This window comes from Tiliqua scincoides, chromosome 1 (genome assembly GCF_035046505.1).
Source record: "Tiliqua scincoides isolate rTilSci1 chromosome 1, rTilSci1.hap2, whole genome shotgun sequence".
NCBI classification, from domain to species: Eukaryota; Metazoa; Chordata; class Lepidosauria; order Squamata; family Scincidae; genus Tiliqua; species Tiliqua scincoides.
Window position 1 is genome coordinate 313,765,955 of NC_089821.1, and position 71,175 is coordinate 313,837,129.

The following is a 71,175-nucleotide window of genomic DNA, read 5'->3' on the forward strand; positions in this document are numbered from 1 at the left end:
TAACCATGACCTTCTTCTCTGTCTTTGTTTCACTGAGAGAACTCCAGTCAATAAGGAGCACTTCTCAAGGACCCAAATGGCACAGCAGCAGCGGATGGTTGCCACCCCATCACCCCCACCCAGTGCCATGGTCCTGACCCTGATCAGGATCCTCTGGGGCCTCTTATCAACATTCACATAAATGGGAGGTCTCTTTCTGAGTGAGAGAGCAACCTCCTTTGAGGCCTATTGCACAGAGAATGGGTCTGCAGTGAGCTCTGTGCCGAAAGCTCAGTCATTGGAGTCCTGCTTTATGCCTACATGGCCATCATGGAAGGACCTCCATGTCTGGGTGGCTGGTCTGTCAGCAGTTGCTGGGGTTGGGAACGGACAATGGGCCCACACGTGAGCTGGGTCACCAGGGCTCCAGGCTGAAGTATCTTCCTAGGCATTAAGAGTCCCCGTGTGCTGTTTCCACTCCTCCCCCAGACTGGCCATTGGCTCCCCTCATCAGGAAAGGCTGTGAAGGCCAGGACTTTGCCTGGGAATGGACCACCCTTACCAACTTGACCTCCTGCTTGACTCCAGTTGCCGGAGGCCAGTGTGGACAGCACCACAGGCACCGCACCGCAGGTAACACTGTCACTTCACCAAGTCTGTTGTAATCCTTGGCCAGTCAGGCACCAGTCATCCTGGAGCAGAATGCAGAAGATCAGAAGGGACCAGCTCCAAGCCCACAAGGAGCCCAGGTGCCACATGAGGTTAGGGATGGACACTGCTGTGATTTCCAGGGTCCACCCCGCCTTCTCTGCAGGTTCCATTCTCTAAAACATGCACAGTCCAGGCCTGTTTTGCCACTCCATAAGGTAAGACCCTAATTTCTAAGCGAGGCTTTGCGTATTTCAGTGGTTTGGCTCTTACTTGGCTGCAGAGGGGAGGGTCAGACTCACTGCAAGAGAAATGAACACTCCAGGCAGTGCTGCAAGCTGCCCTGCATACTTGTGGCGTGTGCTGGGAAGCCACGGTTCATAATAGATTCTGCTGCTGCACATGTGGGGAAAGCCAGTCCTGTGCTCTACGTGGCATAAGCACCTTCTAAACCTGGCACCACATGACCCTCAGTCGAAAGACTCTGCACAGGAAACCCCCCGTGTTACGGAAGTGGAAAATGTCTGAATCCTCATCATTTTCAGTGGGAGAGGTGCATGCACCGTGAGAGCCAGAACTGCAGTGTCCTAAAGCCGCTGCCCTGAAGCTTCCTGTCTTTCAGTCGACTTGTGCCGATTGCTGCTCAAGTGACGTTTGGCCCTCAGCTGCTCCACACCTTCCCTTCGTGCCTGCAAGGAGGAGGGAAGAGCGCAGAGAGAGGTGACTTGGGCTGGAAAGGCAGGCCTGCCTTCTTCTTGCAGGCGCTGAGCAAGGACACAGCAGGGAATTGGGGGGACTCCAGAAGAAGACAAAGAGGCACATAATGGCAGTCGTTGGCTTCCGTGGCAGGATTTGGCAGTCCTCAGCCCTGCAGAGGGTCCTTTCCAAGCCCGCCTCCCTCCAGGCCATTCCAGGGGGCTGGTGCCTGTCGGGAAAGGTGGTGCTGAGTGGCGAGAGAAAGTGAATCTGCGCCACCTAATTCGAAGCGTCATATTCAATAGCACGTTCTGAGCCTTTTAAAAGAGAGAATTAAACATAATTTGTGGTAATATTTTCCTATCGATTCCTACTTTGCACTATTGATTGAGCAATTAGGTGTCACGAACTGCAGCGGAGGCAGGCAGACAAGTGATGCGCAGGAGGCGGGAGCTGGCGCAGCTCTAGCAGGAGGGCTTCTCTGTCCAGGCCACACCTTTGCTCTCTGGTTTGGGGATTCCACTGTGGATCTGGGTCGTGCTGGTGGCCTAGACATGGTGTCAGCAGACAGGGATCCCTCCTGCCCTCCCTGGCTGCTCCTTGCCTCAGGGAGGGCCTTTGTGGGGAGGGGGCTTCTGTGCTCTCAGTGTCTGCAGCATCCTCACTCCATGACTCCTCGGGCCCCACGGGGTGCACACTACTCAGTGCTCTTGAGCCCCCTTTCCTCTACTGTCAAGGTGTATGGTGGACAGTGACGGGGGGGAAGGGAGATCAATGTATGGACAATCACACCCACACACACCAACAATGCAGCAAACGCATGGGGTGTGTGTGTGTCTAGCTGGTCACTGCAGTCAGCACACCATGTCACATGCCAGCTCACTGACTGACCCATTCAATGCTCTCTCTTGCAGGTCCATGTGCCACTGCAGCCTCCCTGTCAGTGTGCCTGGCTGTAGGGATGCTAGGCGCACAAGGCCAGAGGAGGGGGGCTCCTTGCCTGCCTCCTGCAGTGGCTGGTAGTCAGAGAGCAGCTTTCTGGAGTTCCAGACCTACCTCTCCAAAGCATGTTGTGGGGTGCGAGAGATCACCCCCTGAGCAATGAAAAGCCATCTCAGCTCCCAGGCTTGACTCCCTCTCTGGAACCAGTCAAGGAAGCTGCGCTGCGATAAAAACATAAGAACAGCCCCACTGGATCAGGCCATAGGCCCATCTAGTCCAGCTTCCTGTATCTCACAGCGGCCCACCAAATGCCCCAGGGAGCACACCAGATAACAAGAGACCTCATCCTGGTGCCCTCACCTGCATCTGGCATTCTGACATAACCCATTTCTAAAATCAGGAGGTTGCGCATACACATCATGGCTTGTACCCCATAATGGATTTTTCCTCCAGAAACTTGTCCAATCCCCTTTTAAAGGCGTCTAGGCTAGACGCCAGCACCACATCCTGTGGCAAGGAGTTCCACAGACCGACCACACGCTGAGTAAAGAAATCTTTTCTTTTGTCTGTCCTAACCCGCCCAACACTCAATTTGAGTGGCTGTCCCCTGGTTCTGGTGTTATGTGAGAGTGTAAAGAGCATCTCCCTATCCACTCTGTCCATCCCCTGCATAATTTTGTATGTCTCAATCATGTCCCCCCTCAAGCGTCTCTTTTCTAGGCTGAAGAGGCCCAAACGCCGTAGCCTTTCCTCATAAGGAAGGTGTCCCTCTTCAGCCCAGCACAGCATCTCTTTTTATTTTACTTAATTTTAATTTACTTAATTAAATTGTATTTTGTCGTGGGGGGGGGGGCTACAAAATCTTATTTGACCCCAGGTAGCAGGTAGATGCATTAGCTATGCCACTGACCTGAGGGTCGCGGCAGAACGAGCTTCTGGGGAAGAGGCAGATTTCCCCCCAATTTTCACTTTTTTAAAAGCCTGGGTGTGATGTCACCTCCAGTTGTCACTTGCAGATGGAAAAGGCTTGCAATGAGTCAATGTGCAGGAGACATTGTGTTGAAAAATGCACCTCTGCTGCATAGATCCAGGGGGAACTTGTCTCCAAATGCATGGCCTGCCCCCCATGTGAGTTCATGTTCTGGCTATTCCCAGCCTGTCAGAGTCCAGCCTACACAATGCAGTGGCGCCAACAGAGTGTGCGCTGTATCGGGGGGGGGGGTGACGACCAGAGGCCTGGGAGAGTTAAGTGAAGATCTTTTTTGCTTACCTCCCTGTCAGCTAACTGGTCACCACTGGGTCTCCTGGGACCAACGCCAGCTATTTAGGTCCAAGGAGCCTCAGGAGGCAGGTCAGGCCTGGAAGAGGAAGATGAGTTCTTGGCGTGTGCAACTGTCTCTGAGATCCACCCCCTCCTGCCCCTGCACCACCCCTGTTCTCGCCTGCTTCCCACCCCCATCTTCCCCCAATCCACCCAGAAGCCATCCTGCTGCCACCCTGGGCTGGGCATCAAATCCCGTAACTTTCAGTGCCTTCCTGTACGTGGGTGAGGCCAGCATTCCACCTTCTGCCCCAAACTTTCTCCCTCCGCCCACTCCTGTGTCTCCAACTGCCTGGGTAACTTTCCAGCTTTGTTGCCACCTCCAGTTTGATACATCTGATGTTGAACTTCTTACCTCCCCCACCCCAGACTGCCTCCCCTGTACTCCCTTCATATCCATGTACAAGGACCCCATCCAACCCACAGACAGGCACATCCTCTCATAGGCTTTGCCCCCCTTCAAATTCCATTCCTCAGAGGAGGAGGCCTGCTGCTGCCCTCTGAGTGGCTCTTCCCCCCCCCCCCCCCCAGTGTTTCCGGGTAGCTCCTTGGAGACCTCACAATGGACAGGCCACCTTTTCCCCAGGGCTGCCAGGCAGTGAGTGAAAGCAAAGCAGGCAGCAGCAGAGTGCAGATGGAGGAGGGGGGGAGATGGGGAGGAAGAAATAAATTAGGAAATAAAACTCGTTGCCTCCAGGGAAGCAATCTGGACAAGCGAAGCCAGGCCCAATTGTGAAGGTTTATGCTCCTCTCCTGGGACGGATTTGAGGAGAACAATGATGGCCCAGCGAGGAGAGAGGGAGGGTGAATCCTTCCCCTCACTGCGCCGGGTGCCCCGAAGGAAGGAACAGCTGTCAGGGCGCCTTGATGAGTGGCGATTGATTTCCCCCTCCGATCATCCCGATTCCATCTCTCCTTGGTCTGCTGGGCAAGGGCTGCAGCCCGGCAGCTGCGTCTGCAGGAGGAGGTGGGAGCAGAATCCCAAGGAGGCGATTTCTGAAAAGTTTTATAAATGTAAACAAGCAGTAAATCCAAATGTCGGCAGGGAAAACATCCACTTCCACCCAAGGGGGAGACTCCATGGAGTTTTATTTTGCCCTCCGTTTTGTGTTTCGCAGGTTCACTGAGGAGGCACATTCAGCTCTTTAAAGGCAGCTTCAGCAGAAAGAGCAAAGCACAAGCAGGCTGTAAATCTGGGGTGGCAACGGAGGCCCTGGAGGAGGAGGCTGCACGCAAGCGCAGCGAGAGGCCAGGGCCCACTGGAGTCCTTGATTCCGGTCTCCTGGTCTCAGGTCCCTGCCAGCTGCAGGCCCTCCTGCTTCAGGGAAAATCTCCGTGGGAGGGCAGGAGCCTCCATTGGTGTGTCTCTGCAGTCCTGCTTGGACTGCGGTTTGGTGCTGGGAGTGGCAGGGTCCGTGAATGGGGGGGGCACCTAGGAGGGTCCTGGAGAGGAGTGCCTGCCCAGGCTGTCAGGCAGGGCAGGGTTGGCCTTAGGCGCCATTGGGCCCAACTGGAAACATGTTTTGTAGGGCCACAGATTCACAGCCAAGGTCTGTGGACTCTTAGAGAGGGTGTCACACATCAGGCCCATGGGAAGGAGGCAGCCCATGGAAGCTCTTTTCTGACCCTTGGGCTCTCCCAAAGCTACTGTCAACTGCTGTCAGCTTCTGAGCTGCACTGAGATGTTACTGCTGAAAGGGCGGCCCAAATGATGATTGGGATCTCCACATCTTGAAAACATGATCATGATTCTTGCGTATTTGCTCTTCTGTCATTTGCAGCTGATGAGTTCCTAAATGAGAGCAAAGTGTTTGTTCTCTTAATGGCATCAGTGTTTGCTTAATGGCATAACTTCCTGCCTAATGACATCACTTTTGGTCACAGTAGCCATCATGAATGCTATTCATGAATGGATTGGACGAGTTTCTGGAGGAAAAATCCATTATGGGGTACAAGCCATGATGTGTATGCGCAACCTCCTGATTTTAGGAATGGGTTAAGTCAGAATGCCAGATGTAGGGGAGAGCACCAGGATGAGGTCTCTTGTTATCTGGTGTGCTCCCTGGGGCATTTGGTGGGCCGCTGTGAGATACAGGGGAAATAAAAAAGCTGGACTAGATGGGCCTATGGCCTGATCCAGTGGGGCTGTTCTTATGTTCTTATGTTATTCAGCCCTCTGTATTAAACGAGTTTGACACCCCTGCTCTTAGAGAAATAAATACAATTTATTCTACTGTAGACTTTATATCTCTGGGGTAGAATGGAAAGCCGTCAAAATGTGCTTTGTGTTTTGAAAGTGCACATGCGTTGATGGACCAAATGGCTCTGAGCACATTTTCATATAGCATTGCTGACATGTAAGCCTACAAGTAAACAAACAAAATGTGTGGATTACCTTTGAAAAGTAAGTAGTTTAATTAACTTTTTATGTAATTCAAATGCAGTAAACACATTTCAAAATCTAAACAGTATAAACAAACACTACTGACTTTAAGAATTCTCCATAAAATATGTAAAGTGGTGTTAGGTGTTGTCGGGAAAAGAAAAGGGAGACTCGGCTGGAGTTAGAAGTTGGCTGTTTATTGGAGTGCATGGGACAGCGTTCCCCTGATGGCATGGGAAGGCTGACCACTTAGTGAACAACTTACAAGCCATAGACAGGTCCAGCCTTGTTATACACAAATTTTTTATACACAGATTTGACTCAACACAAATGGCCACTGCAAATGAGAAGGAATGTGCTGATCCCTGGAAAAGGGAAAAAATGCACCCCTTTAAAATCGCAGTTTAAAAAACTGCTTTTTACTGTTGCAGGGAGACGTCATGCAAGTGATTACAGGTAGAACCTAAGTACCCACAGATTTTGCTATCTCAAAGCTGATGAGAAGGGCCCTTTAAATTAAAGGAAAACAGTCCTTTAATAATGCCAGAGAGGGCAGCCGGCTGACAATCCATCAATCATTCTCTGCAGGCTTCACTCCTCCCTTCCCCCTGAGCATGTGAAAAAAGGCTAAATGGCAGTGATTATCACCTTCTCCATGCTTTCCCCCTTGCTGGGGCTCCTGGTGAAGGGAGGGATTGCTACCTCCTAGTGAAGCCTAAGTGCCTGGAGAGAGACTGATGGACTCTGTGTGTATTTCAAAAGGTCAGCAAGGCTGTTTTTAAGTCACCAGAGCAAAGAGACTTTGTTTTTTAAATTGATTTACTATAGTGCATTTTTTGCCATCCAAGTGAATTCTTGGTTCCTCGTGAGTTCCTTTCGAATAATGAGTCTCAACCTGTATAGGGTTTTGGGATGAGATCATCCCGTTTCTTATCAGATACGATAGGTGCTTTCTTCATTAACAACTCTAGCAACTCTAGCAAAATTACTAGTACGATTTGATTACTAAAGGCCCAATCCTATCCAGTTTTCCAGGGCGGGTGCAGTGGTGTTAATGGGGGCTTGTCCTGTGGTGGGGAGGCAGTCAAAGTAAGGGAATGTTTGTTCCCTTACTTCAGGGCTGCATTGCGGCTGCACTGTTGCTGGACAGTTGGATAGGATGGGGCCCTTAGTCATCGCATACACAGACCCTTTCAGCAGGAAAACATAAATTCACCTTGATCTAATAATACACAGAAGAAAGAGTCTGGAAATAGCATATATATGATAAAATAGATATGGAGCAGGATATATCCATTTTTTGCTTGTTGGCATCCTTCAGTCTTGGAAGACTCTGGTATCGCGCTCTGAATAGTGGTTCTGGAACAGAGTGTCCTCTCCAGTGCGCGAAGCCTGGGTAAAGTAGGTATGGAGGATAGACTGTTTCCCACACAGCAAGTCCCCCCTCTCCACGTCGCTGAAATGGTCCAATAGAAAGGCAGAAGCCAATACGGTTGGTTCCAGCGGCGTTGCAGGAGTTGCCAGAACGTGGCTGTGTTCAGCCATGAACTGCCTCAGGGACTCTGGCTCCGGATTTTGCCTCGAGGTTGACTTATTCCTCGAAGCCTTTTCCATAACTGGATGTAGCCACAAGGTAGTGGAGGTTTGGGATCAGAGTTTCCTTCTCTCAGATGAGCTGCCTTCCCAGGCTAACGAGTCCCATCTACCCGGTGGCTGTTTAGTCGCCTCTTACGACAAGTACAGCCAAATTGAGGGCCTATTCTTATCCCCAGCCCCCCGGGGGAAATATATCAATTAAAAAACCATTTATGCCCAGGCACTGGCCATGTCCTGCATTCCTGACCCAGACAAGGTCCTCTGGAGTTCAGCAACTGATGTCTAAAGTTCAGTAGCTGGCCTAGCAGCTTTTGAATCTTGTGATACGCAGACAATATGGATTCTGATGTTTATGGAAATAAACCTTGTTTCTCCCACAGTGTCCTTTGCAATGTGTTGCTGTGTGCATTTGACAAGACTAGAATAGATGACCTTACTGTGGGGCCTCCTTAAGCCATGAGGCCCAGTTGGGAGCAACTGATCCAATTGGCTTAAAGCCAGCCCTGCCTGGAGCTCCTGTTGCCAACACTGCTCATTCACACGCACCTGTGTGTACTGCGTAGGTGTCATGCACACACCCAAAATAACAGAAATTGACATAACAGAGCTCTTTCAGAGCTCTTTTTCTGCCAGCTACAACACACACTATGCAGGTTTCCCTTGCCCCAAACACTAAGTTAAAAGGGGGGTCATGACTGAGACATGCAAACTTATGCACGGGAAGGATAGAGTAGATAGAGAGATGCTCTTTATGCTCTCACATAACACCAGAACCAGGGGACATTCACTAAAATTGAGTGTTGGGAGAGTTAGGACAGACAAAAGAAAGTATTTCTTAGTATGTAGTTGGTCTGTGGAACTCCTTGCCACAGGATGTGGTGATGGCATCTGGCCTAGATGCCTTTAAAAGGGGATTGGGCAAGTTTCTGGAGGAAAAATCCATCACGGGTTACAAGCCATGATGTGTATGTGCAACCTCCTGATTTTAGAAATAGGCTGTCAGAAAGCCAGATGCAAGGGAGGGCACCAGGATGCAGGTCTCTTGTTGTCTCGTGTCTTTGGATTCTTCTCAGCCTGCCCTTTCCAACGCAGTAAGGCAAGTCCGCCTACTTGCGAGTAAATGTGCAATATGGCTTGGTTTCACTTTCCATAGGGCTCAATGCATTTTTGGGTTTCCGGTTTTTTGGCGATAACTTTTGATGGAAAGGAGATATTTCAATGTGGTTTTTTGTATTGCATTCCGCTGGACATTCCACATCCAATAGTATATGGCATGATGGGGTTATTCCTAACCTTCACGATGTTAGCGATGTTGGGGCATTTGTGGTGTCATCCCCCAAGGGTGGTACCTAGGGCGGACCGCCCCCCCTCATCCCCCGCTAGCTAGGCCACTGTTGCACTGCATTCTGGACTATTGGTGGATCATGTGCCAGCTACTGCTCTCTCTCTCTCTCTCTCTCTCTCTCTCTCTCTCCCCCATGTTTCAGCTCAGGTGAGGCATCAGGAGATGTCATCACTGCAGTCCCATGATCACCACCCCAGAAGTGGTGGTGATCCTGATCCTGACAACCAGGCAGGAGGCTACAAACGGACGCTCCAAGAGCTTTGTGCGGCTCCCCTGCTTACGTGGCGAGTCCCGGTGCATCCTGCCTCTTGATAAGGGCAGTGTAATTAAAGTGACTTGAACCTCACCAAAGTCCTTTCTAATTAGCTTTGGCTGCAGCATTGAAGTGACACACCCTGAAGGCGTCTTCGTGGTTGGGAGTGATGCAACGCAGGCGGCATCGCATCCCCTCGTGGGGAGGGTCAGTGCTTTGGCTCCAAGCCTTGATCCGTTTGTTGGGAGAGTTCCTCTCCTCTGAGGGAGCCGGAGCTCTCCTCCCCGGTTGCTGGCACCATTGTGCCTTGCAGCTCTCTCCACATATGGGTTTGCAGGCATGATTCAGGCACCTGTTTGGAGCTGCCCAGCTGGTGCTGAGAGCTGTTGGGGACTGTTGAGCGGCTGCCTTGGGTCAGGGACCGCCAGACTTGCGCCCTGATGGGCTCTCAGAGCCTGGGTGGTGTGACCTGCCATTGGCATTGGCTGTCTTGGGAAAGAAAGTGCTTTGCTGAAGCCAACAAGGGCTGCTTCATTCTGGAGTCCTGACTTGCTCCTTCTCCGTCCTGACTCCTGGCTCCCCTCCCCAGGGGCTGCTGGCACTGCCTGTGGTCCAGGCCTATAGACCCACCTCCTGGGTTACTGACCCAGTCAAGCTCTTAAAGGGCCAGCACATTACAAGGCCCAACAGGCCAACTTGAATTTAGAGTGTGAGCAGGTCGAGGTGGGAAAGGACTGGGGATATCCACATCCCCCTGGTGCGGGGGTCCCGCTTTCCCTGGAGACTTGAGTCTCCTTCAGGCTCAGCTGTCAATGTATGCACAGAAGGGAAACGGGAGAGGAACCAATCAGCGTGGACCTGTGCATTGCCCTCACTGCTCCAGACAACAAGTAGGAGGGCCTCTTACTGTGCTGTACTTACCGCGCCACCCCCCCTCTGGCTACACTACTGCACAAAGCTCGTTCTGCTGGTCCACAAAAGGCCATGGGCCTCCAGCTCCAGCGTTCCTATTCCAGAACAATTCACTTTTTAATCTCAGTATTTGGGGGCACTGGCACTCCATGCCATGGTTGAGCACAATCCCAGCTTGACAACCAGGGAAATTCTCTCCTCCAGTATTTGACTTGACATCCTCAGCTGAAGCGGGTGAAGGGAACGGAAGCCTCTCCCGCCTGCCACTTGCTGACCCCACTGCAGGATGTCCAAGCTGAACACACGTCACTCCCGCTGGGTACTGGACTGCACTCTGTGGCTCTTCCCTGAGTGGCAGCGAGGGGCACAAGAGCTTGGCTGGAACCCGCCCGGGCTCCCCTCCCTTCCTGTGGTTTCATTCTTCAGCCAGGTGCTGGGCGGCTCTTCTTGGATGGAGTCAGCCAGAAGTTCCACTTTCTATGGTGCTTATTTGTGTTTTGAAGTCAGGCAGACTGTACACGAAACGTACCGCTCCTGCCAGCTCCACCTGTGACGGTCATAAAGAACTAACTAGCACTCCGGTTTGTTCTTTCCCTTGCTGGTTTTCTGGAAATGAGGGCTTGTTTCTAAGGTTCCTATTACACTATTTCAATATTTAGCAGATTATCTAAAAGTGTAAATTTCCTTCTTCACTGCAGCTGGAACAAACAGAAAAATTAAGAAGCCCACGCAGTGCAGTTCAAAGCACGAGAAATCTTTCTTGAAACCACCTTTGCCAGTGCAAATTCTGAGGGTGTCACATTGAGCTGGAGACTGGGGAGCTGCAGGGAGGGCCCCATGTGGGGTCCAAGCCATGTGCCCTTTGGAGTCTCTGCACCATGCCAAGTGATGCTGGGACATGTGCCAGACCAGGAGGGATGGCAGGGCCCCGTTGAGGGCAACCTGCCACAGGAAGACAGAAGGTCCCTGGTTTCCTCCTGCCTCGGCTTGGACCTTCACCCAGAAGGCTCCTCTGTGGGAAAGAACAGTCAGCTTGTTAAACTCTTCCATGTTGAGCTGCGCCTGCCCAAATTCTCCCTTCTGTACTGTGGTGAAACCCTGTCCTCCCTTGTCTCTGGTCACCCTGCTGCCGGGTCAGAAGCCATGTTTGCCCTTGGCCTGATGGCTTTGTGCTTCTTCTTCTCCAACTGACAAGCAAACCAAGAAAGGGACCTGGGACTGTGCACCCCAACCCATTTCCAAGAGCAGGAGAGTCAAGGGCTCAGGTGACCTCAAGAACGCCCCCTGCGTATGCTTTGAGGACATGTGAAAGTGTTCACCTGGGGCCAGCACAGGGGCCCAGGGCAGTGGCCAATAATACACCTCCATCTTCAAACACAAGTAGTGGGGGGGGGGGCAATGGAGTTTCAAACAGGGAACTAAAGACTGCTGCAGGAGGGGACCCCAGGAGCTTGCAGGCTGCTGATTGAGCACCAGGCTTCTGGGAGTGAGAAGCCAAGTCCAAAGCCAGGGGGAAAGAGTCAAAATGGGGGGGGGGGCGCATTTGTTTCAATTGGGTCGTTGGTTGTCATGATCTGGGGGGGGCTGCTTCTCGTTATCGCTGCATTGGTCGGATTTGCTGCTGCTGACAAAGAGCAGGGCTTCATTTTTGTTTCAGTGCCTTTTCCCCCCAATCTCCTGATGAGCTGCTTGGAATATTGCTGAGCAGTTGAAAGGTGTCACAGACGTGTTTTGAATAAACAAATACAACACGTTGCCATTCCTCGCATCACAGGCGTTTGCCTGGGACGAGGCCTGTCAAGGCTCCCACTGGCTGATGGCTGACAATCCTGTACAGCGACCCCCTTCCACAGTTGTGCAGGGATCTCTTCCTGGCTCATGCTTCTCCTTTGCAACACATACAGGCCTGTCCTTCTCATCCACTCTTTGACCATCTGCAGATGTGACTCAATGCAGTTGGCCACCACAGACGAGAAGGACTCTGCCCATCTGGGGAGGGGGAAACTCACGGTTTAAAACCGCTTTTTTAAAAAACCTTTCCAGACTGGCAGGCAGGCAGGCAGGCAGGCAGTCTTCAGCTATTAGACTGTCTCTTTCCAGAATGCACCAAGGCAAGCAACCTCCTCTCTTGGCCTTTGGTCACCCCAGGATGCAATGCAGAGCGTTTAATCACTTCCGTGTTGCATTTTCAGAGTGCAGGTCCAAGGGAGGATCACCGGCTTCATAGCTGAAGACTGCCTGCCTCCCGCTCTGGAAAGGTTAAAAAAGCGGTCTTTAAACTATGATTTCAATGGGATGCTTTCTTGGCACATTCGCTTATCGGCAGTTTCTGACATCAGCAGGTGCTCCGGGTATGAAAGCCCCACCGATGCTGAGGTTGAACTGCGTGCTTGGCTTATTCTCAGTTCAGCTGAACAACGTCTCACACCAATTCAAACAAAAGTTCAGATCTCGAGGGTGTCCTACATTTTATTTCTGAAACTTAATTTTGAGTGCTCCAGTTATTCTGAGGGAAAGGCAGGATATAAATCACTTAAATAAATACATTTAAACCCAATTCTTTTGGATTAATTTTAAGGCAACATTGTTAAGATAATTATATGAGATTCAGTTGGATTTCTTTCTAAATCCTATTAAAATATTTAATTGAAGACCTATTTTACAAAATGAAGATCTATTTTACTGTTTATGCAAATGCTGAAATCAAAATTCATGTTGCTTCCATGCAAATGCAAGACTGATGGATTTGCATGAGAACCTCTCCCACCCACACAGCTGCCCCCTTGGCCTGCAAAGAAACTGCTGCTGGTTCTCCTCTCCTCCTGCCATTGCCTCCTGCTCCAGATCCGCCCACTTTCCCTGCCGGTCCCAGTTGCCACTCAGAATTCAGAAACAAGGGTTTCAAGGATCTCTTGGATGACGATCAACCCCCTGTTCTTCAGTGAGTCACTGCGTGTAAAATAAACGTGTTTAAATAGAGGGAAGAGCATTAATGACCTCAATTTGAAGGATTTCTGCTGGAGCACTTTTGAATACAAAAGACATTAGTGCTCCAGCTCTCCCAAAGGCATTTATCTCATGGAAACCACTTTGACATGAAACAGGTGATTTTCCTCTGCGTTGCTGCAGAGCCCTTGACAGGAGCCCTGGAGACTCTCGGAGGCTCTTTCCCGAACATGAGCGGGGGGAGGGGGGCTGATAGATTACTGGCGGAAAGGGTTTCTTGGCTGCTTAGCTGTATCCTTCACGGGCTGGCAGACCCACAAGTCAGTTGGTGATAAGAGGATCTACCACCCCCTAAATGTAGTAATTTACTTGATTCCAAGTAAATCAAGCCATTTTAGGTGTACTGAAACCCACCTGCTCCCATATCAGAGGGTGGCATCAGAGCCCCCCCTCCACTTTCCTCCCTTACATAAGGCCAGAGGGGCCAGCTGTGTGACATGCGGCCTTCTCAGCAATGGCACCAAGGTTGTCACATGCCCTCTGCCAGTCATAAGAACAGCCCCGCTGCATCAGGCCATAAGCCCACCTAGTCCAGCTTCCTGTATCTCACAGCGGCCCACCAAATGCCCCAGGGAGCACACCAGATAACAAGAGACCTGCAAGGCTTCCTGGGAATTGTAGTTAAGAACATAAGAAGAGCCCTGCTGGATCAGGCCATAGGCCCATCTAGTCCAGCTTCCTGTATCTCACAGCAGCCCCCCAAATGCCCCAGGGAGCACACCAGATAACAAGAGACCTGCAAGGCCTCCTGGGAATTGTAGTTAAGAACATAAGAACAGCCCCACTGGATCAGGCCAAGGCCCATCTAGTCCAGCTTCCTGTATCTCACAGCGGCCCACCAAATGCCCGAGGGAGCACACCAGATAACAAGAGACCTGCAAGGCTTCCTGGGAATTGTAGTTTAAGAACATAAGAACAGCCCCACTGGATCAGGCCATAGGCCCATCTAGTCCAGCTTCCTGTATCTCACAGTGGCCCACCAAATGCCCCAGGGAGCACACCAGATAACAAGAGACCTGCAAGGCTTCCTAGGAATTGTAGTTAAGAACATAAGAACAGCCCTGCTGGATCAGGCCATAGGCCCATCTAGTCCAGCTTCCTGTATCTCACAGTGGCCCACCAAATGCCCCAGGGAGCACACCAGATAACAAGAGACCTGCAAGGATTCCTGGGAATTGTAGTTAAGAACATAAGAATAGCCCCACTGGATCAGGCCATAGGCCCATCTAGTCCAGCTTCCTGTATCTCACAGCAGCCCACCAAATGCCCCAGGGAGCACACCAGATAACAAGAGACCTGCAAGGCCTCCTGGGAATTGTAGTTAAGAACATAAGAACAGCCCCACTGGATCAGGCCATAGGCCCATCTAGTCCAGCTTCCTGTATCTCACAGCGGCCCACCATCACCAAATGCTTCAGGGAACTCACAAGACAACAAGAGACCTGCATCCTGGTGCTGCCCCTTGTATCTGGCATTTTGAGGTACCATCACCTCGATTGCCACTGATTTGAGAAACACTACTCTTCTTCTTCTGTAGCACTTGTCCCATGTGGTGGCGGGGTTGGCTATTTGGGATGGGGGTCGCCATTTCTCTCGATTGCAGGCTTGGTCTGGGTGTAGGCGGGTAATTTTCATGTCGCCGTGCAGCATGTCAAGCCAGCGCTGCTTCGATCGGCCCTTCAGCCATTTGCCATTGACCTCCAGCTGAAGGCCCTTCTATGCCAGCATATCGCAGAACGTGGCTTCTATGCCAGGCATGCAGAATGTGGCCATTCCACTGAAGCTGGGATTCTCTCAACTTGCTGGCGATTGGAGCAACGCCATACCACTGCCGGATGTTGTCACTGCAGACGTGGTCAAAACAAGTGAGATCACTGATCCAGCACAGCATCTTTGTCTCCGTGACACCGAGGTGGCATTCGACTTCTCTTGTCGCCGGCCAGCAGTCAGCTCCGTAGAGTGCAACTGGCTGGATGACCATCTGGTAGATCTTTGACCTGAGATGGCCGCTGATCTTCTTGTCGCAAAGGATACCAGTCATTGTGCGCCACTTTGTCCATGCTACGTTTACTTCCGCAGTGGTTTTGTGACTCAGGCTACTGACAGCCGCAATAATAATAATAATAATAATAATAATAATAATAATAATAATAATAATAATAATAATAATAATAATAATACAGGTATTTCTATACCGCCTTTCTTGGTCCTCAGATTTCTCCTTAGACTTTATTCAAGGCGGTTTACATAGGCAGGCAATTTAAATCCCCGTAGGGATTTTTACAGTTTGAAAGAAGGTTTCTATCTTTCAAGAAACCACAACATTAAAACATAAGAACATAAGAACAGCCCCACTGGATCAGGCCATAGGCCCATCTAGTCCAGCTTCCTGTATCTCACAGCGGCCCACCAAATGCCCCAGGGAGCACACCAGATAACAAGAGACCTCGTCCTGGTGCTCTCCCCTACATCTGGCATTCTGACTTAACCCATTCCTAAAATCAGGAGGTTGCGCATACACATCATGGCTTGTACCCCATAATGGATTTTTCCTCCAGAAACTCGTCCAATCCCCTTTTAAAGGCGTCTAGGCTAGACGCCAGCACCACATCCTGTGGCAAGGAGTTCCACAGACTGACCACACGCTGAGTAAAGAAATATTTTCTTTTGTCTGTCCTAACCCGCCCAACACTCAATTTTAGTGGATGTCCCCTGGTTCTGGTATTATGTGAGAGTGTAAAGAGCATCTCCCTATCTACTCTGTCCATCCCCTGCATAATTTTGTATGTCTCAATCATGTCCCCCCTCAAGCGTCTCTTTTCTAGGCTGAAGAGGCCCAAACGCCGTAGCCTTTCCTCATAAGGAAGGTGCCCCAGCCCCGTAATCAGCTTAGTCGCTCTCTTTTGCACCTTTTCCATTTCCACTATGTCTTTTTTGAGATGCGGCGACCAGAACTGGACACAATACTCCAGGTGTGGCCTTACCATCGATTTGTACAACGGCATTATAATATTAGCCGTTTTGTTCTCAATACCCTTCCTAATGATCCCAAGCATAGAATTGGCCTTCTTCACTGCCGCCGCACATTGGGTCGACACTTTCATCGACCTGTCCACCACCACCCCAAGATCTCTCTCCTGATCTGTCACAGACAGCTCAGAACCCATCAGCCTATATCTAAAGTTTTGATTTTTTGCCCCAATGTGCATGACTTTACACTTACTGACATTGAAGCGCATCTGCCATTTTGCTGCCCATTCTGCCAGTCTGGAGAGATCCTTCTGGAGCTCCTCACAATCACTTCTGGTCTTCACCACTCGGAAAAGTTTGGTGTCGTCTGCAAACTTAGCCACTTCACTGCTCAACCCTGTCTCCAGGTCATTTATGAAGAGGTTGAAAAGCACCGGTCCCAGGACAGATCCTTGGGTCACACCGCTTTTCACCTCTCTCCATTGTGAAAATTGCCCATTGACACCCACTCTCTGCTTCTGGCCTCCAACCAGTTCTCAATCCACGAGAGGACCTGTCCTCTAATTCCCTGACTGTGGAGTTTTTTCAGTAGCCTTTGGTGAGGGACCGTGTCAAATGCCTTCTGAAAGTCCAGATATATAATGTCCACGGGTTCTCCCGCATCCACATGCCTGTTGACCTTTTCAAAGAATTCTATAAGGTTTGTGAGGCAAGACTTACCCTTACAGAAGCCATGCTGACTCTCCCTCAGCAAGGCCTGTTCATCTATGTGTTTTGAGATCCTATCTTTGATGAGGCATTCCACCATCTTACCCGGTATGGATGTTAGGCTGACTGGCCTATAGTTTCCCGGGTCCCCCCTCTTTCCCTTTTTAAAATAGGCGTGACATTTGCTATCCTCCAATCTTCTGGTACCGTGGCCGTTTTGAGGACAAGTTGCATACCTTAGTCAAGAGATCTGCAACTTCATTCTTCAATTCCTTAATAACCCTTGGGTGGATGCCATCAGGGCCCGGTGACTTATTGATCTTTAATTTATCAATGAGGTCTGAAACATCTTCTCTTTTAACCTCTATCTGACTTAACTCCTCGGTTAGGAGGGGCCGTTCGGGCAGCGGTATCTGCCGAGGTCTTCTGCCGTGAAGACAGATGCAAGAACTCATTTAATTTCTCTGCCATCTCTAAGTCTCCTTTTATCTCCCCTTTCCCTCCCTCACCATCCAGAGGGCCAACCGCTTCTCTGGCGGGTTTCCTGCCTCTAACATATTTGAAGAAGCTTTTATTATTCCCCTTAATGTTGCTGGCCATGCGTTCCTCATAGTCTCGCTTGGCCTCCCCTATCACCTTCTTACATTTCTTTTGCCACAGTTTATGTTCCTTTTTATTCTCTTCATCAGGGCAAGACTTCCATTTACGGAAGGAAGCTTCCTTGCCCTTCACAGCCTCTCTAACTTGGCTGGTTAGCCATGCGGGCACTCTCCTGGATTTAGTGGAACCCTTCTTTCTTTGCGGTATACACCTCTGCTGGGCCTCTATTACTGTTGTTTTAAGCAGCCTCCATGCACTCTGGAGAGACTGGACTCTTTTTACCCTCCCTTTCAACCTCCTTCTAACCAGCCTCCTCATTTGAGGGAAGTCTGCCCGTCGGAAGTCAAGGGTTTTTGTTAGAGATTTGCCTGGTATTCTTCCCCCAACGTGCACGTCAAAACGGATCGCAGCATGATCACTGTTCCCCAATGGCTCAGTAACGTTTACATCTCTAACCAGGTCCTGCGTACCGCACAAAATTAAATCCAGAGTCACCTGTCCTCTGGTGGGCTCCTTGACTAGCTGATCTAAGCCACAGTCATTTAGCACGTCAAGAAATCTGGTTTCCTTATCGTGACCAGAACACAAATTGACCCAGTCAATATGAGGATAATTGAAGTCCCCCATGATTACAACCCTGTCCTTCCTTGTCACCTCCCTGATCTGTTTCCTCATTTCAAGGTCCCCATCAGATTTCTGGTCTGGAGGACGATAGCACGCCCCCAGTATTACATTGCTGCACAAGCCTGGTAATTTAACCCACAGAGATTCTACGGTGGAGTCGGACCCACCTTCAATCTCTACTTTGCTGGATTCTATCCCTTCCTTAACATAAAGGGCCACCCCACCTCCAACACGCCCCTGCCTGTCCCTCCTGTAGAGTTTATAGCCCGGGATTGCGGTATCCCACTGATTTTCCGCATTCCACCAGGTTTCCGTTATGCCCACTATGTCAATATTTTCCCTTGTCACCAGACATTCCAGTTCTCCCACCTTTGCTCGTAGACTTCGGGCATTCGCATAAAAGCATTTATACACGGAATGCCCCAGGATGGGCTGCTTATTCGCTCCTTTGTCCCCGCATCCTCTCATTGTGCCAAACCGTCTATCACATCCCATCACCCTACCTTTCCCAATTTCCTCTCCTACCCTGCCTTTGTCTTGTTGTTCTCTAACCTCCCCATCCTCATCCATAGGGATGAGGAGTCCCGAACCGGATGCCCCTCGGCTCCTGTCGGCCTTCCCCCAGGGATCAGTTTAAAAGCTGCTCTGCCACCTTTTTAATGTTATGCGCCAGCAGTCTGGTTCCATTCTGGTTCAAATGGAGCCCGTCCCTCTTGTACAGGCCCCGCTTGTCCCAAAACGTTCCCCAGTGCCTAACGAATCTAAACCCCTCCTCCCTACACCACCGTCTCATCCACGCATTGAGACCCCTGATCTCCGCCTGCCTAGCTGGCCCTGCGCGTGGAACAGGTAGCACTTCAGAGAACGCTACCTTTGAGCACTTCAGAGAACGCTACCTTTGAAACATTCAGATGTTTCTTTCTTGATCTGGTCGCACATTCTGGCCTCCATCCTCAGAGCAGATGGAATAGCTCGGCTTGGCTTGTCAGCTGCTTCAAGGTCTCACCATTCACGGTGCCGGTGGCCTCGAACTGGCGACCTTTGGATGTTATCTTCAGGCAAATGGAGGCTCAACCCTCTAGACCAGACCTCCTGCCCAAGGTGGTACCAATCAAGCCAAGGTATTCAAATGTCTCAGCACGTGACAAGTCGATGCCATATGTGGATTGTCCTGAGCTCATTGGGGTCCATCGTCATGAACTTTGTCCTCTTGACATTGAGACAGAGGCCAAACCACTGGTGGAGAAACACTGATTTAGACCAGGGGTCTCTAAAACCTGGCCCTGGAGCCAGATGTGGCTTGCAACAAACCTCTATCCAGCCTGCAGCAAGCCTCTGGCCCACTCAACTGAATGTGACCAGAGCTCTGCTCCAGTTGCCTCTGTGGGGTGTTCTGAGGGCCAGGGAGGTCCTGCATCTCCCCTCAGAATGCCTTCTAAAGGCCTAAAAACATAACTTCCTGAAACCAGGTTTTGGGCTGTCTGAAGGCCTAAATACATAATACATAAATGTATTTATTTAAATTTTATATTTCAAATTTATTTATTTTTCTGGCCCTCAACACCATGTCAGATATCTGATGTGGCCCTCTGGCCTAAAGGTTTAGAGACCCCTGATTTAGACTAAACTAAAAGCGAGGGCAAGTGTCAATCTAAAAGCAACCAAGAGTCAATCAAAAACCAGCAGACAGACAGCACCCAACAATAGCTTAAAACAAAAGGCCATAAAATCTCCTCAATGAAACCCAGACTTAATTAAAAGCTCATTGGAATAAACGCGCCTTGAGATCCTGCTGGAATATCATCAAGGCTGAGGCAGTGGGCAAATCCTCAGAGAGCGAATGCCACAGCTGAGTGACCTTCCTCCATTCATCAGGCCTCTCGCCTCCAAGGAGGGGGTGGCACCCACAGGAGAGCTCTCTCTGATGACTGAAGGGGTAGGTCGGATGGTTTGGAAGGAGATGACCCTCAGATAAGCTGGTCCCAGGCTATGAAGGTGCTTTGGGGAAAAAGCTCACACAAAGTTCGTTTGTCTGACTATGTGAAAACGGTCAAATCCAGCAGGAGACATTTTTTAATTCTTTACTGAAGCACCAGGGAGTAGCACTCCAAGGGGGCAATTCTACACTGCGCTAGAACAGGAAAGCCAAGAGGCTTGCGCTTTATCCAGCGCAGGATAGGGACCCAAAATAGTTCAGCCAGAGACAAGAGGAAACTTTTCCCTTTACCTCCGGGTAAAGCATGCTAGCCCCTATGGGTCTTCTCGGATTTGCACCACCTCCTGAGGTGAAGCTGCTCTGATCTCCCCGGGAATGAGGGTTGGAATCCAGCATTACTGCTGGATCTCAGCCCTGCCTCCTGCTCCCCATCTGCCCGCCTGCTCCCCCCGCCCAGGAATGCCTCCCCTCCCACCTCCCTCCCACCCACCCCAGAGCCTTGCGTCAGCCCACCTAGGCTCACAGAGTAAGCTGCCATGGCTGGATTCAGCCTTCGTGCACCGACGCAGCTTACTCCTGAGGAGGCGCAAACATGCTTTACGGCGTGTTTGCAACCCTCCTGGGCCGGCCAAGGGACTTGCAATGGCCCACGGGCGCCTCTGGCTTGCGCCCCAAATCAGCCAGCCAGGTGGCTCTCCCTGGTATTCATCCAAGCAAAATACAGAGCCTTCAGCTCAAGCAACGATGACTTGGCAAAAACCAGTAAGTAAGACTTCCAGCAACTGTTTTCCCCACCCTGTTTGTGCACCAGTACCCCCTTGTGCCCCCCCAGCCCATTCTGGACTCATCATGGCCATTGGGACAGATCATTCCGCAGCTCGGTTGGAGAGCCCTGAACATTCTGCAGAACAGTCTAGAGTCAGAGGTCACGAATGAATTAATTCCTATCCCAGGGTTTTCAAGTTTAAAACTAGCACCTGGAACTGGGCAGCCCTCAGAACAGCCCTCAGAGCAGCAGCCCAACCGAATGAAACTGCCAAGCTCCAGTGACAAGTCCGGACCCTTCTCTGTCCCACTACCTATCATTGCAAAAGCCAGAGCCCAGAAGAGCTTGTGCTTGCTGTGGTGACGGCATCTGGCCTGGACGCCTTTAAAAGGGGATTGGACAAGTTCCTGGAGGAAAAATCCATCACGGGTTACAAGCCATAGAAATGGGCTATGTCAGAATGCCAGTGCAGGGGAGGGCGCCAGGATGCAGGTCTCTTGCTGTCTTGTGTGCTTCCTGGGGCATTTGGTGGGCCACTGTGAGATACAGGAAGCTGGACTAGATGGGCCTGTGGCCTGATCCAGCGGGGCTGTTCTTATATTGTGTGGATCTGCAAATGAACAAAATGCCACTTGTTTTTTACATCCCTACTTAACACCCCAGTGGAAGAAATAAGGTCTAATTGACCACAGCTTATCTTGAGGTCTATTTAAATGTCTGGCTATATACAGTACATGATGAGGACAAGACTTTGACTAGAGAAAGAATGAGTTTTGCCTTTACTAATATGGCCACAGGAGTTCTGGCAGCAGGAGTTACTCTCTCTGTAGCTTGCAGGCTGGTTGCCTGCACAACGGGCTTCTCAGTTAAGCAAGACTGTTACGAGAAGTACCTGTGCTGTGAGCGCACAGTTAGGAGGCCTCTCTGACACGTACGCTTTGGACCTGTTCGTAAATATGCTGTCCTTAACAGGACGAATCTCCTGCTGCAACAATAATTGATATTAGGTTCTCAGGGAATCATTGATATTGACGGACACAGATGCCCTCTCCAAAGATGCCCCTGCATGTTGGAGGATGACTGTGGGTCAGTGGGAATGGCCTCTCTGTGCCCTTATGACAGCAGAACGACTGGCATTGAGACATCGGCAGGATCGGGCCTCCCACTATTGCTCCATGGACTGCAGAGCTTTTGACTTTGTCAAATTTGGAGTGAACGGCTGGTCCACGACCACCACAACGGATGAATCTGAGAGTATTGGGAAGCCGCTCCTCAGTAGATCTGTAAGACATGTGAAGTTTGCAATCCTGTGTAACATCAATTGCTTAAGTATCCTGAGCTACAGAAATCATTTTCTCTTTGCTTTTCTCCCAATTGATGAGGGGTTTTATTTTCTGTTATCTTTCAGGTTTCTCTCTCCAATTGCTGATCTCTTCTGAGTATTTTTTTCTCACAAAATGAAACAAAGTTTAGGAAAAACAAAAAAGCCGTCCCTCCCATGCGCAGCCTGGTGCTCTTCCTTTGGAACAGTCTCGAGTGCCTTTATCATTTCCTGCATTGGGTGCCTGATTTGGGACTATGTCGTGCTATGAAGCAGCAACCAGAACTTTTAGAAGGAAAAGGAAAGGCAGCCTTGAAGTGGAGATAGGAATGCAGGCAACAGTCCAAGATAAGAAGCCCGTTCACCATCATAGCCACTCTGAAGTCTCAAAGGCAGTACCCAGTGCTGGGCCCAGGTTTCTGCCTCCTGCAGCACATCAATCCATTGTGTGAACTTCACCCCAGCCACCTTGTGGAAATGTGGAATGCGGTAAGCCTCCTTGGATTGAGGACTCCCCATTCTCACGGCAGGATTGGGGCAGGTAGCAGGCTAAACTAGGGGCATTTCATGGTGGAAAGGGGAGGATCTCTGTGGCAGCAGTGCACATCAAGACACTACCCTGCCTTTCCCAGCCCGACACGGTCCCTGAGGCTCTTGGCTCACGGAGACCCATTGGAGGCCAGGAAGCTTATGGGGAGTAAGTAACACTGATTTTTACTTACCTCTCCCAGGATATCTGGTTGCCCCCTGCACCATAGCATGCAGTGCACACTCCGTTGGCACATGAGTATCATGCAGCCTGGTTGGGGATAGGCTTGGGCTGCTTGGAACCTGCAGCCCTCTGGTTTCCTGGCATCCATACTGCCAGTTATACCTGCTCACACAAGTTTCCCTGGGCTCCAGGAGTGCTGGGAAAGGCTGCTTCCCAGAGTTCAGGGGTCCTGACTAAGGGTCCACATGATCTGGAAAATTGCATTTCCCAGAAGTCTGGCACCTACCATGATGCAACTGCTTCTTGAAGGCTGCTGCAAGAGCAGCCCTTCTCATTGGCGCATCTGTGATGGGAGAAGAGGGCACAGGATGGGCCTTGAGAAGGGCTCGTGGTGCATGGGCAGCAGGCCTCCTTGTAGTCAGTCCCTGGCTGGGCAGCTCCTAAGGGCACAAGATGAAAGAGGGAGTCTTTATGTTCTAGATCAGGGGTGCCCAAACCCCGGCCCTGGGGCCACATGTGGCCCTCAAGGCCTCTCAATGTGGCCCTCAGGGAGCCCCCAGTTTCCAATGAGTCTCTGGCCCTCTGGAGATCGGTTGGAGCCTGCACTGGCCCGATGCAGCCGCTCTCAGCGTGAGGGCGACTGTTTGACCTCTCGCGTGAGCTGTGGGATGAGGGCTTTCTCCACAGCTTGCTGTTTCACAGCCGTGATGCAGTAGCAGCAGCAAAGGAAAGGCCAGCCTTGCTTTGTGCAAGGCCTTTTATAGGTGTTGCGCTATTGTAAGGCCTTCATTCATTCCTATAAGTTCATCTTTAATATATTCATTTATGTATACTTATGTAAATGTATTCAAATTTTAAATGTAAGTTAATTCTTTTTTTCCCCCGGCCCCCGACACAGTGTCAGAGAGATGATGTGGCCCTCCAGCCAAAAACTTTGGACACCTCTGTTCTAGATGGAATCACTGCTGCCTGAAGACAGACAGACGGACCGACCAAGAAGAGCCATCTCAGGGCAGAGCCATGACTGCAGGTGCTAGACCTACTCTCAGGGAGGCGGTGTTTGCCTGCCTGTATGCCTGCCTGCTTGCAGAGGGTTTCTCTTTCTCAGCTACTGCATTTTTTTTCTCCCCGGTGCAAATGCTCAAACATTCCTTGCTCTGGGTTTGTAAGTTGCTCTCTGGGCTGACTTGTAGCAATTATCCTATAAACGACACTCAGCAGAACCAGACCATAATTATACCACAATTATTTGAGGGCCAAACTATGGCCCTTCATCTGCAGTGCAAAGGATACCAAGAAGCAAAAACAGAGAGGAGAGGAAAGGGACCAGAGAGCCAGAGCCTGCATGGGTGGGGCTGCTGGCCACTCGCTGCTGGAGGGAGGGGTCTCTCCCCAGTCATGGGCAGTTGCCGTGGAGCCTGGGGAAGGGAGGCTCTCCTGCTCATGTCTCTTTGGAGCCTCTGTGCCCTGATCGCTCCAGGAGCAGAACCATCCCCAGAGCCACAGAAGCCTCTCCTTTCAAAAGCACTGGCATGTATCCTGAAGCAGAAGGGGAGGGGAGGGGAGGGGGCTTGGGCATGATTGCTGAACCAGCTCTCCCTGGGGGCCGGAGCCTGGCTTCTTGCAGAGGCAGAGCAGGGCCTCAGATGATGCCCTCAGCAGGTGGACAGGCTGACTTTGACCAGTCCCTGCTTGTTCTGGAATGCACACATCTACATGTGCATGAGGGCTCCGAAGATAGTTGCAGGACTCCAGGGGCAGAAGAACTAATGGGGGAAGGGGCCCAAGACGTAAGGGCATCCCCAAAGAAGCAGCCACTACATGAGCAATTTAAAAAAAATGCCCCAGAGAAAGAGAAAGTGGAGACATCGCAAAAGGCCAGAAAGTCTGCACGAAAAGCTCAGTGATGAAGGTTAAAGAAGGACACTATATAGGAAATGGCAGGCAGGAGAGCTCACCACAGAGAAGTGGCCTCGGCACAGTGGCACAGCTAGTGGGCGTGGGCCGCTCCAGATGACACCCTCAGGGCAGTGACACCACAAGTGACCAAAATTGCAAAAATCACCATTGTTAGGAATATCATCATTGGCATCCTTCAGTTGCGGAAGACTCTGGTATCGCGCTCTGAATGGTGGTTCTGGGACAGCGTCTAGTGTGGCTGAAAAGGCCGATTAGGGAGTGACAATCCCTTCCACACCGGGAGCAAGTGCAGTCTGTCCCTGGTCTGTCTCCCTGGCTGTGGGCCTTCCTTCTTTGCCTCTTTGCCTCAGACTGCTGGCCAAGTGTCTCTTCAAACTGGGAAAGGCCATGCTGCACAGCCTGCCTCCAAGCGGGCCGCTCAGAGGCCAGGGTTTCCCACTTGTTGAGGTCCACTCCTAAGGCCTTCAGATCCCTCTTGCAGATGTCCTTGTATCACAGCTGTGGTCTACCTGTAGGGCGCTTTCCTTGCACGAGTTCTCCATAGAGGAGATCCTTTGGGATCCAGCCATCATCCATTCTCACAACATGACCAAGCCAACGCAGGCGTCTCTGTTTCAGCAGTGCATACATGCTAGGGATTCCAGCACGTTCCAGGACTGTGTTGTTTGGAACTTTGTCCTGCCAGGTGATGCCGAGAATAATAAATAATAATAAACTTTATTTGTATCCCGCCCTTCTTCCTAAAAGGGACCCAGGGCGGCTATGAGAGAGAGAGAGAGAGAATGTGTCAGAGGCAGCGCATGTGGAAAGCGTTTAGGAATAATACCATCATGTTATATATCATTTGATGTGGAATGTACAGCAGAATGAAATGAAACAAACCGGAGTGAAATATCTCTGTTCTATCAAAGGTTATGACCAAAAAAACAAGAAAAAGCACCTGACTTATGAAATGAAGTGGATTTCCTTAACTCAAAACTGAGAAATGCGTCTGGGTGTTCTGACAGCTATTATTATGACAGGGAATCAATAAGATGTGATTATGAGTCAGCTCCCTTTTCCATAGATCAGTGTTAATACTCTAGTGCCTATTCAGCTGTGTGACTGTCATCAAGTTGGGCACTGCTTTTTGGTTGGTTACTGGACTGTTCTATAGTTAAATAAATAAATAAAGTTAGTGGGACTGACACCATGAGTTAAAGGACCAGCTGACACCAGCCCTCATGATGCTGCTGGTGGGAAGGTTGAGTGTTGAGGGTCACTGCCTTAGATGACTTGGAAAGTGCATTCTCAACACTCGTGGTGGACTATAGTCTATCCATGGCTATTACCATGATGGCTACATTGAACCTCCAGGTGCAGGGGGCTTATGTCACTGAGCACTATGTGCAGGGGAGCAACAGCTGGGGATGGCACTGACTTTCATCACCTGCTTGTGGGGAAATGTTCACTGCGTTTATTTTATTCATTTCATGTCATGATTATTACTGTCTCTCAGCCTCACCTACCTCAGAGGGTTGTTGTAAGGATAAAGGGGAGGGTTGTTGTAAGTTGTAACCCTGAGCTCTTTAGAAGAAGGTGATATAAAAATGTGAAAATATAATTAATTAATTTTGTCCTATGGAGGGTGCCAAAAATTTATGGGCCCTGGGCATCAAATGACCCAGCTATGCCTCTGCCAGGCATGTAGACAGAATGTCGGAAATGCAAAAACCTCGCTGAGGCTGGCCGGGGGATGCCAAGAGCAACAGAAATGCTCTTCTTAGGTTTTTTCCAAAGAAAGAGAGAGAAAGAAGTGGAATGAAGGGGTAGGAATGCTGCTTATTCATAAGGATGGTGAGTTGCTGTCTGGTGAAAAAGGAGTGAAACTGCTGCACTCCTCGTTCATATTCATCTTGTCCCGAAAGAAACATGTGCAAACATGTATGCTGGTTCATATATGGCTGGGGAAGGGGTGGCATATGCCCTTCTTCAAGAGTAGGGTAGTGTATTAGGATCAGGGCAGGTCTGCAGATTAGAATTGACAAAGAGCTGATTAAGCACTACCTAACTGGCCTAAATGAATTCAAGTCCTTTGAATTTGGATTTGAATTTGGATTCAATTTCCAAACTGAATTTGGAATGCTAATGGGTTCTGAGCTGTCTGTGACAGATCAGGAGAGAGATCTTGGGGTGGTGGTGGACAGGTCGATGAAAGTGTTGACCCAATGTGCGGCGGCAGTGAAGAAGGCCAATTCTATGCTTGGGATCATTAGGAAGGGTATTGAGAACAAAATGGCTAATATTATAATGCCGTTGTACAAATCTATGGTAAGGCCACACCTGGAGTATTGTGTCCAGTTCTGGTCACCGCATCTCAAAAAAGACATAGGGGGAAAAGTGCAAAAGAGAGCGACTAAGATGATTACTAGGCTGGGGCACCTTCCTTATGAGGAAAGGCTACGGCGTTTGGGCCTCTTCAGCCTAGAAAAGAGACGCCTGAGGGGGGACATGATTGAGACATATAAAATTATGCAGGGAATGGACAGAGTGGATAGGGAGATGCTCTTTACACTCTCACATAACACCAGAACCAGGAGACATCCGCTAAAATTGAGTGTTGGGAGAGTTAGAACAGACAAAAGAAAATATTTCTTTACTCAGCGTGTGGTCGGTCTGTGGAACTCCTTGCCACAGGATGTGGTGACGGCATCTGGCCTGGATGCTATTTAAAAGGGGATTGGACAAGTTTCTGGAGGAAAAATCCATTACGGGGTACAAGCCATGATGTGCATGTACAACCTCCTGATTTTAGAAATGGGCTATGTCAGAATGCCAGATGCAAGGGAGGGCACCAGGATGAGGTCTCCTGTTATCTGGTGTGCTCCCTGGGGCATCTGGTGGGCTGCTGTGAGATACAGGAAGCTGGACTAGATGGGCCTATGGCCTGATCCAGTGGGTCTGTTCTTATGTTCTTATGACCAGACAAACTGCATCCTCAGGTACTGGAAGAACTTGCTGATGTACTCTCAGAACCTCTGTTAAGCCAGTGAAATATGGACCCGACAGTACAATAGATTCACCATTGGTTGGACAATCACACAGAAAGAGTGCACTTCATCAATGGCACCTCGTCAACCTGGCCGACAGTCTTGAGTGGAGCACCACAGGGCTCTCTCATGGGCCCTGTTCTCTTCAACCTCTTGGTCAATGATGCAGCTGAAGGAGCACAGGGAATCCCTACCAAATGTGCAGATGACACTCAGCTAGAGGAACAGAGAGCACTGCAGAAGGCCGTGGAAGCATTAAGGAGGACCTTGGCAGCATGGAATATGGGGCTGCAAGGAACAAAATGACATTCTGCAGAGACAAAGGCGAGGTCCTGCACTTGGGCAAAAAAAACAAAGGCACAGGTGTGGAATGAGGCAGCCCAACATCTGAGACAGATCTCGGCGTTGCAGTGTATCACAAACTGAACATTAGTCAGAAGGGGGTCCAGCTGCAAAAAAGGCTAATGCTATTTTAGGTGGCACTGGTCTAGCCCTAGTTTCCAAGGAGTGAAAATGTCCTACTCAATTTCTGAGGATGGTGGTGGGTCCTCCCACACTGGAGGTCTTCAAGCAGATGCTCGACAGGCACCTTTGAAGATGCTCTGGAGCGGGCTTTCCTGCCTCAACAGGGGAAAGGATCAGGTAGCTTTCAAAGGCCTTTCCAGTTCTTGGAACCCATGATTCTGTGTTGTGCTCTGCAGACACTTGCATTATGCATTTGCTAGTGGCCCCAAACGTGCTCATCTAGGGATCTTGATGTCTTGGGTCATGCTGCACTCCCACAAGCCACAAGAACAGAAGAGGCTCAGAGTGCACTGAGTCATAATCAATTGATTTATTGAGAAAAATTAATAAAATGACTAGAAGCAATTACATCAAATTGTTTAAAAGCAGCACACAATTACTAAAGAAAGAAGCAAACCATGATTGTAGAATGAAACTTATCCTGGAAAAATGAGAGGCAGCACTTCTCAGGAGAGGAAGGTCACCTGTTCTTAAAGCAAGAGCAGGACTTGGTTCCAAGGGAGAGCAGCAGCCCATCTCGACTAAAATATGCAACTTGTCCCTTAAAACAACCATGGTACCAGAAGATTGGAGGATAGCCGATCTTTAAAAAGGGAAAGAGGTGGGACCCAGGAAACTATAGGCCGGTCAGCCTAACGTCTATACCAGGTAAGATGCCTCATCAAAGATAGAATCTCAAAACACATAGATGAACAGGCCTTGCTGAGGGAGAACCAGCCTGGCTTCTGTAAGGGTAAGTCTTGCCTCACAAACCTTTTAGAATTCTTTGAAAAGGTAGCAGCAACTGTTACCCTGCACATGCCTGATCTTGTCTGATCTCGGAAGCTAAGTAGGGTCAGGCCTGGTTAGTACTTGGATGGGAGACCGCTTGGGAATACCAGGTGCTGTAGGCTTATACCATAGTCTTTCGAGACTGAAAGTTGCCATCCATTTCTTTGAAAAGGTCAACAGGCACTTGGATGTGGGTGAACCCGTGGACATTATATATCTGGACTTTCAGAAGGCATTCGACATGGTCCCTCACCAAAGGCTACTGAAAAGACTCCACAGTCAGGGAATTAGAGGGCAGGTCCCCTCATGGATTGAGAACTGGTTGAAGACCAGGAAACAGAGAGTGGATGTCAATGGGCAATTTTCACAATGGAGAGAGGTGGAAAAGAGACGCCTGAGGGGGGACATGATTGAGACATACAAAATTATGCAGGGGATGGACAGAGTGGATAGGGAGATGCTTTTTACACTCTCACAGAACACCAGAACCCAGGGACACCCACTAAAATTGAGTGTTGGGAGGGTTAGGACAAACAAAAGAAAATATTTCTTTACTCAGCATGTGGTTGGTCTGTGGAACTCCTTGCCACAGGATGTGGTGACGGCATCTGGCCTGGATGCCTTTAAAAGCAGATTGGACAAGTTTCTGGAGAAAAAATCCATTATGGGTTATAAGCCATAATGGGTATTTGCAACCTTCTGATTTTAGAAATGGGCTATGCCAGATGCAAGGGAGGGCACCAGGATGAGGTCTCTTGTTATCAGGTGTGCTCCCTGATGCATTTGGTGGGCCGCTGTGAGATACAGGAAGGTGGTGGACTCAATGGGCCTTTGGCCTGATCCAGTGGGGCTGATCTTATGTTCTTAGAGGGAGGTGTCATAAGAACGGTGCCCTTGCAGACAAGATGGCACATGTGCATGCAGTCCTGCTGGCATTCCGGCACAGCAGCTTCACCTGCTCCATCTCTGGAAAAGGGGTGCTCCGTTTGTAGAGGGCGAATTAGAGCCTATAGTACAACCAAATTGAGGGCCTGCAATTAAAATATCCCACATTTAAACCAAGTCTCAATGGACCTGCCCTCTCTCCAGTCTATATACCGGAAGTCATACTTGAGGAAGAGAATGGCCACTCATTTGAAGGAGGCCCCCAGTTGTTTCCAGCTCTTAGGAAACAGAAGTGGGTGATTAGCTTGCTCTGAACTGGGGGTGACTCTCAGGCACACCCCAATGGTGCAATGCAGAGGTGATCAGCAGGGGCCGCAGGCTGTTCTGGGCCCGACCATCACAAAGACCCTCTTGTCACCTGGGAGCTCAGAGAGAGCCAGGCTTCCCTGCTGGCACAGACCCTGCTTCGCCCCAGCGTTGCAAGAGGCTGATCTTTGCCTCGGGGGATCTGGTAGCCCACCCAGGGCTTACAATGCAGCCCACCTGCAGGGTGATGAGGTCCGCCTCCTTGGACGTGTGCATCTTCCGACTGAGGCTGGGCTGTCTGGCGCTGATTTCCACGCACACTCACGTGGGCAGCAGAACCGGTCGGGCAGCACAAACCTCTTCAGAGGCTGGAATATCATTTTGCACAAGAACAAGCAAGCAAAGGAGCGAGGCACCCGTAGCTGCTCGCCAGAGAAAGAGTCAGCTGGACGTGGCAGAGACCATGAGGCTCCCCCGGCCCCGCGTTCTGGTTGTTTGTGATGCCGCTTGGCTGAACCTGCTGAGGGCATCGCTGCAGCAGGCTGGCCACCAATGACCAAGAAAAGGGGGGGATAATCATTAAAGAGAAGACGTGTTGAGGGGCTGCCCGAGTGGAGTGGCAAGGAGTGGGCTGGAGTAATCCTGGGGGTTGCAACCTAGTTGGCCAGTAGAACCAAAAAACCAACCAAGAGAAAAGTGGGAATGCTTGGGAGTCCACGAGAAGCCTTTGGAGGATAAATCCCAAGGGATGGGAGGAGGGCTGGAAGTGGAAGAAGAGCTGGCTGGGGTGAGCTGGCTGGCAAAGATGTTGGGGGCTGCCCATGTCTACCTGCTTGTGACTGGAAAGCGAGTGAGCTGCAAGTGTTATCAGCCCATCAGATAAGACTCCGTGCCGCATACCAGCAACATTCCCATTCCACGGCCTGGTCTCCTCGCCTCCCTGCACCTGAGGGACCAGCCACCAAGCCTCCCCTCTGTGTTTTCAGTCTGGCTCATAAATGGACGTGGTGGGGGTGTGTGTGCAGTTCTTCAAGAGTGCTCTGCCCTTGGAATCATCTGAATCTGCCCTCTTTGCTGTCCTTGCTAAACCCACGTGGACATCCTTTGCAGGTGAGATGGAGCTGTCCTTGCCCAGGTGAGCTGAGGCGCTTGCCTGAAAACCTCTTTGCTGCAGAGAAGGGCCGGTCCCACCCTGGCCTGGCTTTCTGTGTCCAGGAGAACGCCCTTGTCAGCCCCGTGTCTTCTCTGCATCGCAGCCTGGCGGACGAGGCACCGATCACCTGCCTGAAGACTTTTTGTCTTTGTATCAGCTTTGGAGTGTGCCTGGAGAAGTGCGTGTGTCAGCAGCATCTCATGTTCAGAAGTAGGTCAAATGACCTGAGCCGGCTCTGGCAGGCCCCTCCTCTGCTGCCGCCCTTGGCAGTGTGATGCGAGTGACTGCCTTGCAGCGGGCCTGGGCTTGAGGCAGGTGCTGCCTCTGCTCTCCTCCGTTCTGCAGGATATCATTTCCCCAGCCGAGCAGTGCTTTCCTTCCTTCAGGTTTCACACCAGCCGCTCACCTCTGGCTACCTGGGCCAAGAGTCACCTGTTCACAGCGACGGTTCTCTCCCATCAGTTCTCTTCCATCTTCCGTTCCAGGGGCTGCCCCTTGTCCCACTCTTGTGAGGGTTCTGAGCCCTGTGGAGGCCCGGGCAGGGGCCGGGGCAGGGAACTCTTATGCCTTTTGCTGAGCAAACTCTTTTGTGAACTTTTTGGTGGAAACAGGAGTAGCAAAATGGTGGAGGAGAAGAATCGAGACTCTGAAGGCCCTGCAGGTGCCCTCCTTTGGGCGCCAGCAAGGAGGACCGTGCCCTTCTGGAGCAGGCTGTGATCATCAGGTGAGGGGGCACTTGCCACTCAGGGGACTCAGCCCCACAGGAGGCCATTTGCAGAGATAGCGCCCTGCCTCCCCTAAGGCTCAGAAACGGCCTTTGAGCCTTGTTCTCATGCGGAAAGGGGAAGGCTGGACCAAAGGCTCCTCCCTGCAGCCCTCCTAGGTTGTGCTAGGTTGTGACAGACCCAAAGGGATCCCTGTTGTCATGACTACACAGCGCAACCCATTGTTCCCCTGAGTTGTGCTCCCCCTTGCTGTCTGCACAGAGGGAGGCACAGGAGCCTCTGAGAGAATCACCACCCAGGCCCCCATTTGGCAAGGCTGGTGTCATGGCAACATGCTCATGGCACCTCAGCCTGCCCTTCCCTGATTAACCAGAAGGGGGCAGAACTAGGCCCCCTGCAGCTTGACAACCACCACCCTGCAGTCCCACCCTCAGACTCACCTGCCACATGGGCCGCAGTTGCATCTTCAACATGGACCTGCTCGGTGGCCCCTCACAGCCTTTGGGCTGGCTTTGGAGTAGCCCTATTGGCCTGTGTTGTTCACCGCTGGCCAAGAGAGGGACTGCAAGGGCAGCTGGTCAGGCAGGCCCTGGTGAGCAGGGCTCCTAGACCCCTGCTTGGCCAGACCTGTCCACAGTTCTGAGCTCCCAGCTGCCCCGGTCCTGTCCACTGCAAAGAGAAGAAGTGTCAAGCGGGGGGACGACTATTCCTGCAATTTCCGGTTGACGAACTTGGACTCCGTGACCCCTCAAAGCTGGCTGATCAGTGCGGCAAAACACATCCTAATGCCACGAAGGGCATAATCTTTGGGCCTCTATCCTGCGCTGGATACAGCGCAGGCCTCTTGGCTTGCCTGTTCCAGCGCAGGGTAGGTAGGACTGCACCCAAAGTCTCTCAAGTAACTGCAGGAAGTGGCATAAGCAGAGGAACGTGAATTTGCTGCTTAGAGCCTTGACGACGGAGACACACCGGAGGCAGCAATGCCTATAAAGCCGGCAAGGAGCTCAGCTCCGGAAGAAGAACCAGCCATACTGGCAAATGGGATCTTCTCCCTCCCCCGCCCCTCCTTCTGACTCAATGGTTCTTCTGGGCATGTGCAGAGGTCCTTGCTGCCTGTACCATTTGCTTTGTCACACGAGCCACTCCCTGGAGGGAAAGGAGCAGGCAGGATGCTCTGTGGTGGGGAAAGCAGTTGCTGCCAGGCAGGGCCCTTTTTTGGCAGAGGCAGGACCTGCTGATACACCCCCTGACCCCTATAAGAACATAAGAACAGCCCCACTGGATCAGGCCATAGGCCCATCTAGTCCAGCTTCCTGTATCTCACAGCGGCCCACCAAATGCCCCAGGGAGTACACCAGACAACAAGACCTGCAAGGCCTCCTGGGAATTGTAGTTTAAGAACATAAGAACAGCCCCACTGGATCAGGTCATAGGCCCATCTAGTCCAGCTTCCTGTATCTCACAGCAGCCCACCAAATGCCCCAGGGAGCACACCAGATAACAAGAGACCTCATCCTGGTGCCCTCCCTTGCATCTGGCATTCTGACATAGCCCATTCCTAAAATCAGGAGGTTGCACATACACATCATGGCTTGTACCCCGTAATGGATTTTTCCTCCAGAAACTTGTCCAATCCCCTTTTAAAGGCGTCCAGGCCAGATGCCATCACCACATCCTTTGGCAAGGAGTTCCACAGACCAACCACGTGCTGAATAAAGAAATATTTTCTTTTGTCTGTCCTAACTCTCCCAACACTCAATTTTAGTGGATGTCCCCTGGTTCTGGTGTTATGTGAAAGTGTAAAGAGCATCTCTCTGTCCACTTTATCCTTCCCCTGCATAATTTTGTATGTCTCAATCATGTCCTCCCTCAGGCGTCTTTTCTAGGCTGAAGAGGCCCAAACGCCGTAGCCTTTCCTCATAAAGAAGGTGCCCCAGCCCAGTAATCATCTTAGTCACTCTCTTTTGCACCTTTTCTATTTCCACTATGTCCTTTTTGAGATGTGGCGACCAGAACTGAACACAATACTCCAGGTGTGGCCTTACCCTTTCATCCTCCTTCTAACCAGCCTCCTCATTTGAGGGAAGTCCGCTCGTCAGAAGTCAAGGGTTTTTGTGAGAGATTTGCCCGGTATTCTTCCCCTGACGTGCATGCCGAAACGGATCACAGCATGGTCACTGTTCCCCAATAGCTCAGTAACACTGACATCTCTAACCAAGTCCTGAGTACTGCACAATGTTAAATCCAGAGTCACCTGTCCTCTGGTGGGCTCCATGACTAGCTACTCTAAGGCACAGTCATTTAGCATGTCACTTGATGCTTTTGAGACTTGGCAGATCCTTGAGACCCTGGGCAGATCCCAGCCTGTGGCCTGACACTCACATGCATTTGCCACCTTCACAGGACTCACCCTTGGAGACCCCACCACAAAACTCCCATTTCAGGACCTGGCTGAAGCAAGCTAAAACTGGACCTGCCCGTGGCCTCCAGGCACGTGGATTTGCAGTGTCCAGGCAGCCTTCACGTGGCCTCCAGTTCTTCTTTGAATTGATGGCAACTTTGCTTCCTTGGCAAAGTTCACAGATTGGAGGTGATTCCAGGTAAATGTGCATGAAAAACTATAATTGGACATGTGGCAAGAGACAGGAGGGCTAATTGTCTTTTGGCTATAATTACTCGAGAAGATGCTGCTTTATTGGACTGGCTAATCACACCTAAGAAGGTGGGCAAAAGGCAAGTATCAGAGATCAGCTTGATTTCTTTCTCACTTTTTTTAATTAAAGAGGAAGCTAAATGTGCAGTCTTTTCTCCTCCTCTTCAGTTAATGATATTTTACAAGGATTCAAAAAGGGCAGCGCTTCAAAGACCCGGAAAGGTCTTTCTCTAGAGCTCACCATACTCAGAGAGTAGCACAGCAGGAAGGTGTTGGTTTTCTATAGAACAACCTACCTGATTCTCATGCTTCATGATTCTCAAGTCCACAATGCATATGCCTGGCTGGCTGGCTGGGGAGAAGCCTGGCTTGACTAGTCCTCCTTGGAAAATGTGTGGTGATGGCATCTGGCCTGGACGCCTTTAAAAGGGGATTGGACAAGTTTCTGGAGGGAAAATCCATTATGGGTTACAAGCCATGATGAGTATGCGCAACCTCCTGATTTTAGGAATGGGTTAAGTCAGAATGCCAGATGTAGGGGAGAGCACCAGGATGAGGTCTCTTGTTATCTGGTGTGCTCCCTGGGCATTTGGTGGGCTGCTGTGAGATACAGGAAGCTGGACTAGATGGGCCTATGGCCTGATCCAGTGGGGCAATGTTTCATTGCCTGTTAGCAATGGGGCTGATGAGCGAAACCACTTAATGTTAGGACGTCTCTAGTTATACATTGATTGTATTTATGCCCTGCTTTTCCCCTGCAGCACTGTAGACACCAACATTTGGTGCAGGACTCTTCTAGTTTTAATGATGGCCATGCATGTGCTGTTGTCTTGTGTACTCCCTGAAGCACTTGGTGGCCGCTGTGAGATACAGGAAGCTGGACTAGATGGGCCTGTGGCCTGATCCTGTGGGGCTGTTCTTATGTTCTTATGCCATAGGCCAGTGTTTCTCAAACTGTGGATCGGGACCCACTAGGAGGGTCATGAGCCAATTTCGGGTGGGTCCCAACTCATTTCAACATTTTATTTTTAATATATTAGACTTGATGCTACTATGGTATGTGACTGCATTTGGGGAATTGTTACAGACCTGTACCTTTAACAAGCTACTATGTATATTCTTTGAACGATGATAGTCTATGGGATTTATGCCTGGGTAAGTGTGGGTAGGATTGCAGCCTAGGATTGTTACAAATGTTTCTGCTTGATGATATCACTTCTGGTCAGGACATCACTTCCGGTGGGTGCTGACAGATTCTCATTCTAGAAAGTGGGTCCCAATGCTAAATGTGTGAGAATCACTGCCATAGGCAGCTGCGTCCTTCTTGCACAGCACAGCTGATCCTGAGAGCCTGGTGAAATCTGACTGAGAAGGCCAGAGCATGTCCTGAATGCATTGTGGCCCCACCAGCAGATCTTCAAACAAGAGAGGCACCCTCACCCACTTGAGGGGCAACTTGAAGGGCTTCTGATCTGGCAGAAGGCCTCGGGCTCAGCCTCCAGCTTCAAGAAGCAGCTCAGAGAGTGGAGCTGGGAAGGACCCTCCACTGCCAGCCAGCGTGGACAGCAGCACCAGGTTGGACGGCCTGTGGACTGACCAGGGCCAGCCCAAGCCCTCTTGCACCTGAGGAGCTGCTTCCCCCTGCCAGGTCTGCCTCACCTGGGGCTGCTCGGGCTGCTGCCTGCACTGCTCTGCCCACCTCCCCAGAATAAGGGGTGAAGGGGACTCAGGGCGCAATCCTAGAATTCACTCTGGCTGGCGCAAGTCCCCTGCGCCAGCCTGGGAGGGTCGCAAACGTGCCATAAAGCATGTTTGCGCCTCCTCAGGAGGAAGACAGGCCAGCGCACAAAGAAGCGCCAGCCTACAGAGGCCAACGCAAGCCTCCGTGCCAGCTTCCTCCTTAGGAGTTGCGTCGGCCCAGGGGGGAGGCATTTCTGGGCAGAGGAAGGTGGGCAGTGGGCAGCCCTGGGGGTCAGCGGGCAGGGAGAAGGAGGTGGGGCTGGGAGGGGGAGGTGGGGCCCAACCCCCATTCCCAGGGAGAACAGAGCGGCTTCAAGTGGCCTCACCTATCGGAAGACACGCAGACATGGAAATGCTTCCCCTTGCCTCTGGCTGAGCTACTTATGGCCACAACCCTGCACTGGATGGCCACAATCCTCCTGGCTTGCCTGTTCCAGCGCAGGATAGGATTGCACCCTCAGTGGATGCCTGGAAAGGAGTCGTGGTGAGCAGGGGGTTCCATGCCTCTCCCTCCCCCATGCTTGTCTAAGAACATAAGAACAGCCCCGTTGGATCAGGCCACAGGCCCACCTGCATCTCACAGATATAGTATCCCCTTCCTGTATCTCACAGCGGCCCACCAAATGCCCAGGGAGCACACAAGACAACAAGAGACCTCACCCTGGCGCCCTCCCCTGCATCTGGCATTCTGACATAGCCCATTTCTAAAATCAGGAGGTTGCGCATACACATCATGGCTTGTACCCCGTAATGGATTTTTCCTCCAGAAACTTGTCCAATCCCCTTTTAAAGGCGTCCAGGCCAGACGCCATCACCACATGCTGTAGCAAGGAGTTCCACAGACCAGCCACACGCTGAGTAAAGAAATACTCAGCCTACCTCACTCCTCACTTCCCTTCTGTGTTCCAGACACTGGGGAAATTGATGGAGGTGGGGAGGTGGCGGGAGGTCAGTGTCTCCCCCCTTAGGCAGGCAGGCAGGCAACTCCTTCAGTTGGCTTCACAGATGGGCCAGCCATGAGCCTGGCTCCATTTGCTCCTGGCAGAGCTCAGAGGCTCGATGTGTCCCCACCAAGGACTGTAGCCCAAGAAAGGCCAAACCTCCTGCCTGGCTTCCCACCAGCCACCTCCATTGTCAGCAGACACCCCCGAGAGGCAGGCCTGCTGCTACCCCTCCAAGCAGCCCAGGCAGTTCTCTCCTGAAGTGCTCCAACCCAGCCCTGGAGTGTTCTGGGACCGTCCTGGAAGAGGCTTGCCTGGAGCCTCATGACTGCAGCATTTCTGAGCACAGAGAGAGGTGTGGGGTATGCAGAGTATGCCTGTGTGTCTTCCAATAGATGTGGGTGGAATTTCCCCTTGAACCTGGAAGAGCCCACGGAAGGCAGGTGATCACTCTCACCTGCAGTGTGCCAAGACCCCCTTCCCCTGAACTTCTGCTCTTGCTTCAAATGGCAGGAATGTGAAGTAGCAAGAACACTCTCTCTCTCTCTCTCTCTCTCTCTCTCTCTCTCTCTCTCTCTCTCTCTCTCTCTCGTCAGGCCACTGCCTCTGTCAGAGATTGCCAAGGCAACCCACTCGTAGGCACACAGGACCATCCAAGCCAGCCTGACAAACAGGTTGCCAGGGGCATCCGTAGCCTGTTGCACGCACTGGCCATCTTCTTGCACACACAAACCATGAGCCGCAACTGCTACCTTGCACCACACTCTGTTCTTCCCTGGGCACTACACTGTTGCCTTTAAAAATGTGCTTTAATTTTATTTACTTCTTAGCTAGAAGGCAAGCCTGTGATGTCACTCTTGGACTTGGTGATGCCCCCTATTTTATGCCCGCTACGTGTAATTCCTTGGGCAGAGGCATCTGGTGGAGCAGATGGGGCTGGTAGCACTGCATTAAAAAGGTTTATGAACTGCACAGAGCCTCTCTCCAGCTACAGGTTTTATGGACAATCCACGTTTGCCTCTTTCCCAGTAATTTCCTTTCTGGAAGAAAAACAAAGACCTGCTTTGGGAGCCAACCGGGAGCTGCAGGTCACGGGCCTCTGGTGGGCCACTGCAGGAAACGGAGTACTGGACAAGCTGGTCCTGGACCTGATCCAGAAGCCCTTGGCTCCTCTGCTGTGTTTGCAAAATGGCCTCAGCCCACCAGCCTTTCTGGCACAGTTTTCCCTGCCGAGAATCTTCCCTGTGCCATGTTTGGCACACGGTAAGGAAAACTTGTGGGTCAAGAGGCTTGAGTATGTTTTAATTCTGTCCCCATCTGGGACCTTGGTGTTGGAAGGTGCAAGTTGGGGTGCTGAGGGAGGGAGTTTCCATTCCTTCGTGTTCAAGCTTCTCTTTTCATTCCATTTAGTCCCATCATTCCCATTTCAGAATCTAAAGGGAAGTTTGCTTCAGGTGCAAGTCAACCTTGTGCACAAGCTCTTCTCTTCCACGTGGATTTATGGCGCAGTGTCACGACTGCCACCATCTCTGGGCATCTTGTCTGGAGAGCCCCTGAGCTGCTCTCCAACATTCAGCTGCCTTAAAACAGCCTCAGTGACCTTTTCTCCTGCAATTACTCTTCTTTCCCAGAGAAGGTTTTGAACATTTGTACAGATGAATAGAATGGCTCTTCTCTGCCCACAAGGGAAGATATGATTGATAGGGAGACACGGTTCCTGATTGCCAGTTGTCCGGTGTGTCCTCAGGACAGAGAAAACCCAGAGCAGCCTGTTCTTGAGTCAATTTGTAGCATTGCAGAACAGCCAGTGTCCTGAAAAGGAACCAGCCAAACCCACTTTGGGGGGAGGAAGGAGGAGAACCCCACCTGATGACCCCAAATATGTGCTTGGAGCAAAGGGAATCAGTGTACCCGATGGCTATTATGTATCTGGACTTTCAGAAGGTGTTCAACATTGTCCCTCACCAAAGGCTGCTGAGAAAACTCCACAATCAGGGATTTAGAGGGCAGGTCCTCTCATGGATTGGGCACTGGTTCGGGACCAGTTAGCCAAGAGTGTGTGTCAGAAACAGAATATGAGCAGAGAGTGGGCAATGTTCACAATGGAGAGAGGTGAAAAGTGGTGTTCATGTCTTTTGTCATGCATGCCACACCCAGGGATACGGAGGTGGCATTGTGATGATGTTTGATAAGAACATCAGAACAGCCCCACTGGATCAGGCCATAGGCCCATTTAGTCCAGCTTCCTATATCTCACAGCGGCCCACCAAATGCCCCAGGGAGCACACCAGATAACAAGAGACCTGCAAGGCTTCCTGGGAATTGTAGTTAAGAACATAAGAACAGCTCCACTGGATCAGGCCATAGGCCCATCTAGTCCAGCTTCCTGTGTCTCACAGCGGCCCACCAAATGCCCCAGGGAGCACACCAGATAACAAGAGACCTCATCCTGGTACCCTCCCTTGCAACTGGCATTCTGACATATATGTCCCATCTAGCCATGAACCCACAACAGGCCTGGTCATCCTTGGCAATCTGGTAGTGGGTGGGTGGGGGAGGTTGGCTGCATCCACGACTCAAGCCAGGGGAGGGGCCATGGAGAGCTACCCTGAGGGCAGTAGTGCCTAGTGGTTGGAGTGCATGTAACTGATCCCATTCTTCACTTTCCTGTTCTACTGGGTCAGCAACTGAGTGAGGGGAAAACTGGTAGGCCTATTTGCTGCCTCCATCCCACACTGAGGTGACTAGGGAGAGTGTGGCTGTCTGGGAAAAACCACCCCTCCCAGGAGACCACAGAGGCCCAGGGTGGTTCTTTAGAATCAAATTACATTGGCACCCATGAGCAAGCGAACATGTTAAGGCACTGCATGAGCCATGAACATGGAGTAAACAGGCGAAGAGTCAAACCATGGCCTATTTATTTAAAAAAAAGTTGAGACCATCACTACATCTTGCGGCAATGAATCGCACAGAATGATGATGTGCTGGGTGAAGCATCACCACATTTATCTTTTTTCATGCATCCATTTCTTTATCCATTTGTCTCTCCAGACTCTGGTGCAAAATGGCTGGAGACCCTGTGTGGGCGCCAGTGACTCCTGGATGCCCCAAGGTGGCAGTGGGGGTTTCAGGGCAGTTTGAGGGAGGACTGGTGCAGGGAGCAGGTGCAACTGGGCTCCAGGAGGGGGAGGATCACACCCAGATCTGATCCCCCCCCCCCTCGGCTCTTTCAAGTTGCGCAGGCTGCATTAACTTAATGAGCTCTCTTCTGTCATTGTGGTGAATGGCTGGCTGGCTGGCTCTTCCTGCTCCCCTGTGGCTAACCACTATCCTGGGCGGCTTTGGGTTGTTTCAGGAGAAACTAAAGGAAAGAACCAAGCTGAGAAAGCAGGAGCTCCCTGCTCACTACCCTGAGCTCCTCCACAGAAGACACAGAAATGGACTCCTAGGAGGCCACCTGGGCTGCACCCAACCAGCATCCGGGTCTGATGTTTTCTGAACACACGCCAACCAGGGATTTTTACTTTGACTCATTTCTGGGCAGTGGTGCACAGGGACCCCTGGGGTGACTTTCATAAGCATCTTCAGCACATGAAGAGCAAGGCAGCCCTATCCAATGGGCCTGCAATAGCACCAGAACTCACATTCTGGTGGCACAGCTTGTGTGTTTATGGCTGTCACAGAGCATGATGCACCCTGCAGCACAGCCTGACCAGTGCCGGAGATGGGGAGTGATGGCGGCCAGGTGAAGGCAGGCTCTGTGAAGCCCTGGTGCTGGTAGGTTGGTGTGGGGGGGGGGGCAGGTGCTGGGCAGATCAGTGCCTGGAAGGGGGTGGTGTCAGCAGCAGTCAGACATCCTCTGCCCCTCTAAGGCCACAATTCCCTGATCCGGGGCCACTTGAACTTCTACCTTCTAGCACAGGTCCAAGTAGACCCATCAGGGCAGTGAGGGTTTACCCCCAGGCAAGGGAATAAATATGCCCTTACCATTCTGCGATTGTGCCCCTGCCAGATGCAGCATGCGCTACAATGGCTCAGCCACATTGGTGCCGGGGCTGTTCGATGGGATTGGGCTGTTGGAAACCTTCTCATGTTTTGCTGCAAAATAAGCTGCACAGGAGTCACAGGCCAAAGGGAGGCCTAGCTCTCCCCTTGGCATTCCAGGCTGGCACCAGTTTTGCTTAATCAATGGCATTTGGGCAATAAAACATGATTTGTAAAATTAACTGAAGGCAACGAAAAGTGGGTAAAAGGCAGAGAAGGACAAATCCAACGTGGCTTGGCACAAGTCGAGTTACCAGTGTCGGTTCCATTTGACTCGTCTTGAAAACAAGTCCCAACCGGAGGACTTTCCAAGTCACCCAGAGTATTCTGGGGACTCTACAAGACTTGAGTCCTGAATCTTTTCTGTAAAAAAAGTCAGTTTATTTATTTTCCCAGGGCCTGCCCTAGCCAATTTGGTGCTATAGGCAAGACTTGGGCTGGTGCCCTCCCTAGAAGAAAATCCTGACCAACAGTAAATAGTCATCTTTGTGTCTTTTCCACAGTAATGTAAAAGAGGCACAATGAAATACAAAATCTAATGACTAGTATTTTTCAATACAATAGATTTATAGTTATTACTCCCCCTTGTATGTCCCAATTTATAATGCACTCCCCTCTTGTATATGCAACTTTTATAATGCGCTCCCCTCTTACAGGTCCCATTTTTATAATGTAGCCCCTTCTTGTAGCTCCCTTGTAGGTGCTGGGGCACCTTCCTTATGAGGAAAGGCTACGGCATTTGGGCCTCTTCAGCCTAAAAGAGACGCCTGAGGGGGGACATGATTGAGACATACAAAATTATGCAGGGGATGGACAGAGTGGATAGGGAGATGCTCTTTACACTCTCACATAACACCAGAACCAGGGGACAGCCACTAAAATTGAGTGTTGGGCGGGTTAGGACAGACAAAAGAAAATATTTATTTACTCAGCGTGTGGTCGGTCTGTGGAACTCCTTGCCACAGGATGTGGTGCTGGCGTCTAGCCTAGACGCCTTTAAAAGAGGATTGGACAAGTTTCTGGAGGAAAAATCCATTACAGGGTACAAGCCATGATGTGTATGGCAACCTCCTGATTTTAGAAATGGGCTATGTCAGAATGCCAGATGCAAGGGCGGGCACCAGGATGAGGTCTCTTGTTATCTGGTGTGCTCCCTGGGGCATTTGGTGGGCTGCTGTGAGATACAGGAAGCTGGACTAGATGGGCCTATGGCCAGATCCAGTGGGGCTGTTCTTATGTTCTTAACTACAATTCCCAGGAGGCCTTGCAGGTCTCTTGTTGTCTGGTGTGCTCCCTGGGGCATTTGGTGGGTCGCTGTGAGATACAGGAAGCTGGACTAGATGGGCCTATGGCCTGATCCAGTGGGGCTGTTCTTATGTTCTTAACTACAATTCCCAGAATGCCTTGCAGGTCTCTTGTTATCTGGTGTGCTCCCTGGGGCATTTGGTGGGTCGCTGTGAGATACAGGAAGCTGGACTAGATGGGCCTCTGGCCTGATCCAGCGGGGCTGTTCTTATGTTCTTATGACAGCAGTGCCAAGTGGGCAGCACTCTCACTCCCTGCCTGCTCTCTTCTCTCCCCCATTTGGACCTGCAACTGACTGGGGAAAAGACTTGGCAGAATGAATCCACTGCCACCATCCCAGGCTATGGGGCGGGGGGGGGGCATCTGAGCACCTTGCCCTGGATCAGTGTTTCTCAAATTGTGGGTCGGGACCCACTAGGTGGGTTGCCAGCAAATTTCAGGTGGGTGCCCATTCATTTCAATATTTTATTTTTAATATATTAGATTTGATGCTTCCATGGTATGTGACTGCAGTTGGGGAAATGTGACAGGCCTGTACTTTTAACAAGCGACTATGTATACTCTTAACAATCACTCTCACAGTAGCGCCTGCAGAGTGAGGAGACTTGACGTTCCCATACCAGGAATCAGGCAGACCCAGGGCTAAAACGGAAACAGTGCCTTCAAGTGCTGGCCGGCACCCGGCACTTGCCACAATCCAGGCACTGGCTTGGAAGGGACGAAGGCATCCACAAGGTCAGGCATTCTTGGCCTCCCTCCTCCAGCTGCAGCACTGACAACAGTTGCCCCGTTAGCCACACAAGACAAGCACCTTGTTCTGCGGCTTTCCCAAGCCCCTGACAGGGAGTGCAGAATGGGGGAGGGGGGCTTTGATCTCCACCCTGCACCTGTTCCTTCCCAGGGAAATGGGTTTTTCCTGCTGTTGTGTGTGCTTTCTCTCTCTCCTGCTTGCTCGCTCGCTCCTGGGGTTCATTCAGCATTCATTCCGTCTGGCTGCTCCTTTCCATGGAGAGACGAGTGAAGGAGGAACCGGCTCTGCTTTATCAGACAAATAAAGGCGTATTTAGCTCCATTTCCACTGCGTGCCTCAGAGATCCCCTCGCTGGCAAACTTGGGGAAAAAAGAAAAGACTTTTCTATTGCACTTGCTGAAATTCTCTTTTTGGAACATCCTTTGCTGCTTCAGCAGAAACAGCCCATTGCAGGAGAACCAGGTGAGTGGAACTGGCAGTTCTTGAGAGCGGATTCTGGTGGTCGGTGCCCTGCCTGGCCTGCCTGAGGCCTTGCCCTCTGCTCTCCACAGCCTGGGCAGAGCCTTGTGGAAAGAGGGACACACCACCAGATCACTGAGGCAGCTGCACCAACGGGGTTACAAGCCACGGTAGGTCTGTGCAAGCTCCTGGTTTGAGAGGCAGGCTGCCTCTGATTGCCAGATGCAGGGGAGGGCACCAGGACGCAGGTTGTATCTGTTGTCTGGTGTGCTCCCTGGGGCATTTGGGGGGGCCACTGTGAGATGGACTAGACGGCTCTTTGGCCTGCTCCAACAGGGCTCTTCTATCCCACAGGGGAGTTTAGCATCTGCTGCCCTGATGCAGATCCTTAGACCTGTGACAGTTACCAAGTGAACCCGGGTAGGAGAACCAAGTCCGGGGGGGGGGGGGAGGATATCAGTGACACTGTGCCACCGATACTGCCCCTTCCTGGTCTCCACACACCCATACCCCACCCCAGTCTTCTCCTGCCCTTCCCGTTCCACCCACACGCTGACTTGGTGGCACCAAGGCTCCTGCAGGCCTGGCCACTTGCTTCTTATGTGCTCTGAGGCCCGCTGCCCTTTGCAACTGCTAGAAAGCACGCTGTGTTGCCGGAATGCACATCCTGGCAGCACACAGGCCCAGAAGGGTTGGATCAGCAGTCAGGGAAAGAGCCTCCAAGTGGCAGGGCAGCTCAGGGCCTGCCCCAGAACACCAGGAATCCCTTAAAGAGGGACTGGCAAGCAGAGGGTCAGTTTGCAGATAGGCAGGAGGATCTTCTCCAGAAGTCCAGCTGCTGTTTCAGCCCTGTCCAGTGGCAAACAAATGGGGAGCCGGCAGGGCCCAGTGCCAAGCTGCAGGGCGTGACAGAGGCCGCTTCCCAACTTTTAAAATTTTGGTATTTTCAAATAATACCATCATGTTATACATCATTTGATGTGTAATTTCATGCAGAATGCAATGAAACGAACTGTGCTGATATATCTCTATTTTATCAAACGTTATAGCCAAAAAAACCAGAAGAGGAAAACAAAGCTACCTTATTTAACAAAAAGTGGATTCTAGGTTCTTTATTTACGATCACAGACCCAACATCTTTCTTCTATATTACAACAAAACTGCTTTTGTAGAAAAGAGGCACCTCTTTTCTAGGCTGAGGAGGCCCAAACGCTGTAGCCTTTCCTCATAAGGAAAGTGCCCCTCTCTCTATGTTCCTGATAATCGAATCACCCACTACAAGAAGCCCCCCAGCCCCCTCCCACTGAGGAGGGTGAGTGCCTGAGTGTGATTGGATACAGGCCCATCCCTTGAGAAGGGGTCCCCTTAGGGGATTATCTCCAGGATGATGTCCTCCAGCCCCAAGACTTCTCTCTGGGCAGCTGAGGAGCTGCACGCCTGAGGGTGGGACAAAGCCTGATTGTCCCTGAAAGTCTCCCCGTGGTCCTGCTCAGCCTGCCTTGGCTTCTCCAGGTCAGCCACCAAGGCTTCAAGGGAATGGACGCGTTCCCTGAGACCCTGGAGCTCCTTGCACCGAGGACACACCCGTGACTTCTGCCCCAGAGGCATATAGTCATACATGTGACACTCTATGCAAAATGCTAGATAGCCCCCACCCTGCTGCTGGCTGCCTGACTGCATAGGGGTACTTAAAAACCTTACACTGGTTTGCTGCTCCTCTTCTCAAGGGAAGTGAAGGGCAGTATCTGGGGCCCTGGCTTCCTTGCCCTACTGAACTTGCACAGATGCTAAAGTTGCTCTGTCATAAGAACATAAGAACAGCCCCACTGGATCAGGCCATAGGCCCAGCTAGTCCAGCTTCCTGTATCTCACAGCGGCCCACCAAATGCCCCAGGGAGCACACCAGATAACAAGAGACCTCATCCTGGTGCCCTCCCTTGCATCTGGCATTCTGACATAGCCCATTTCTCAAATCAGGAGGTTGCACGTACACATCATGGCTTGCAACCTGCAATGGATTTTTCCTCCAGAAACTTGTCCAATCCCCTTTTAAAGGCATCCAGGCCAGATCCAGGCCAACTCTTACCTGGCACTTTATTTTTGCGGCACTGGGCTTTGTGGCCGCACACACTTCTGCAAAGAGACTCACAGGGTGGCAGGCTCTAGCTTTATACCCCTAGCTGGCTCCTCCTCCCTCCCTCCCTGCTTATTGAAGAGGGTCTGGTCTTCCCAGGTGAGATCTCCAAGGATCAGAAAGACAATAGGCTGCTGATGGGCTTAATCTACTTTGCAGGCTCCTGAATGGGGTGCGTGGATTTGCCTAGTGTGGCTCTTAGCAACTCCTAAAGGTCAATGGCTATGCTAAATTGCCCTGGCCGGCTGGGAACTGGCCCTTCCTAGATTCTTGCCTTCCTAGGCTGGACTGTTTTTTTTAACCCCAAGCTGGTTTTTATTTGAACTTTTATTTGAACTGAACTGGTTTACCCTCTTCCTCTGTTTAGTTTAGTTTGGGCTCCTACTCACAGGTAAACTCTGGTCAACTCAGAGTGAACCTTTTAGACTTGTGCTTTAGCTCCCTGTCTAAATTACGCCTTCCTGCTTTTAATAAAGTGTGTGCCTTTATTTATTGCTGTCACCTGGATTCTGTGTCCCAATTTACTGAACCTTTAAATTATGTTCTAACTTAGATTAAGTCTGACTTGGGTTAAGTATAAGTTAAATTTAAATAAAGTAGAAAAGCTTGCTTTCTTTTTTATCCTCTGTTTTATTTATTTTCCAACTGCCTCTGCCTTGGGCTCTTACTCACAAGTAGGACTCTGCTCCTGCTCAGAGTAGACCTAAGTACACACTTACATATTTACTTTTATTGCCCTCACCTAGCTCCTGTTCCCCAATTTACTGGACCTTACTGTGCCCCAAATTACTGGTCCCTAGAATCCCTCTCTCAGGTTAGATGAGGTGCTAACTTAGGTAAAGCTGAGGTAAAGGTAAAGCTAAATTTTAACGTTGATTAAGGTCAGAAAGACAAAGCGTACACTTACTTTCTCCTTCTCCTTCCTCTCCTCCTTTTCCAAAACTCAGAGAGTCCACTTGCCTTCTCCTTCCCTTCCTCCCTCTCCTCTCTAAACTTGCTCTGCACTTTGTTCCCGAGGCACTGGGTTCCCAAAGGCCACAAGCGCTTCACACTTTGTCCTGGGGATTCCAACTGCCAAACTCACCAGAGGATGAGATCACACGGCTCCGCTGGACAGCTGGCCGCTGCAGAAACATGGAAGCGTTTCTCTTTCTGCCCTTGGGTGTCACAGCCAGGCAGAGCTGCCAAGGAAGAGGGATGGGGAGGAAACGCCAGGGAAGGGGTCAGCCAAGCTGCCACCTTGAGCACACCGCTTGGGGGCCTTTAGAGTCACCCAGGGGTGGGGCAGGGAGACCCGGACATGAGCCCCCACCCCGGGCCTGTGATGAGGAGCCTGCCAATTTGCCTCCTGAGGGCAGTGTAGGGAGGGCACCATACAAACCGATGGTAAGGCCACACCTGGAGTATTGTGTCCAGTTCTGGTCGCCACATCTCAAAAAAGACATAGTGGAAATGGAAAAGGTGCAAAAGAGAGCGACTAAGATGATTACGGGGCTGGGGCACCTTCCTTATGAGGAAAGGCTACGGCATTTGGGCCTCCAGCCTAGAAAAGAGACATAAGAACGTAAGAACATAAGAACAATCCCACTGGATCAGGCCATAGGCCCATCTAGTCCAGCTTCCTGTATCTCACAGCGGCCCACCAAATGCCCCAGGGAGCACACCATATAACAAGAGACCTCATCCTGGTGCCCTCCCCTACATCTGGCATTCTGACTTAACCCATTCCTAAAATCAGGAGGTTGCGCATACACATCATGGCTTGTACCCCATAATGGATTTTTCCTCCAGAAACTCGTCCAATCCCCTTTTAAAGGCATCTAGGCTAGACGCCAGCACCACATCCTGTGGCAAGGAGTTCCACAGACCATTTATGTGTATTTATGTGTATTTATGTGTATTATGTACACATAAATGTTATATGTTATGATGGCGCGAACATTGTAAAAAAAACTCTGGTAGATCTCCGGGCCTTGCTGGGTTTCAAAGTAGCTCTGGAGCCAAAAAAAAGTGTGAGCACCCCTGTGCTAAGCAGATGCCCAGGCTCAAGGAGCAGCTTTTGTTCAAGTGCTGCTTCCCAAGAGACAGACTTTGCTCATCAGCACTTCCAGTGGCATCTGAGAGCGTCACCCTGCTGCCCCTTCTGCACAAGGGTGATAGGCACACAGGTGGTCTTGCAGATCAGCAGTGGGCTCTCCTGTGTGACTGACCCTGGGTGGCTCTGCTCTGGATAGTCCAGTCCCTGGGTTATGCTTTGGAGCAAGTCTCCAGCCTCCTGGCCTCACTGAGTGGCCTAAGCAAGGACAATCAGCAGGACTGGTGTTCCCCAAGTGTTGGTGGCCTGGTCATCCTGCTTTGCAGAAGAGCTGCCCCAGGGAGTGATGGGGCAAAGATTCCCCCAGAGAAGCACATGGGGTGGGCAGTCCAAGGAGGACGTCGATGTAAAACATCTCCTGTGGACTCCAGATCATCTCCTGCTCCAGATCAGCTGTAGGCAGAAGGGGTGTCCCCTTCCCTGGGACTGGGAGAGACCAGCATCTCATACAGAAGAATAAAGAGAAGTGGTAAAAGAGCAGGCATCAAAAACAAATGATGCTCTTTCACCAACAGGTCAGTAAAAAGAGTATCACTGAACCTCAACATATGTGAGCACCTCTTGCGACGGATGAGTGTTGGCAATCCTGTGCGTTGTGTGTGCCATAAGAGTAAGAAGAGGGACAGCGTTCAGGGAGGAATGCAAGCGAACCTGGTTCTGTTGACTTCAGTCCCTAGGCTTAAGACGGGGAGAGGCAGGAGGGAGGGATGGCCATGAGGGAAGGGGGAGGGTTTGAAGTGCAATTAGAGTTCCCTTCCCTCTCCCAAGCCTTGTTGTGTCTGGTTCCAGGCAGCATTGTGGAGAGCCCAGAAGAGTGGTGCAGTTAGTCTTTGCCTCACCTTTGGATCAGAGTCACCAATATCCATAGGGGTGCCTATGTGCCAGTTGAGCCACAGCTGGTGGGAGGACCCCAAACTCCACCCCTTTCTGTGGCCCCCAAACCAATTGAGGGGTGCCTTTTTGGTGTGGTATGGCCAGTCAGGCACACAGTGCAAGAGTGGGGATTGTGCAGAGAGGAGAGTGTGACATCAGCAGGCTGCAGTCCTGGCACTGGAGGCCAAGAGGGCATTGTGATCCCCTTGCCACAGTCCCCAAAGGAGCTGCAGAGAGACTTGGGAAGATCAGAGACCAGAGATGCAGAGTCCTCATTTTCCTGACTATGAGGCAATCATATAACATCACGGACACGCTTATCCCCCAGAAGGGTGCTCAACTTGGAGCTCTCTTCATGGCTCAGAAGGTCCAAGTGCTAGGAGTCATTCCAGGCCAGCGTGTCAAAATGCCCAGTTTTTCAGATACCTCCCATGCTGGTACTTCACAGAGTCTTGTGGTATTTCTTGCCTTCTGCAATAATATTCAGAGTAGCTAAAATAAAACCTAGAATGATCCTGTGTCTATTTGCTGCATGTTTACTCTGTTACCCTTAAATTGCAAAATAAATTACTCTGCACACCATAGGATGCAAATAGACCAACCCGAGTGACGTACCAAGTGCTAATTTAATTGAAGTAATTCATTTAATCTTGTTGGGATTGAGCATGGCAGGACCCGCAAGACAATGAGGAAGAGCCATCATAATTAAGAAGAAATGCTAAAGGCACTTAATCAGTGACGTGCGGTGAGGTCCAAGCTCAGGGAGGCTCAACCACATGAAAACACTCATTCACTCACTCCCCATCCCTCCCCCCTTAAGCGCCGTCTCTCTCAGCGGATCTTACCTTCATTGAAGCTCTCTCTCTCTCTCTCTCTCTCTCTCTCTCTCTCTCTCTCTCTCTCTCTCCCCCCCCCCAGAAATTTTAAAAAACTCATCTCTCCTCCCCCCACTAGGAAGATCTCAGTGACATACCCACTGAGGCAGCTGCCTCCCCTGCTGCCTTGAAGAGTCACGTCCCTTCAGCAGGCTCCCTGTTGTTTTCATGGCTTTCCTATTAACAGACCTGAGGCAACTCTGCCTGCTGCCTCCCCAGAGCTTGCTGGTGCAGGCACCTTGCCTTTCTTGATTGGAAGCCATCCATGATTGCAGCCTGACCTGCTGAAGCAGTTCTGCCTGCTGCCTCCCCAGCAATGTCTTGTCTTTTTTCTTTTGGGGGGGGGGGGAAGCCGACCCTGATTGCAGGCAATCGGCTCCTGGCTCCCTCCCAATACTGTGTGCTGCATAACTCACTGACTGTGGTGGAGGAGCTGACAGGAGCAGTGCGGAAAGGCCAGGTACTTGTCAGGTCCAGTGAGGCTCTGCTTCCCCTGACTGCACATTCCTGCGCTTAATACATTTTAAGCCTACCTCAAAAGAAACGGACCCAAGCCTCAGTGGGGCTCTGGTTCCATTGCACCAGAATGCCCAAGAGACCTACTGCCCAATCCTAACTAAATCCCCCCCACCCGGCCAATGCAGCAGAACAACTGGAATGCATACTGCATCGCGGGGGGGGGGCATAAGCCTCTGTTAGTTCAATGTGTCAGCTCAGATCTGTGCCAACTACTTTGGCACAGGTGAGTAAGGGAAGGTGAGTAAGGGAACGAGAACAGTTGACAAGTAGGACGAGGTTGTTGGTGCAAATTGCTGCAGCCAGTATCTGCCCCTCCTCTCGGGACTCTTCCCTCTTCTTCTCATCCTCCCCCACTGCTGGCGTGCCAGTTCCAGAAGAGGCAGTGGGCTCTGGTGGCGAGGCAGTGGTGCTGCTGCCTCTTGAGGTGGAGCTCACAAGATGGCCAGTGGCAGCCCGCTGTGCATGCCTTCAGCACCCATTTTATGACAGCAGAACACTGCTCAGCTGCTGTCAAACCCTCTGCTCGCTGGCCACTGTTGGGAAGCCAGTGCTTGCCTCCTGCCTGGGGAGCTGTGATCTCATGTGTCCCATAATGACCCAGGAGGAGACCTCCAACATTTCCCTATCCAAGGACAGAGTTCTGCTCCTGGAGACTCGTGCAGGGCCTCGTGCAGAAGTGTCATTAGGGTCAGGGTGGAATCAGGGCTAGGGACGGGCTGCAGTGGGCCTTGGGGCACAGGAGTCGGGCACCCGAGGTAAGGTCTCCTGTGGCCAGGGGTGGGGCCTGGGCTGGTTGATGGTGCTCGGCCTGCTGTGAGGAGGCCCACGTTAGCGGCTGTCAAGAGGCCGGGCTCCCCTGCACAGTTCTCAAGCGCTTCCCTTGAGCAGGTCACTCAGGACTCACAGAGCAGGTGTTTGCTCCAGGAGGACTTCCCTGCCCCAAAGGCCACTTTCTGGACTTGCTTCTGCCCTTGTCAGCAACCAGCTTCCCGGTGAGGCAGTGACGAGCAGCAGCTCAAGAGGCCTGCCAGTGACGGACTCCGGAAAGAGGAAACTGGCGTGACTCGTGTTTTATTTACACTCAAAAAGCTCTTTTCTCCCGGAGTCTGAAGACGACACAACAACAGACAAGGACTGCACTTTAACTGCTGTCCTCACTTGACAACCTGCTGTCTGACAGGGACCCAGTGGGGGGCAAATGGCTGGTGCCTGCCGTGGGCTCCTGGGTGAGTTTCTTTCCTGGCTGGGCTCGGAAGCACAAGAGGCTCCCACCTGCTGGCCACAGCTGGCCACGGGTCTGACCAGTCCGTGAGTGCGGGGAGGGAAATGACCCCAGCGAGTCAGGGCTGGCCTTGCCGTCACGTGGTGGAGCAGCACCCTTGGCAAGGCAGCGAGAGGATGCTCCCCCCGGCACCTGTCTGTCAACCTGCTCCACCCGCCATTCCGCTGGCGTTCCGATTCCCTTCCAGCTTCCTCAGAGAGGCAATCTGGGGCCTGCCTGCCTTCCTCTCCCCACCTGCTCAGGCCCAGCACCGTGTCCAGATCCCACCCCCTTTGGCTGCCAAGAGCCACTCCAGAGAAGGCCCCAAGTGCACCAAGCATGGGCCTCTTCCTGCAGCAGGAACAAAGGGACCTTTAGGGCCAAGGTTCTCCTTGGGGTCCTGTCTATAAATGGAGAAGCTCGGAAGTCAGCAGGGAGGCTGCCACCTGAAGAGCTCTCTGAGCACGCTGAGAGGCAGCCTGGAAACGTTCTTTGCAGCGCAGGCTGCTGCCCCCTCCTAGCTGCTGCCCTTCAGAATGAGGCCCCAGTTGCGCAACCTTCTTGTTTCAGACCTTAGCTGTGTGGGGCTGGCTGGCTGGCCGGCCTTCTCTGGGCTCCAGCAAAGCTTGCGTACCCTGTGAGGCCTCCCAGTTCTGCTGCCCCTCCATGCACCACCACTGCCTCCCCCATAAGAACAGCCCCACTGGATCAGGCCAGAGGCCCATCTAGTCCAGCTTCCTGTATCTCGCAGTGGCCCACCACATGCCCAGGGAGCACACAAGAGACCTGCATTCCAGTGCCCCCCCTTGCACCTGGCGCTTCATGGCTTGTAACCTGTGATGAAATGTGTCCAATCCCCTGTAAAGCATCGAGGCCAGATGCCCTCCAGTCGCCTCCTCCACCTTGCCTGGTTTGGGAGCTGCTGTGACCCAGAGACCTGCCCTCCGCACACCAGGGCCTCCAGCACTGCCTTATCGCCCTGCACCCATCCTGTTCCAAACAGGAGGAGAAAGCCCCAACGCTTCAGGTCAGGGAGGCAGGCTCCAGATCGCAGCCTCTCCCCCTGTGTGCCCACGCTCAGCTACTTGCCTAAGCAGCGGGACGTGAGCAAGGAGAAGGTGGCGGAGAGGCAGCTGCAGCCCCCTTCCTCCAGGGGTGCTGAAAAGTGGGCGGCCACCCCCTGACCCTCTCCCCACTTGCTCATGAAAGGAGGAGGCTCAGAGAGACGCCTGAAACTGCTCATTGGGCAGTGAGCCAGAGGGGGGGCAGCAGGTTTAGGCTCCACGCAAAGCTTGCTGCTTGGCACCAGCTGTTCAGTCAGCCTCATGGATGGGCCTACTCATTCCAGTGGGGAAGGCACTGCGCCTGCTCAGGGATGTCCCTGGAGAGACGAGAACTGAAGGCCAGTGATGAAGCACAGGGTCTGGGGTGAGCTTGCGTGAATTAGTTTGTGGAACTCTTTGCCACAAGAAGTAGTGATGGCACCTTGCCTGGATGCCTTCAAGAGGGGATTGGACAGATTTCTGGAGAAGTTCATTACGAGTTACAAGTCATAGTAGGTCTGTGCAAGCTCTTGGTTTTAGAGGCAGGCTGCCCCTGATTGCCAGAAGCTGGGGAGGGCACTGGGACACAGGTTATGCCTGTTGTCTTGTGTGCTCCCTGGGGCATTGGTGGGCCGCTGTGAGATACAGGAAGCTGGACTAGATGGGCCTATGGCCTGCTCCAGTGGGGCTGTTCTTATGTTCTTAACTACAATTCCCAGGAGGCCTTGCAGGTCTCTTGTTATCTGGGGTGCTCCCGGGGGCATTTGGTGGGCCGCTGTGAGATACAGGAAGCTGGACTAGATGGGCCTATGGCCTGATCCAGTGGGGCTGTTCTTATGTTCTTAACTACAATTCCCAGGAGGCCTTGCAGGTCTCTTGTTATCTGGTGTGCTCCCTGGGGCATTTGGTGGGCCGCTGTGAGATACAGGAAGCTGGACTAGATGGGCCTATGGCCTGCTCCAGTGGGGCTGTTCTTATGTTCTTAACTACAATTCCCAGGAGGCCTTGCAGGTCTCTTGTTATCTGGGGTGCTCCCGGGGGCATTTGGTGGGCCGCTGTGAGATACAGGAAGCTGGACTAGATGGGCCTATGGCCTGATCCAGTGGGGCTGTTCTTATGTTCTTAACTACAATTCCCAGGAGGCCTTGCAGGTCTCTTGTTATCTGGTGTGCTCCCTGGGGCATTTGTTGGGCCGCTGTGAGATACAGGAAGCTGGACTAGATGGGCCTATGGCCTGATCCAGTGGGGCTGTTCTTATGTTCTTAACTACAATTCCCAGGAGGCCTTGCAGGTCTCTTGTTATCTGGTGTGCTCCCTGGGGCATTTGGTGGGCCGCTGTGAGATACAGGAAGCTGGACTAGATGGGCCTTTGGCTCTTCTTATGTAACGTCTGGTTCCAGCAAAGGGCTCAAGGAGGAGCCAAGGGGATCCCAGGTAGCAAAGGCTGGTCCTCTCTGTCCAAGGCCCTGGAGGGTTTCCAGACAGGCCACATGGGACCCAATGGCCTGCCTGGGTATCCAGCAGTTCCAGGTGACATTAATCCAATTGTGGATAAATTGCATGGAAATCACATGGAGCAGGTGGGCTTCCACGGCAGGTGCTTGGGAGTGGGAAGCAGGATGGGCCGGAGAGCCCACTTGCAGGGGGAATCACTCCCGATCGGCTTTGTGGAAGGCAGCCCCCACGTGCAGAAGCAAACCTGCAGAAGGGGAGGGTGGAAACGCCTGCAGACGTACAGGAAGAGGAGTCTCCCCAGGCAGAGCCAGAGTTGCTGTGGTAGATGAACCGCTTCCCTTCTTCAGACTGCGAAGGAGTAGCGCAAGCAGAGCTTTGAAGGCTCACCTGTGCTACTTGGGGAAAGCTCAAGCAGGATCCTGCAGGTGCAGAGCGGGGGATGGGGGTTGAGAGGCACCTCCGAGTGTTCACTGCTCCTGTTGCAGCACAGCAGCAGCGCTGACGTTTCCGCGTGGAGGGTGCAGTGGGGGGGGGGGGTTCTATATTTGCTTTCTGTTTCTGAAGTTTTGCTGACAATTTTGTCCAGAAACATAAATACGACACCCAGACATCTGGTGGCCAGGAAAAGGAACGGGAAGAGCTGAGACGGCTTGGCAGGAAGCCTGGGGAAAAGCAGCGCCTGCTGGATGGGCAGGAAAAGCCAGCAACCAGCCATGGAACTCACCGCCACAAGACGAGCCAAGCCAGGCATGCAGGGCCAGCAAATCCTTCTTGCCCTTGCTCAATACTCCTTTGCATCCAGAATGCCGGGTGGCTGGCTGGAATTTGCCCTTCCTCTCGGTCCTTCTCCTCTTCACTTCAAAGTGACCTTTGACTTGACTGCATTTAGAGTCCAGTCTTACAGTTTAAGGAGAATTTAAATTCTAAGGTTTGCTTTCCTTCCAACTTTTCATCCTCTTTCCAAGTGCCTCTGCTTTGGAATCCTACTCCCAAGGAGACTCTGGTCCTACTCAGAGTAGGTCTATAGGGAACTGAGCTGCGATTCTCTCTGGAGTCAGCTCCAAGGAGACCTCTATCCAGTTTCCACCCTGCTCTGCTCTTGCCTCCTGGGTCTCAGAGCCCAGGCCCGGTCCCACGGCAGACCTTAGGCAGCAAGCGTTGTTCCCGGGCAGGTCTGGGAGTGGCGCCTCCTGGCCACAGTCTGCCTTCATACGCTCCGAAAAGAGAGTTCTGGGTGGGGGGAGGCCAGATGAGAAAGGGAGCCCCAGGGGAGGCCAGGGGAGGGAGGGCAGGTTCAGGCACAGCCTGGACATAAGACTGGAGGGGAACTTTGTTCCAGAAGCGGCAAGTTGGGCACATCTGAGGGGAAGCTGGTGAAGACAATCAGGCTTGAACTCGGTGGAGTGCTGGGGAGGCTTCCAGAACTGGGCCAGGCCGGTACTGTCCCTGGAGACAGTGGCCCTGCCCTCAGCGGCTGGAGCTGCCCCTGCAAGGCCAGCAGAGTGGGTGGGGTGGCAGGGCTCCTTCAGACAGGGAGTCCCTCTCAGTGGCAATGGGGCAGTCTCTTCACTCGCCGGGCCCTGCAGTGGTGCCCCCTCTCTTTCATCTTCTCTGCGATGAAGGTGGGCTTTGAGCATCCAAACTTAGCGCTGGTCCAACCAGCCCCTGCTCCCGCACCCAGCATTTTCTCCGGAAAAATTCCAAAAAGTGGTGTGGGCAGAATCCTCATTTTGTAGATTACTCTGTGCAAACTGGGCCTGTTTTCTGGCATGAAGGTTGGGGGTCTTCCCAGTGGGTGGGAGTGGAAACACCTCCACTTCTCAGAGCCGCGGTCTCTGATGGGGTCAGTTGCTGGTAACCGCCATCTTGTATCCCAGACATGTCCCATTCTCAGCAGCAGGGTCATTTCTGCTTGTGAGGCACGAGGCAGTCTATCAATAAGCCTCCTCCCAGCCCCTGAAGTCAGCCTTTGGAAAGCTATTTCTGGCTCTTCTCTCTAGCCGGGCAGGAATTCTGAGAAGCACTGAGGGCTTCCTCTTTTCCATAGAATAAGCAGGTGTTGGGAAGCAACATCTATAGGAGTTTCCATGGGTTTCGTACCTGGAATGTCCAAGGAACTCTTTGCCACTCATTTCCCTTCTAATCTGTGAGTCTGAATCTTTCCACAGGGGGGTTTGGTTGCAGGATTCATGTGGACATGGATATCAGCGAGTTTGATAGGTGGGATGGCACTCTAGAGCAGGGGTGTCAAACCAGTTTCATACCAAGGGCCAAACATCATTCATGGTACCTGCTGAAGGCCGGAAATGATGTCATTAAACAGGTCATAAGAAAAATAAGCACTTTTTCTCAGGAACTCATTAGCTGCAAATGACAGAAGAAAAAATACACAAATCTTGATCATATTTCAAGATATGGGAGAGCCCAATTTTCATGCGGGCTGCCCTTTCAGCAGTAATACCTCAGCACTGCTCAGCAGCTGAGAGCCTGAGGGTCAGGAAAAAAAGCTTCAGTGGGTTGCATCTGGCCCCCGGGCCTTATGTTTGACATCCCTGCTCTAGAGCAGGGGTGCCCAAACCCCGGCCCGGGGGCCACTTGCGGCCCTCGGGGGCTCCCAATCTGGCCCTCAGGGAGCCCCCAGTCTCCAATGAGCCTCTGGCCCTCCGGAGACTTGCTGGAGCTCTTGGCCCGATGCAACTGCTCTCAGCGTGAGGACGACTGTTCTAACTCTCTCCTGAGCTGTGAGATGAGGACTCCCTCCACTACTTGCTGTTTCACATCTGTGATGCAGCAGTGGCAGTGAAGGAAAGGCTGGCCTTGCTTTGCGCAAGGTCTTTTATAGGCCTTGAGCTACTGCATGACCTTTATTCATTCATATAAGTTCCATCTCTAATAAATTCATTTATGTAAATTTACTCAAATTTTAAATGTAAATTAATTCATTTCTTTCCCTGGCCCCCGACAGTGTCAGAGAGATTATGTGGCCCTCCTGCCAAAATGTTTGGACACCCCTGCTCTAGAGTGTCCTCCCAGGGCCGGAGACCTGCTTCTCCCCGGCTCCCCTCCTCTCGCTGGCACCGGCTTTAAAAGGTAGCCCCTTTTCTTCTCCAGCCCCTTGCTTGGAGTCAGTCAGCTCAAACGAATGGCGTGAAATGAGGAGGGAGGCAAAGTCAAAGGGGAATCAATAGAGAATGTTTATTGTGGAGATAAAAATGCAATATTAGGGGAAGGGGATCAGCAATCATTCTCCCAAGGAGACACCAAAAGAAGAGGAGGAGGAGAAAGTCCTTGGCGCAGAAGTGGCAACAATGGTGGAGAAAAAAGACGGGGAGCAGAGCAGGGGGAAATCAGGGGGTTGCCCAGGAGGAGGAGGGCTGAAGAGCCAGGGGCTATGCTCAGCGCCTGGGGTAAGCAGGTGGAGAGGCTGGATCAAGTAGGAGTTGAAGCAGGGCATTCCCAAGAGGCAGCCAAGACCATGACTGAGCCACGGCTGTCTGGAGCAGGGCCACATACCAGGAGCCGGCCCTTGGCAGGCCATAGAAACACTTCGCTCTTGCCTCCCTGCCCCCAACTGCGGAGCCAGGCCTCCAGGAACAGAACTGGAAGCAGGGAACTTCCTTGTCCAGAAGGGCCTTGATTGACCAGTTGGGGCAAATTGGGGCTGAGGGTTTGGCAGCTGAGGTCCCTGGGCTGCTTAACAGGCCTGCGCCTCCATCCTCATCCTTGATTTTGCAATGAGGTTGGGAAGGGGGACACAGGCTGAAGGTACCTCCTGCATGTTGCTGACGTCCTTGTTTGGAACTCCCAGGCTGTGGCTTGTTCCAGGTCCCAATCCATGGACCAGGCAAGGTGTGGCTGATCATGGAATGTCCCAGAAGGAAAGGCGAGGCTCCTCCAAAGCCAGCCAGCCAGCCAGCCAATGGAGGGGAGGTCGGGACGATTGCTCTGAAGAGCCCATTTGGCCTTTAGCCTGTGGGACCACTGACGGTGCTGCCATCAGACCAAGTCTGAAATGCCATCGCACTGGCCTGGATCCTGCTCACCTGATGTGCCCCCAGCGCATGTGCACAAAAGCCATGCCTCTGCACCGCGGCAGTATATGGTTTGCTTGATTTCTTTGCTACCACTTACACTGCATGCCCCCAAGTTCCTAACACTGCAGTGGGCACACTCAGGGCAACCATGTCTACTCTGCTTGATTTGCTGTGGGGAGAAAATGGGGAGAATGGCAGGAAAAGAATGATGGACAGGAGAGAAAGCCAATAGGCTAGATGATAATGAGCTGCATTCTTCTAATTCAGGGGTCTCCAAACCCTGGCCAGCCCAGGGGCCAGAGGCAGCCCACGGCGAGCCTCTATCCAGCCAGCAACCAGCCTCTGGTCCCCATAGCACCTCTGGCCCATTTGACTGAATGTGCTCCGGTCACATCCAGAGGGTGTTCTGAGGGCCAAGGAGGCTGCATGCGACCTCCCCAGACCTCAGAACACCCTTCTAAAAGTCTACAAACATAACTCCCTGGTTTTCCCGAAAACTAGAAGTAACTTTTTGTGCCCTAAGGCCTGTTCTGAAGGCCTTAGAAGACTTTCTGAGGGTCAGGGAGGCCTCCATTTGGGGGTCCATTTGAATGTGTGCTTTATTTTGTGGTGTGTTGGTGCTTGGAAAAATCCTCGAAGCACATTCATTCATGTGTTCATTCGTCCAAGTTCCATCGCTAATGTATTTATTTAAATGTTATATTTAATTTTTTTTTCCAGCCCTCGACACCATGCCAGATATTTGATGAAGTCCTCTGGCCAAAACATTTGGAGACCCCTGTTCTAACTGGGGGGGGTCACTCATTTAACCAAGAAGGCCAGGATTGCTGGAGTGCTGAAGAGGAAAAGGCTGGGCTGTAGAAGCCGGCAGGGGCTGAGTGGTGCAGTGCAGAGATGAGATCAGCCAAGCCCAGCTGGCCCAGCCTGGCAGAGATACCACCTTCAGGAAACTCACCCACAACACGATCCCAGCCGGGCTGTGCAGAAGGGCAATAAACAACCCTGGAACCTGGGAACAAGGCCTGCTGGGTCGGGCTAAAGGGTCCTTTCTGGCCTCATCAGCAGTCATCCAGGTGTCTTTGGAAAGCCCCAAATAGGCAATCGCACTCCTGTGTTTCTTGCTCTATAATTTCTGTTGCTCAGAGATATACTGGGAGATATACTGCCCTTGAACATGGAGGTTCTGTTGTGGTAATTGCTACAAGTGACATTAAGGTGGAGTGGCATGTTTAAGATTCTCTATATAAAAAGGGGCACGTGGCAAGCTGCAGTTTGGCCACCCCTGTCTAGACGAGCCCCGGCGAAGCTGCACCACCGAGTCAAATCCTTCCAAGTGCCCCAGTGCACACAAGTGGTGCTGCCAGGCCAGCTTCCTTGGGCTTTTGGGTGTTATGTTGGGGGAAGAACTGGCCAAGTCGATTTCTGGGAGGCAGCCTGTGGGCACCTGCATCCACTCAGTGTCCTGGAGGTTCCTGTCCTCACATGATGAGAGTTGATGCTCCAAACGCTGTGCTCTGCCAGGCGAAAATTGTTCCCATGGGGCTGATGCACTTTGCTGCCTGCTCCTGTGCAAAACGTAGCCTCTGTTTGCTGCTCTGTCCGGCCCCCCTTTTCCCAGCCTTCCCTGTTTACATGCTCTTCGTCCTCTGACTCCTGCAGTGTTTGCTGCAGTGCCCCGGCTGCCCCTGAGATCACTCCCCCGAGAGGCAGGCAGGCAGGCAGGCAGGCAGGCAGGCCTGGTCTCTTAGCAGCCCCGGCGCAACTGTCCATGCTCCTCCTTGGTGGGTTTTGTGCGCTCAGGAATCCCATCCCATTTCATCATGCTTAAGTGGCTAATGGGCTATTTGTGTTCTCGCTTCTCCCAGGAGGGCTTCCTGCTGCTTTGGCTGGGACGACTCATCTTGTTTGCTCCATGCTGCTTCCACCGTAATCTCCCCACCCCAGCAGGCCTTGTGCAGTGCATGTGCGATTTCCCTTCCCCTGGCCAAATTAGGGCTCCCTCCCATGCTTTTGCCCTTGCAGATGCCCTTGCTCCGATCGTTCCAGCAACTCCACATGAGGAGTAGCAGGACTGCATCTCTCATGACAGGCAGGAAGGACCCTTCGCTCACCAACCCTTTGGCAGCCTCCAGCATCCTTCCTAACAGGAGGCCTCCTCACCATTCCACCACTCTGTTTTTTTGGGTTGTTGTTTTTTTTTGGCGGGGGGGGGGGTCATTGCTCACAAAAGAAAGCAGAATCCCCTACTTGTTGCACTGGACCCCTGTTTGAAGCAGCCCTCGAGAACGCCAAAGATCGAGGGCAGGAACCTGCGCTGGGAAGGGGCCTGGAGACACCCCCCTTCCCAAAGGCAGAGGCAGCTGCTGGCACTCCTGCCCCCTTCCTCATTTCAGTTCTGCTTGAACCGAAGAGTAAAGCTTGACAAAGAATAAAGCTGCAGGTTCCCATAATGCTGATTTGGAGAAATTCATTGGGGTGGGAGGGGAAAAGGGAGGGAAGGAGAGGAATGTGATTGAATCTCTCATGTGGCTTTACATTTCATTGGTTAATGGGCTGATGCCAATCATTTCTCAATAATCCATTAGCAATATAACATAAAGGAAAGTTGTCACACCAATAACTTGTCTTTAATTATAGTATTCTAAACGTAAACATTGCTCTCTGTTTAGAAAACGTTATAATCCGGGTCTGCCTGGCTGGCCCAGTGGCGTAGCTAATGATTGTGTAGCCTGGTGCCAAGCTCAAAATGATGCCCCAGAAGTGATGTCACAACCAGAAGTGATGTCACACCCAGGCTTTTTAAAAGTGTGCCCCTGATTGGTTCGAGACACTGTGCTGGGGTGAAGAGGGATGGTTTTTCTGCCCCTGCTAAATATAAGAGGAGTACCACTTGAAAAAGTGGGGCTGTTCTTATGTTCTTATGTACCCAGTTAGCAGGGGTAACTGCATTATGATACATGGAAATGAGAGCTGACTCATTCACACATTATTGGTTCCATACTATATCATAATAACATGTCATTGCAAACATGTCAATAACATAATAACATGTCATTGGTTCTCAGAACAATCAGTCTCATAGATTGGTTTTAAGTTAAAGAAATCCACTTTTTGTTCCATAAGGCGGTTGTGTTTCATTTTCTAGTTAAATGGCCAAACTTTAGATATAGGCTGATGGGTTCTGAGCTGTCTGTGACAGATCAGGAGAGAGATCTTGGGGTGGTGGTGGACAGGTCGATGAAAGTATCAACCCAATGTGCGGCGGCAGTGAAGAAGGCCAATTCTATGCTTGGGATCATTAGGAAGGGTATTGAGAACAAAACGGCTAATATTATAATGCCGTTGTACAAATCGATGGTAAGGCCACACCTGGAGTATTGTGTCCAGTTCTGGTCGCCGCATCTCAAAAAAGACATAGTGGAAATGGAAAAGGTGCAAAAGAGAGCGACTAAGATGGGGCTGGGGCACCTTCCTTATGAGGAAAGGCTATGGCGTTTGGGCCTCTTCAGCCTAGAAAAGAGACGCTTGAGGGGGGACATGATTGAGACATACAAAATTATGCAGGGAATGTACAGAGTGGATAGGGAGATGCTCTTTACACTCTCACATAATACCAGAACCAGGGGACATCCACTAAAATTGAGTGTTGGGTGGGTTAGGACAGACAAAAGAAAATATTTCTTTACTCAGTGTGTGGTCGGTCTGTGGAACTCCTTGCCACAGGATGTGGTGATGGCGTCTAGCCTAGACACCTTTAAAAGGGGATTGGACAAGTTTCTGGAGGAAAAATCCATTATGGGGTACAAGCCATGATGTGTATGCGCAACCTCCTGATTTTAGAAATGGGTTATGTCAGAATGCCAGATGCAAGGGAGGGCACCAGGATGCAGGTTTCTTGTTATCTGGTGTGCTCCCTGGGGCATTTGGTGGGGCCGCTATGAGATACAGGAAGCTGGACTAGATGGCCTATGGCCTGATCCAGTGGGGCTGTTCTTATGTTCTTAACGTTTGTTAGAGCACAGATATTCCAAAGGGGTTTGCTGCTTTGCATTCCTCATTAAATTACCTTTCCAATGATATATAACATGAAGGTATTATTCATACGTACCAAGATGTTCACAATTTTGGTCAGTAGTTTCAAGCTCAGCTTGTTGCCCCCCAAAAGCTTGATGCCCGGTGCAACCACTACCCCCTGCACCACCTTAGCTATGGCACTGGGCTGGCCACAGTTTGGTGTCAGGTCCCCTCACTTCTCTTTGCCTGTATAAAGGAGGCTTTGGTGGTTTCAGAGTGTTGGTACAATGCCAACATTGGGCTCAGCCAAGACCTTGTGTCACCCTTTTGTCACAGTAGCAGGTTTCTTACCTGTCAAGTTGCCCTTTTCCCCCTTCCTGAAACAACTGCAAAGCTCCTCTTTAACTGGACAGGAGGCCAGTTGATCTTACTGGGCCCAGTAAGGATCTCCCTTTTTCTTCCACAAGCCCTTCCAGTACCCACAATGGTGTCCACAGAAACCCAAGCACCACCGCCCACCAATCTCAGGGTGGCAGCCCTGTGTTGGCCCATTCTGGCCCATCCACATGCCAGGAGCCACCCCCACAGCCAACCCATCCCCCATGCCAGCACCCAGGGAGGTTCTACCAGGGTGGGCCAAGTCTGGGGCAACAGCCAGCACAGGTCCCATGAGCAGCCCCTACTAGGCCAATGCCCTTCCCAGGAAGGGAAGCCCCAAGAGCAGTCACCACTGGGCTGACACCCCCCTCAGGAGGAGGAATGAGGAGCTCAGTGGCAGCCGCCATCATCAACCAGAGGGAGACACTCCATGACACCAGATGTGCACACACGATGTGAGGAGGCCACAGCAGTGCCCACTGCACGGGGGGGGCACTGCCAGGCACCCAGATGCCACTCAGACAAACAGGTCCTGTCCTGTGAGGTGATGCTGTAGTCTCTTAAAACAGAAGGGGCCAAGTTGGACATTTAAGCAATATGGCAATGGCTGGAGTCCCTGGCATTTGCAGAAAAGAAAATCCAGCACAGAGAAAAGCAAACCCCCCTCCCCCCCCCCCGAAAAAAAAAGCCTGGGAAGAGCAACTGCTCTCTCTCTCCCCCTCCTAAGACCAAAGGGAGCAACTCCATTCTGTACTCCTGGAGCTGGGAGCCTCTGTGGGTGCTTGCCTGCAATTTGCATGACTTAATGGAAATCTCCCATTTATAATCAGTGACTGCTTTCTACGAGAAGCGCTGCCGTTGGGGCTTCATTGGCTATTCATTGTCATGGCACCCGCTGCCGTAATGAGTGTGGCTGATATGCATTGCCCTGTCACTGAGAAGACCCCCGTTTGCGCCCTTGCTTAGCGGCACAATTCAGCAAGGAAAGGAGGCCACCTCGGCCGCTGCCCCCACTTCATAGCCACTGGTCCTGAGTTTGGGAGGAGCCAAGCAAGCCTGACCATCAGTGGCCTTCTTGCAAGAGCCTGCATGCACAGGAGGTGTGACAGCAGAGGAGCACAGGGTCCTTGACCAAGACCTCCTTGGCAGCCGGAGCATTTTGAAAGAGAAAGTTTCACCCACAACTCATTAACGCTCCACAGGGCTTGCAAATCAAATGCAGAAAACAAGATTGGCATGCAGCAGTCAATAGCATTGAGGGGTGGGGGTGGGTGGTGTCTGCCTGCCAAGGGCATCTCCTGCCACATTGGCAGCTCCATTGGCATGAGGTTGTGTATTTCCAATGGCTTTTTTGGCCATTGACACTCGTGGTGGTTTTGAGCTTTCAGCCACTGCCCCTGCGTTGGCCACCACCAGCCTCAGCTCCACAGCGACCCTCTTCCAGTTCTCAGCATCTCCCAGGCCCTGGCTGTGAACAGTCCTGGTGCCTCCTGCCTTTGTGGAAAAGAGAGTTGGGTGTGACCAGCCTCAGTCCAGAACGGGGAACAATCTCACTTGGCTGCCCTAGAGAAGGTGTTGGTGCTGAACAAGGCAGACCAGGGAGCACCCCTCCCCGGTGGCTCCAGCATCTCACACCAGGGATCCCCCCTGGCACAAGGGTGGGGGGGCTCCTTGCTCCTCCTGGCATGGGCAGAACTGCATTTCGTGTTCTGCTGCGGACACCTCTTCATGGACAGAACTGCATTTGCACTTTTTCAGATTGTGAGCCCTTTTGGGACAGGGAGCCATCAGTTATTTGGTTTTCTCTGTAAACCACTTTGTGAACTTGTTGAAAAGTGATATATAAATCTTGTTAATAAAAATAATAATAATACAGTTTGCTTCCTTTGTGCCTCGTGGGCACGATGCAATATCCGGCACTGCTGCGCTGGTGAAAATGCCCACCCCTGCCAGAGATGGACATGGCAGGTTGTGCTCCATGAAGCGCATGTTGGTCTTGGCCTCTTGGATTCTGGCTAGTGGCCAGAGGCAGGAGGAGGAGTCCCGTTCTGGCCTCCTGGCATGAGAGAGGGTGGCGCAGTGCAGAGCAGGAGGGTGGGGTGCAGAGCAAGAAGGGAGAGGCGGCATGCTCTCCCTCCCCTGGCCAGGCTGCCACTGCACATCATGGAGAGCTGACGGTCACCACCACCTGGGTGATGAGGAGCAGCAACACTGAGCCTGTGTGGAAAGGAGTTGCCACTTCTTGCCTCCTCGGAGCGGAGCCCCACGCAGCCATTCAGGTGCTGCTTTGGGGGAGGCTTCCTTTCTTCAACTGCTTTGGAAGCATCATTCAGACAGTCTCTCGGCAGGCCAAGCGGATCGAACCTGCTGGCAATCTGAAAGGCAGCCATAAGACAAAAGCAGGAGCCCACGGGCACCCTTGAGCAGCAACCAAGAGCCCCAGGATGAAAGGAGGTGGCGGCGGCAGGGAAACTCCAGGCACCCCCAAGAGATGCCAAGCCCTCCCCTCGGGGTTCACTTTCAGAGGCAATGGGGGGGGATGGGTCAGGAGAGCTTGAAACGACAAAGGCTGCCAACTTTTCTTTCCCCCCCCCCCCCACAGGCACCATACAAAATTTCCTTGCCAGGCAGTTCCACAGAGAGGAGGAGCAGCAAACCCTGATGGCTCCACACAGCGTTTGTTCCCAGTGCCGCTAACCAGGGCAGGCAGTGCCGCGGGAGAGCGGTGAGCCCTCCCTGTCCCTGCTGAAGGTCTGGAGTGCTGCTGCGGCTGCCCTGGGACAGCCTGCTCTTGGCAGCCGCCCTGCTCCTCCTGCAGCCCTGCGCCTGTGCCACTGCTTCCCCTCCCTGCCACTGGCGGTCGCATCCAGTGACCCCTGTCGCTCCAGGCTCCTGCCTCAGTCGGTCATCAGGAGGGGCGCTTGGAAATGGGTTTGGTTTTTTTGCAGATTTTGCAATTTGGAAGAAAGAACCCGGTGCTGCGTATTTGTATTCCAAGTTCTCCTTTTTAAGAATGTTATACACTTTAAAAGTCTTCTAGGTGGGGCAGACAGGGGATCTCGTGTCAGCAGATGCAGGCACAGTATTATTGAAAAAGTGATCTATTTTAATTTCTGGGAAAATATCTTAAACACCAAAATGTTGTGTGTTTTATGTATTTTTAACACACACAATCCCCAGTCATCACCAAGCATGTGAGCAGCTGGGGGAGAAGGGGGCCACCTGCTCGGAAAGGTGAGGAGAGACCTTGCTGTCCCCCACACCCCCGAGCACACCCCCTGAACAGCCTGGGAATTGTGCTGCTGCTGATCGACCCCATCCATCAGGAACATCGAACACAGACCCACGACAAGCGAGCGAGCGAGCTCAGTAGCTGCTACAGCTAGGAGAAGTTGGAGAAGGGACATCTGTTTCTAAAGTTCCGCTTTATAAACTGCTTTTATAGAAATTTCTAGAATGACTCATATTTGAGTTCTGTGATGGGAACTCGAGTCAGGTGACTCGAGTTCGAGTTGCAAAAATCAGCATTTTTTGCTGACTCGTGGAGGCTTCAGTTGCGTGTGTGGAAGACTCAGCAGAACACTCTAGTCAAGGGCCCCTGACTCGGCACTCAGTTCCCACACATGCAGACTCGAGTCTGTGTCTGGTGTGCTTGCTTACCGTTTTTGTGGCATGAAAAACCTCATGCAGCCATCATTCAGATGGCAAGCAACATTCCCTGTGCTAAGCAACAGGGAAGTTCCAACCAGGATGCAGGGATGATTTGCTTTTGCATCGGGCGGGTGGGGGAGGCAGGAGCATGCTCTCCTGCCCATCTTGCATAAAGGATGGGAGGTCTGGTTTGTTTCTTTGGATGAGGGAGGACAGGAGAAGGAGCCCAAGGAGGTTCTTGCTTTGGAATTGGCTGGAGAAGCCCAGGGGAAAAGGAGGCGGGGAAGCAGAGAGGGGGAGGTTCATTCTTTCCAATTTCATGGCTGCTGTGAGCTATGTTGTTACTTAGGGGAGGAAGCCCCACTGAAAGACCAGCTGCAGTGGGACTACTTCTGTGTACAGCTGCAAAGGATTGGGACGTCCCAGCTATTGCGCATGACAATCCTCTCTCTTGTTGCTTCTGCCTCTGCTCTCTTGCAGTCTGTCCCACCCCCTCCTGCCTTGTTTACATGGGATGGGATGGGGCAGCAGGGGAGTAGTTAAAGAGAACTGCACATACCCCTGGCAGCAGCCCTGTTTTCTGCCACAGTTGGTTTTTTAAAGGGAATGACTCAAGTCTTTTCAAGTTGTGATTATGCCCTGGGTGACTTGGAAAGTCCCTCTGTTATGACATGTTTTCGACTCGACTTGCAGGGTGCGGAGACTCATGACTCAACTCAAGTCAAACCGTGCTGGATTTGCCCATCCCTGTGTAAGTTGGAGTTTCTGATCCACCCAGTTGGTCAATTACTTTAAACTGAGCATATAATTCTTGTTATCGCTGTTATTTCTGTTGGAGCCCTAAACCAGCAGTTCCCAAATTTACCATGGTCACAGCATGGCAGCCTCTTCTGAGGCAGCCACTCCTCCCCGGTTCCATCTTGTGTCACCATCTTGGATAGTGTAAGATCTCACAAGAAGCCCATGAGGTCTCTTGAGAATCTCACAACTTTTCACACGATCCAAAATGATGGCACTCGGGAGAGCTGGGAAGTAAAGGCCACTGGGGACATCTGGCTTTCCCTGTGAGTTTGCTGCAGCACTTCAGGGTGCCCCAGTGCGCCCAGTATCTCCATGCGTATGAACCAGCCTGCCCCTTTTGATCTGCAGAGTGGATCTTCTTGGGGAGCCTGGCAGTCTTGTTGTGTTAGGGGCAAGGACCCCTTCCCCATCTCTGACTCCCTGGAGATTCCCCCTTGCCTGTCAGCCATGTCATTCCAGCCCAGGGACCCAAGTTCTAAGTTCCACACCATTGCCCTTCCTGGAAGAAGACTCTATCACACCTCCTTCTGCCCTGTATTCATCCATTCCCCCCCCCCCCCCACTCTGAGTTGGTCTCAGTGTTGCAAATGGTATTTTTAAGGGGGGGTTGGTTGGTTTTGCTTTCTCTTCATCCCCAAATAGTTGAAAATAATTGGGAAGCGGGGGGATAAAAGCCCTCACCAGGGGAAGGAGAAGCATCTTGTCCAGGTGCAGAGCCAACAGTTGATGCGTGAGTGATGGAGCTTGCATCACCAGAGCAAATACGGCGCTTTCAGGCTCGACCCATAAATATCAGTGACGGGCCCTTCCTCAGCTCTCAGCTAAGCAGCCTGAAGCCAGGAGGGGACGGGAGATAAATCTCCCGCTGCTCTGCCTTGCCCACAGGGAGCTCTCCTCCCCCTCACACAAAGCCACCTCTTTTTATAAAGGAGATTTCCAGGAATGAGCCACTGCTCAGGCCCCCCTCAACTGGAGGCAGGAAATCTGCAAACGAGCCAGGACAGCCTTCTCAGCAAGCAGAGGGAACACCTTCTATTGGGCTTCAGAGTCACACACATTCCTGACAGAAGAATGTAAGAACAGCCCCACTGGATCAGGCCAGAGGCCCATCTAGTCCAGCTTCTGTATTTCACAGTGGCCCACCAAATGCCCCAGGGAGCACACCTGGTAACAAGAGACCTGCATCCTGGTGCCCTCCCTTGCATCTGACATAGCCCATTTCTAAAATCAGGAGGTTGCACATACGCATCATGGCTTCTAACCCGTAATGGATTTTTCCTCCAGAAACTTGTCCAATCCCCTTTTAAAGGCGTCCAGGCCAGATGCCATCACCACATCCTGTGGCAAGGAGTTCCACCCTTCAGCATTATCAAATGCGTCCCTTCTATAAACAGTGTTGCCAAACCACCCTCTGCTACAGCAAGCAGCTGGGAGTATCAGCTCTCTCCAGGTAGTCCAAAGCTGGGGACATCAACCACTGTCACTGCTGGCCAAACACTCATCTGGAGCCCTTCCATTTTTCAGGTCTCCTCCATTGCCACAGGGGTGGGACAGGCATGCCTGACAGAGTTGTGCTGCAGCCTCCCTGACACAGGAGAGGGCAAGGTCATGCTGTCACACACCATGCGCACTCGGGGAGCAGCCCTCTCTCTAAGGGACACCGAGGCTGTCCGCTGACCCAGAGACTGTGTGTCACTGACGCTGCAGTCGACGTCTTGCTCCCACTTCTCTGCATTTCCTTTGCTCTCTGCAGGCAGCTGTCCAATGGGGCAGAGGACACAGGACACTCCAGGTGGGCAGTTGTGACCGGAAAGGAGCCCACAGCACACCTGTTAGGGGGGACCAGGTGATCCCAGATGTTCCTCTGTGGAGTGGCTGCCCTGCTGGTTCCAGACAGATGGTGAACCAACTGCTCTGGCTGAGGCCTGACCAAACATCATTGCCAAGAAGCCAGTGAATATGAAGCTAGCAGGAAATGCCAGGCCTGCCCAGGAGAAAGGACTTCCTGCCTGCAGCAGCACAGTGCTCAGACTGCAGGAGGGGGACTGTGTCAGCATCCTTTGCATGGTGGCCTGAATGCACGTAACGCACTGCTGCCTCTCTTGGCCCCAGGTGCGGGCAGGCATCCGAAGTGGGGAACTGAGACCCGAGGCCTGCAGGAACCTTCTGCAGAAGCAGAGTCAGAAGCGTCCAGTCCTGGTCCTGAGTGCCATGGCCTGGAGCCGCCGCCACCGCAGAAAGCACTGGCCTGGGCTGCCTGGCGATGTCTTGATTTCCGGCACTCCAGTAGCACTGATCACAGCTTGCCCTGTCCTCTGGGAGGGGAAGGGGGTGCTTCTAGCAGACTGGATGGTCTTGGATTTGCTTTGTTCTCCTCGGTCCCCCTTCTTCCCTCCGCAAGTGATCAGCCACTGGATGCCTCAGGCCAAGGTAGTCTCTTCCCAGTGACCACCTGGAGGGAGATGGCCGCCCTCCTGCCCTCTCCTTCTTTCTCTTGCATCCTCCCTCCAGCTCCTGAGGTGTTCCAAACAGTGTGGGCAGCATCAGAGCTCAGTTGCTGTGGCTGTTGCTGCAGGCTTGAAGGGCAGGATTCAGTATCGCTGTGGGCACAGTTTCACTGTTCCCCAAACTGGGGCACTTCAGACACCCTGGTTGCCTGGCACTGGGGAAGTGTCACTCTGTCATCCTACCCAGCGTCCTACCTGCTGCCTGCTGCCCAAATAGTCACCTGAGCAAAGCTCCCTTTGTGCAGTGGGGCAGGAGGGGAATACGCTCCCCACACTGCTTTCCAAGCAGAGGCTTCTGAAGCAGCGCAGGAGCACAGGCTGCCCTGGCTTTTATAGGCTGCTCAGCTCTGGCTTTTATAGATGCTGCTCCAAGTGGTGTACCCAATAAAGAGAATGCACTGGGCTGGCTGCCTGGCCTGATGCCTTGACTCACCCCATAAAGGAAGGCTTCATAGCCCAGTAAATGTGGCTGATGTTCCTTGAACTGCTTCCTGAAAGCACCCAGGGCGCAATTTTGGGTCTTTCAGCACAAAGCAAACACTTGAGCACAGGCAGGCACAGACTAGGAAGCGTCGCTCAGTGGCTGGCAGTGCAGGCCGGCAGGAGCAGCTTCTGAGATTTTGAAGGACACTCCTGAATTCTGGAGCTGAGCCCTGCTGGAAAGGAGGGCTGCCTTCTCTGAGTCCCACGAGCTCCAGGATCTGACTGGTCTCCAGGTGCTGGAACCTGCTTGAGGTCTTGCACTTTCCTCCCCCAAATCCCACAGGTAGCTTAGATAGTGCATCTCACCTCATGCCATATTTCAGGGTACGGCTGACCTACTGGCTGTGGGTGGGAATAAGGAACTCACTCTGCACTGGACGCCAGCATCTTCCAGGCAGGGATCTCCTCGCTCATCTGGCCAAACTCAGGTCACATGAAAGCTCACAGAGATTGAGAGCTTGAGGGGGAAGAGGGGGAGGAAGCAGGTTGAGCCAGGGCTGGCCTCCCCTTCTGACCTGGTGAGAACACTGGTCAGAACCCTAAAAGCTATAACTAATTGGTTATAACTCCCTGCGAATTGGGTAAGAGGCACTTTTTCAAGTGGGTGCTCCTTTTTTTTTAGCAGGGGGAAAGTAACTGGCCCGCCTCACCCCAGCACTGTCTGTTCTAGTGGCTGTCTGCTGGTATTCTTTTGCATCTTTTTAGATTGTGAGCCCTTTTGGGACAGGGAGCCATTTAGTTATTTGATTTTTCTCTGTAAACCGCTTTGTGAACTTTTAGTTGAAAAGCGGTATATAAATACTGTTAATAATAATTAATAATAATAGGTTCTAATGGGTTCTGAGCTGTCTGTGACGGATCAGGAGAGAGATCTTGGGGTGGTGGTGGACAAGTCGATGAAAGTGTCGACCCAATGTGCGGCGGCAGTGAAGAAGGCCAATTCTATGCTTGGGATCATTAGGAAGGCTATTGAGAACAAAACGGCTAATATTATAATGCCGTTGTACAAGTCTATGGTAAGGCCACACCGAACATAAGAACAGCCCCACTGGATCAGGCCAGAGGCCCATCTAGTCCAGCTTCCTGTATCTCACAGCGGCCCACCAAATGCCCCAGGGAGCACACCT

The 71,175-nt window shown here is 51.8% G+C and overlaps 2 pseudogenes; one reads left to right on the forward strand and one right to left on the reverse strand.

The window, feature by feature from the left end:
• Positions 1–11,193: 11,193 nt before the first annotated feature.
• On the reverse strand, positions 11,194–30,430 carry LOC136648357 (uncharacterized; annotated as a pseudogene).
• On the forward strand, positions 28,966–29,085 carry LOC136637440 (5S ribosomal RNA; annotated as a pseudogene).
• Positions 30,431–71,175: the final 40,745 nt, after the last annotated feature.